Source organism: Antechinus flavipes, chromosome 3 (genome assembly GCF_016432865.1).
Source record: "Antechinus flavipes isolate AdamAnt ecotype Samford, QLD, Australia chromosome 3, AdamAnt_v2, whole genome shotgun sequence".
NCBI lineage: Eukaryota > Metazoa > Chordata > Mammalia > Dasyuromorphia > Dasyuridae > Antechinus > Antechinus flavipes.
Genome location: NC_067400.1, coordinates 206,783,183 through 206,855,271, shown reverse-complemented (window position 1 = coordinate 206,855,271; position 72,089 = coordinate 206,783,183). Strand labels below are relative to the sequence as shown.

Below are 72,089 nucleotides of genomic sequence, written 5' to 3'. Positions count from 1 at the left end.
GAAAATGGTTATAGAATTTTTCTATAAGGCACCCTTGACATCTGAATCAACTTTAGAGGTATATAAATTCATAAATTAAACTCAGCTGGCACTAGCAAAAAGGAAAAAGAAAACAATTATCATCCTGTTTTGCAGTTTTCCAAAAATTCCTTTTGGTAGAAGGCTTTCAGCCACATAAAAAATTAATTTTGGCAAATGATTAAAGACAAAAGCCAGAGACTAATGTAAGAATGTGAAGCCCCAAATGAAACTAGTGGAATAGCAATTTCAGAACAAGGTATGACTGTCAAAGAGAGGCCCTTAGGTCTCTTCATTCCACAATTGTTCCCTCAGCAGGAACAGCCCTGACATTAGGTTGTATAATATCTAGCTGTCTGTTGCAACTACAGCTGTGTTATCAGTTGGGTAGAATGGCATGTTCCAGAATGAACTAGAAATGACAGCTTTGGAGACAGGCCCAAGCAAATAGATTGTGATGATACTAACAATAAAAAGCTGAGGATAAGATGGCAGATGGGTCAATTTGGAGAAATTTTCATTAACCAGTTTTAAAATTTGCTTAATAAAGTTGACCAGACAACTAGGGATTATATCAAACAAGAAACCTTTGAATCTTATATTCGACCTATCTAATTTGAGGGTAAAGGAGGAAATTTTCTTTTTTCCTGACTAAGAAAAATATGGATAGGTTTATATTCAAATGATAAGATGAAACTATCAGAAGTAATACAACTAAGACAAACAGAAAAGACAGACACTTTGCAAATGTGCCAGAAGCAAAAGCCCAAATTTTCTCTAAGTTCTCGGGAGCAAAAAAAAAAAAAAAAGAAAAATAAACTGATTTCCATTTGCCAATGTCCTGTTTGAGTTAATAGATCATAGTGAAATATGATTCCAGCCAACATCTAACTAATGCAGGATACTCTCCAGAAATATTCTCCTGTTAAACTCGCAACAAAACATAACCATGCTGTGTTTCTGATTGTCAGAATAATGATCATTACAGAAAAGTCAGAAATGAGATCCTTACCAGTCCAGGAGATTGTGGAGGACGGGGAGATGGAGGATGATAAATAAAAATGGGCATGGGATGATCTGTTTGTTGTTGTTACAGATGAGAAGACTTGGAAATGTTTATAGGCAGCAGGGAAGAAACAGTTATCCAGCACCTCCAAATGCATTGTGAGTACTTTTCAGCAAAGGACATTCATGTCTCAGAATTACTGGTATCCAGTAGTCTTCCTTGGTTGCCTCTATGCAAACATATTCATATGTTCATGCTTCATCTATACCTTAAAGATCATTCAGTACATAAGGTAATATGCAATTGTAATGTAAATTATGTTAAAGATGAAGAAGAACAAGAATTTATTAATCATATACTATGTGCTATGGTAAGTACAAAGTACTTACTGTACTAAGTAAGCAGCTCTATGAATATTATCTCATTTGATCCTTATAATATTATAAAATAGATGCTGTTATCCCTATTTTACAACTGAGGAAACTGAGACAAACAGAAGTTAAGTGATGGCTAATAAGTGTCTGAGGTCAGATTTGAACTTATTTCTACTTAAGTCTAGGTTTAGTGCTCTATCCCCTGGACTACCCAACTGCTTTTAAAGAGAAAAGTTATTAAGGTTTTGGTACCTCCGCAAAGGACTGAGTAGCTTATAATGTCATTTGTTCATTCATTTCTTAAATTCTATATCTTTTTTGAGGGCTGGTGAGTCTGGACATGTGATTTTATTTATGTATTTACCTGATTCAGACTAGCAACTTATCTGTAATAGAATCAGATGCTGAAAATGTAAATGACATCCCTAGTCACAAAGTTAATATATTTTTGAGGAGAACTTGACCTCCTTCAAGATGTCTATCTTCATTCTTCTACTCACTAGCGCAATGAATAGTGAGTAGTGAGTATTACATACTTCTACTCACTCATTATATCTATCAACCTACCTACCTATCAATCAATTGATAACAAAGTTGAAGTAATTTTGTGGGGGAAGATATTAGGAAATGGGGGACTAAGAAAAGCACAGAGCAGCTAAGTGGCAAAGTAGATAGAGTATTAGCCTGGATCCAGTTCTGAAGATCTGAATCTGGCCTCAGACATTTACTAGCTATATTACCCTAGGCAAGTCACTTAAGCCAGTTAACTTCAGTTTCCTCATATGTAAAATGAATTGGATAAGAAATGTCAAACCACTCCAATATCTTTGCCAAGAAAACCCCAATTGGGGTCTTGAAGACTTGAATATGACTAACCGACAAAAAATATACAAAAAAAGAAAGGTCCTATGAGGATGATGTTTGAAATAACTTTTGAAGGAAACCAAAGATTCCAAGGACTTGGGGCAAAGATTAGGATTTAAGGTAGTATTCAAGGCATGAGAAAAGGACAAAAGGCTCCAAGAAGTGAGATAAAGTGTCATGAGTTAGGAATAATAGCAAGTAGTATCAAATCATAGACTTTAGGGAGTGGGGTGACCTATCAAAACACTGAAGAGGATAAAATCACTATGAAGAACTTTAAATACCAAGCAAAGGAGTTTGAATTTGGTCCTCAAAGTAAGCCACTGGGATTTATTGAACAGAGAATTGCCATGGATAGAACTATGCTTTGAGAATTATATGTAGTAGTTCTGTGGAGGATGGATTGAAGTAAGAAACAACTTGAAGCAGGGAGAACTATTAAGAAGCTCTTGCTTCTTATGAATATGAAAGAGGTGATGAGGGTCCAAGCTAAAGGTGAAGGGGACAAACTAGAGAATAAAGTTCTCATCTTTAAAAAATTTTTTTTTCTGATTTCTGATCTTATACTTGAATACTATCCTTTTGATTATTAACCAAAACACAGTCATAGTCCACTATCAATAATTAAGTACCTGTTACAAGCTTGGTACCCTTGGCTTGTTATGAGGATCAAATGAGATATTTGTGAAGCATTTAGTACAGCATGCAGCACATAGTAGAAGTCTAATAAATGCTTGTTGCCTTCCTTCTTTCCTTCCTTTCCTCTTTCCTTCATTTCTTTCTTCTTTCCTTCCTTCCTCCTTCTCTCCTTTTCTTCCTCTCCTTCCCTCCCTCTATCCTTCCCTACTTCCCTCTCTCCCTTTTTCCCTCCTTCCCTCCCAAAGACACTGGGAGATATGTTGCATAACTCAAATGAGATAAACAAGGTTCAGATAGAAAAATGAATTTACAAATTTAGTTGTTCTCTGTGTATAACTGCTCTGCCTTTCCTAAATTTAAGCATTTAAAGTATCTCTTGTATGAAACCAACACACTGATTTCTCTATATTTATACACTTTTGGATTATTATTTGAGCTAGATAAATGTGTATAACATTGAGTATATATTTCTATGTTTCAAAAATTTTTAAGCATAAGATTGTGAGTTGTACATAGGATCATAAGTCTAGAGATGAAAGGATTTCAGAAGTCATCTAGTTAACCTTATCATTTGACAAACATCACACAGGTAGCATGACCAAAAAGAGTTCTTATGGCCACTTATGGGGCTAGCCTTCCAGTTGTCACAATCCTGTTATTTACAATGTTGTTCTCAATATGTATACTTTATCTGGGCTATCTCAGGCCTGAGTTCTTCGGGGTGGAGGATCAAGGAGAGATGCCTTGCTAATAGTACACTATTTCAAACTCCGATTCTTTTTCTACAGCAAAATAACTGTTAGGACATATATGCTTTAACATACTTAACATGCATTGGTCAAGCTGCCTTCGGGAGGAGGGGATGGGGGAAAGGAGGGGAAAAATTGAAACTAAAGATTTGGCAATTGCCAATGCTGTAAAATTACCTATGCCTATAACTTGTAAATAAAAAGCTATAATAAAAAAATTTAAAAATAAGGAAAAAAAAAAAAAAAGGAGAGATGCCTTGGTCAATCCATCATCATGTCTTACCTTTAGTATTAGAGATAAACAATTTATATTTCCTGATCCAACAACTTCTCCATAGCCCCGGCCATTTTTCTTTTTCTTCCTTTTATTTTCATCACATCCTCCAAAATTCTGTTTCTCCCTCAGTCTCCACATTTTTATGTCTTTTTGAACAATTTAATAGAGTCATAAAATTTAGAATTGGGAGATTATTTAGCCTGCAAATTTATGTTATGTAATTTCAACTGGATGCTCACTGATGCAAGGCAATCTTTTTTTTTTTTTTAATTAAAGCTTTTTATTTTTCAAAACATATGCATGGATAATTTTTCAACATTGATCCTTGCAAAACCTTGTGCTCCAATGCTTCCTTCCTTTTCCCCAACCCTCTCCCAAGATGGTAAGCCGTCCAATATATGTTAAATATGGTAGAAATATATGTTAAATCCAATATATGCATACATATTTATACAATTATCTTGTTGTACAAGAAAAATCATATCAAACCAGAAAAAAAAGATGAAGAAAATAAAATTCAAGCAAATAACAAAAGAGTGAGAATGCTATGTTGTGAATCATATGTAGTTCCCACAGTCCTCTCTCTGGGTGTAAATGGCTCTTTTGATCACAAGACCATTAGAACTGATTTGAATTATCTCATTGTTGAAGAGAGCCATGTCCATCAGAATTGATCATTGTATAGTCTTATTGTTGCTGTGTTCTGCTCATTTCACTCAGCATCCAGTTCATATAAGTCTTTCTAGGCCTTTCTGAAATCTTCCTGCTGATCATTTCTTACAGAACAATAATATTGCATAATATTTATATACTATAATTTATTCAGCCATTCTCTAATTGATGGGCATCCATTCAGTTTCCAGTTTCTTGCTGCCACAAACATTTTGGCACAATTGGGTCCCTTTCCCTCCTTTAAGATCTCTTTGGGATATAAGCCCAGTAGAAACACTGCTGGATCAAAGGGTATGCACAGTTTAATAACTTTTTTTTTATTATAGCTTTTTATTTACAAGATATATGCATGGGTAATTTTTCAGCATTCCCTTGCAAAACCTTCTATTCCAACTTTTCCCCTCCTTACCCCCACCCCTCCCCCAGATGGCAGGTAGACCAATACATGTTAAATATGTTAAAGTATATGTTAAATACAATATATGTATATATATCCATACAGTTATTTTGTTGCACAAGAAGAATCGGACTTTGAAATAATGTAAAATTAACCTGAGAAGGAAATCAAAAATGCAAGTGGACAAAAACAGAGGGATTGTAGTAGTTCACACTCATTTCCCAGAGTTCTTTCACTGGGTGTAGCTGGTTCTATTCATTATTGAACGAATGGAACTGATTTGGTTCATCTCATTGTTGAAGAGAGCCACATCCATCAGAACTGATCATCAAGATCTCCTGGTCCTGCTCATTTCACTCAGCATAGTTCATGTAAGTTTCTCCAAGCCTTTCTGAAATCTTCCTGTTGATCATTTCTTACAGAACAATAATATTCCGTAACATTCATATACCACAATTTATTCAGCCATTCTCCAATTGATGGGCATCCATTCAATTTCCAGTTTCTAGCCACTCATAGGGCTGCCACAAACTTTCTTGCACATACAGGTCCCTTTCCCATCTTTACGATCTCTTTGGAATATAAGCCCAGTAGTGACACTGCTGGATCAAAGGTATGCACAGTTTGATAACTTTTTGAGCATAGTTCCAAATTGCTCTCCAGAATGGCTGGATGTATTCACAATTCCACCAACAATGTATCAGTGTTGCAGTTTTCCCACATCCCCTCCAACATTCAGCATTATCTTTCCCTGTCATTCTAGCCAATCTGAGAGGTGAGTAGTGGTATCTGAGAGTTGTCTTAATTTGCATTTCTCTGATTAATAACGACTTGGAAGATCTTTTCATATGGCTAGAAATAGTTTCAATTTTTTCATCTGAAAATTGTCTGTTCATATCCTTTGACCATTTATCATTTGGAGAATGCTTGATTTCTTATTAGAGTAAATTTTCTATATATTTTGGAAATAAGGCCTTTATCAGTACCTTTGACTGTAAAAATGTTTTCCCAGTTTATTGCTTCCCTTCTAATCTTTTCAGCATTAGTTTTGTTTGTACAAAAGCTTTTTAATTTGATATAATCAAAATTTTCTATTTTGTGATCAATAATGATCCCTAGTTCTTCTTTGGTCACAAATTTACAAGGCAATCTTTTTATACTTTCTTAATTGATTCTCTATATCACTCACAACAGTGGTTGTTCAAAATCTTTTCTCCCCAGGTTTTCTAGATTCTCTCTTTCCTCACTCCTATCAGGTGAGAACCTTACTTCATACTTTATCAAGAAAATCAAAGCCATTTGCCATCAGCTCCTTCTCCCTCCCCCTTTCAAAACTCTTCTTAAAATTCTTATATTAAAAATCCTTGATATCATCCCCTATTATCTCATAATTTATGGTCCTCACCATTTTTGTTGTTCAGTTGAATCTGATTCTTTGTAACCCCATTTGGATTTTTCTTGGCAAAGAGGCAAATAGGGATAAGTATCTGAGACCAGATTTGAATTAAAAAAGATAAGCTTTCCAGATTCCCTGCCTAGTGCTTTATCCCATAGTATCAGCTCCCCACTAAAGCCAGTCCTTTAACAAGCTCCCTTAATCTCATCTCCTCCTTTGTTCCTTAGAATATTGCCTCTACTATCATTGCCATTCCAGTCTAATCTTTAACCATTTCCTAACTATTGGATTCTTCTCTGCAGCCTAAAAACACTTTAAACTTCCTGTCCTTTAAAAACATAAACACAAATCTCCACTAGATCCTTTCCCGTCCACTAGCTATCTACCTATCATGCTATTTTTCTATACTTCTCCCTTCAGTATCCAAAATTCCCTAAGAAAGCTTCCACTGCCTTTTCTTTTCTAAGCTCTTTATTTTGATTTCTGGTCTCATCATTCAACTAAAAATTGCTTTCTCCAAAATTACAAATTACCAGATCATGATTATTTCTTAATTCTCATTTCTCTTGACTTCTTTGTAGTATGTGATACTATTGACTTACCTTTCAACTTGGGTGCTCTCTTTTTTTCTGAGTTTTTGTGACTGTTTTCTCTTGGTTCTCTTACCTCTTTGATAGCTCCTTTTCAGTCTCCTTTGCTGATGGATACACTTGGAGACTATTCTGGAATTCTCATGTGTCTACATCTTTATGAGCAACTCTATTCAGATGCTTCCCATATCTAAATATCTAGGCTAGTGACTCTCTGAGTACCCAATGGACACTTCCAACTTCCTTTTAGATATTTTAAACTAGATGCCTCATTGTAACTCAAATTTAACAATTTCCAAATGGAATTTAACAATCCCACTGAACCCATCTCTTAAACTACCCTAATTCTGCTGAGAGTATCACAATCCTTTTAGTCTCCCAGATTCATAAACTCCTGATCCTTTTATCTCATATAGCTCAACAATTGCCAATCTTGTAATTTTTAAGGCATGTTAAATAGTGCAATTTAGGATCAGGAAGAATCCAGCCTCAGATGTCAGGGAAGCAAAGTTGCACAAAGTTTTCATTCTCACTTTCTTTTTCAGATTCATCTTTCATCCGGTGGCAGAATGAAAATCAGGATGACCGGAGATGATCCAGGATGAAGTGAATGACCTTGGCATCTTTGATGTCTGGATAAGCTCTAAATGCCTGCTTTCACTGGATTTTATAGAAGTTGAACAAAATATTCTCTCTGCCTATTCTGCAGGGGGAAGTCTTAACATACTTGGGGTAGACATCTCCTTAACTCCACAATGGGGTTGAGATGTCAATTACTTTAACTGACTGGCTTAGACTGGTCTGCTGAGGTAGTTGTACTGGGGTGTGGCCACTGCTTTTTGGGGTGTTCATGAAGGACTGTTAACTCTGGTGTGAGAGCTTGCTGAGTCCTTTTCAGGGCTCATCCACCTTTGGAGACCACCATTCACCCAACTGACTATCTAAGCTTATAGTAGAAAAAACACATTTTCAGACAATGCTTAGGAAAAAAAAAGTTCAATAGAAATGAATATTACCAAACTTAAAGTCAATTCAATGAGTATGAACTGCAACAACAATAAAAAAAACCCAGAGGCTTTTTCCTATTACAAACATGCATCAATTTAAAAATGAGGAGGAAAAAAATTTTTTTAAAGAAATGATGAAAGGCATTACTGTGCTCATCTTTCAGAAGCACCCTTCCGCTTTGCCCCTGGGAAATGGTGATTCCTTGTGAAAGTCTCTTTTTATGGTGAGCATATACATCTGCTATTTTGGCACATAACATGTGTCTCTAAATCACAAAGTGGGTCATTGTCGATCCAGTTATGAAGGGCAAACCACAAATCCCTCCTAGGCACATTGTCAACATCATGAGTCGTTCTTTCTTTTTCTCTTTACAGAATCAGTTCAATTTTATTTAAAAGCAGGGAAATGTCATTTCTCAGTAACCTTCTATAATCCACTGGGTTATAACTGGGTTAAGTAGTTCAGTAGAGTGCATGGCTCAAATGTAGGTTCAAGAGATATGTTTGCATCATAGCTATCGTTCAGGATTTTTCCATGATCATTTTGAGAGATATATTAACTTTTTTTTTTTTTTTTTTTTTTTTTTATAATAAATTTTATTTTATTTAATAATAACTTCGCATTGACAGAATCCATGCCAGGATAATTTCTACACGACATTATCCCTTGCAATCACTTATGTTTCGTTTTTTCCCCTCCCTCCCTCCTCCCCCCCCCCCCAGGATGGCAAGCAGTCCTATATATGCTAAACATGTTGCAGTATATCCTAGATACAATACATATTTGCAGAACCAAACAGTTCTCTTGTTGCACAGGGAGAATTGGATTCAGAAGGTAAAAATAACTCGGGAAGAAAATCAAAATTGCAAATAGTTCACATTCATTTCCCAGTATTCCTTCTTTGGGTGTAGCTGTTTCTGTCCATCATTTCTCCAATGAAACTCAGTTAAGTCTCTTTGTCAGAGAAATCCACTTCCATCAGAATACATCCTCATACAATATCGTTGTCGAAGTGTATAATGATCTCCTGGTTCTGCTCATCTCACTTAGCATCAGTCCATGTAGGTCTCTCCAAGCCTCTCTGTATTCATCCTGCTGGTCATTCCTTACAGAGCAATAATATTCCATAACGTTCATATACCACAATTTACCCAGCCATTCTCCAATTGATGGGCATCCATTCATTTTCCAGTTTCTAGCCACTACAAACAGGGCTGCTACAAACATTTTGGCACATACAGGTCCCCTTCCCTTTTTTAGTATCTCTTTGGGGTATAAGCCCAATAGAAACACTGTTGGATCAAAGGGTATGCACAGTTTGATAACTTTTTGGGCATAATTCCAGATCGCTCTCCAGAATGGCTGGATTCGTTCACAACTCCACCAACAATGCATCAATGTCCCCGTTTTCCCGCATCCCCTCCAACATTCATCATTGTTTTTTCCTGTCATCTTAGCCAATCTGACAGGAGTGTAGTGATATCTCAGAGTTGTCTTAATTTGCATTTCTCTGATCAATAGTGATTTGGAACACTCTTTCATGTGAGTGGTAATAGTTTCAATTTCTTCATCTGAAAATTGTCTGTTCATATCCTTTGACCATTTATCAATTGGAGAATGGCTTGATTTTTTATAAATTTGAGTCAGTTCTCTATATATTTTGGAAATGAGGCCTTTATCAGAACCTTTAATTGTAAAGATGTTTTCCCAGTTAGTTACTTCCCTACTAATCTTGTTTGCATTCGTTCTGTTTGTACAAAGGCTTTTTAATTTGATATAATCAAAATTTTCTATTTTGTGATTGGTAATGGTCTCTAGTTCATCTTTGGTCACAAATTTCTTTCTCCTCCACAAGTCTGAGAGATAAACTATCCTATGTTCTTCTAATTTATTTATAATCTCGTTCTTTATGCCTAGGTCATGGACCCATTTTGATCTTATCTTGGTATGTGGTGTTAAGTGTGGGTCCTTGCCTAATTTCTGCCATACTAATTTCCAGTTATCCCAGCAGTTTTTATCAAATAATGAAATCTTATCCCAAAATTTAGAATCTTTGGGTTTGTCAAACACTAGATTGCTATAGTTGACTATTCTGTCTTGTGAACCTAACCTTTTCCACTGATCAACTAATCTATTTCTAAGCCAATACCAGATGGTTTTGGTGACTGCTGCTTTATAATATAATTTTAGATCAGGTACAGCTAGACCACCTTCATTTGATTTTTTTTTCATTAATTCCCTTGAGATTCTCGACTTTTTATTGTTCCATATGAATTTTGTTGTTATTTTTTCTAAATCATTAAAATATTTTCTTGGAAGTCTGATTGGTATAGCACTAAATAAATAGATTAGTTTAGGGAGTATTGTCATCTTTATTATATTTGCTCGGCCTATCCAAGAGCACTTAATATTTTTCCAATTATTTAAGTCTGACTTTATTTGTGTGAAAACTTTTTTGTAATTTTGCTCATATAATTCCTGACTTTCCTTTGGTAGGTAGATTCCCAAATATTTTATGCTATCAACAGTTATTTTGAATGGAATTTCTCTTTGTATCTCTTGCTCTTGGATTTTGTTGGTGGTGTATAAGAATGCTGAGGATTTATGGGGATTTATTTTGTATCCTGCTACTTTGCTAAAATTATGAATTATTTCTAATAGCTTTTTAGTAGAATCTCTGGGGTTTTCTAGGTATACCATCATATCATCTGCAAAGAGTGATAGTTTGGTTTCCTCATTGCCTACTCTAATTCCTTTAATCTCTTTCTCGACTCTTATTGCAGAGGCCAGTGTTTCTAATACAATATTGAATAATAATGGTGATAGTGGGCAACCTTGCTTCACTCCAGATCTTACCGGGAAAGGTTCCAGTTTTTCCCCATTGCATATGATGCTTACTGAAGGTTTAAAATATATGCTCCTAACTATTTTAAGGAAAAGTCCTTTTATTCCTATGCTCTCAAGTGTTTTTATTAGGAATGGCTGTTGGATTTTATCAAATGCTTTTTCTGCATCTATTGAAATGATCATATGGTTTTTGTTTGGTTGGTTGTTGATATAGTCAATTATGTTAATAGTTTTCCTAATATTGAACCAGCCCTGCATTCCTGGTATAAATCCTACTTGGTCATAGTGTATTATCCTGGGGATGATTTTCTGTAATCTTTTTGCTAATATTTTATTTAAGATTTTAGCATCAATATTCATTAGGGAGATTGGTCTATAATTTTCTTTCTCTGTTTTCAGCCTACCTGGTTTAGGTATCAGTACCATATCTGTGTCATAAAAGGAGTTTGGTAGGACTCCTTCAATCCCTACTTCTTCAAATAGTTTATTTAGCATTGGAGTTAATTGATCTTTAAATGTTTGATAGAATTCAGATGTAAATCCATCTGGTCCTGGGGTTTTTTTCTTAGGGAGTTGATTGATAGTTTGTTCTATTTCTTTTTCTGAGATAGGAGTGTTTAGGATATTTACTTCTTCCTCTGTTAGTTTAGGTAAGCTATATTTTTGGAGGTATTCTTCTATTTCATTTAAGTTGTCGAATTTATTGGCGTAAAGTTGGGCAAAGTAACTCCTAATTATTGCTCTAATTTCCTCTTCGTTAGTGGTGAGTTCTCCCTTTTCATTTTTAAGACTAACAATTTGATTTTCCTCTTTCCTTTTTTTAATCAGATTTACTAAGGGTTTGTCTATTTTGTTGGTTTTTTCATAGAACCAACTCTTAGTTTTATTAATCAATTCAATAGTTTTTTTACTTTCAATTTTATTGATCTCTCCTTTTATTTTTTGAATTTCAAGTTTAGTGTTTGATTGGGGGTTTTTAATTTGTTCCTTTTCTAGCATTTTTAGTTGCAAGCCCAATTCATTGACCTTCTCTTTCTCTATTTTATACAAATAGGCCTCTAGAGATATGAGATTTCCCCTTATTACCGCTTTGGCTGCATCCCATACATTTTGGTATGATGTCTCATTATTATCATTTTCTTGGATGAAGTTATTAATTATGTCTATAATTTGCTGTTTCACCCAATCATTCTTTAGTATGAGATTATTTAGTTTCCAATTATTTTTTGGTCTACTTTCCTGTGGCTTTTTATTGAATGTAATTTTCAATGCATCATGGTCTGAAAAGGATGCATTTACTATTTCTGCCTTACTGCATTTGAGTTTGAGGTTTTTATGTCCTAATATATGATCAATTTTTGTATAAGTTCCATGAACTGCTGAAAAGAAGGTGTACTCCTTTCTGTCCCCATTACATTTTCTCCAGAGATCTATCATATCTAATTTTTCTAGTATTCTATTTATCTCTTTGACTTCTTTCTTATTTATTTTGTGGTTTGATTTATCTAATTCTGAGAGTGCAAGGTTGAGATCTCCCACTATTATAGTTTTACTGTCTATTTCTTCTTGCAGCTCTCTTAATTTCTCTTTTAGGAATTTAGATGCTACACTACTTGGTGCATATATATTTAATATAGATACTTCTTCATTATTCATTCTACCCTTTAGCAAGATATAGTGCCCTTCCTTATCTCTTTTGATTAGATCAATTTTTGCTTTAGCTTGATCTGAGATCAGGATGGCTACCCCTGCTTTTTTGGCTTCACCTGAAGCATAGTAGATTTTGCTCCAACCTTTTACCTTTAACCTGCATGTATCACCCCGCTTCAGGTGTGTTTCCTGTATACAACATATTGTAGGATTCTGGCTTTTAATCCATTCTGCTAACCGCTTCCTCTTTATAGAGGAGTTTACCCCGTTCACATTTATGGTTAAAATGACCAATTCTGTATTACTTGCCATCTTGTTGACCCCGGTTTATGCTTTTCTCCCTTCTTAGTCCCTTACCCCCTCCCTTACCCCCCTTCCCAGTATTAAGCTTGTGAGCTCCCCTTGCTTCTCACAGCCCTCCCTTTTTCAGTATCCCTCCCTCCCCTTAGAGTTCCCCCCCCCCAACTTACCCCTTTCCCTCCCAGTTCCCGTATTCCCTTCCACTTAGCTTATTCCTTCCTTTTTCACTTTTCCCTTCTCACTTTTCAATGAGGTGGGAGAAGTTTCACCATAGATTGAATATGTCTAAAATTCTTCTCTTACTGCCAATTCTGAAAGCAGTAAAATACTCACTATTTTCATTCCTCTCCATTCTTTCTCTCAGATATACTAGGTTTTCTTTGCCTCTTCATGAAATGTAGTACCCCCACTTTCCCTTTTTTCTAGTACAATGTCCTTTCCTCAACTAGTTTCTAGAACAAGGTATACATGTATTTTTTATACATCTTTACAGCCGAAATATAGTTCCCAAGATTAATCTTTACCTTTTTAGATTTCTCTTGAGTTCTGTGCTTGTAGATCAAATTTTTTGTTAAGTTCTGGCTTTTTCATCAGAAATAGATGAAATTCGCTTATTTCGTTGAATGACCATCTTCTTCCCTGGAAAAAGATGCTCAATCTCGCTGGGTAAGTTATTTTTGGTTGCATACCAAGTTCCTTAGCCTTTCGGAATATCATATTCCAGGCCCTTCGATCCTTTAATGTGGATGCTGCCAGATCCTGGGTGATCCTTATTGTGGCTCCTTGATACTTGAATTGGGTTTTTCTAGCCGCTTGCAGTATTTTTTCCTTTGCCTGAGGGTTCTGGCATTTGGCCACTATATTCCTTGGTGTTTTGATTTTAGGATCCCTTTCAGTAGGGGATCGATGAATTCTTTCAATGTCTATTTTACCTTCTGTTTCTATGACTTCTGGGCAGTTCTCTTTGATAATTTCCTGGAAGATAGTGTTCAGGCTTTTTTTTTCATCATACTTTTCTGGAAGTCCGATGATTCTCAGGTTGTCTCTCCTGGATCTGTTTTCCAGGTCTGTTGTCTTCCCCAGAAGGTATTTCACATCCTTTTCCATTGTTTGATTTTTTTGGATTTGCTTGACTGATTCTTCTTGTCTCCTCGAGTCATTCAATTCCAATTGTTCGACCCTGATTTTCAGTGAGGTATTTTCTTCACTCACTTTTTTAAGATCTTTTTCTAATTGTCCAATTGAGTTCTTTTGTTCTGTGGAATTTTTTTCCATTTCGCCAATTTTGTTTTTTAGAGAGCTGTTTTCTGTTTCCAGTTCACTAATCCTATTTTTCAAGGATTTGGTTTCTTTATCCACTCTCTCTTTAACTGACTTCTCCAGGCTCTTTTGCCAAGCCTCCCTCTCCTTTTGCAGAGCCTCCCTCTCCTTTTCCCATTTTTCTTCTAGCTCCCTTGTGAGAGCCTTTTTAATTTCCTCCATGAGATTCATCTGTGCTGAGGGATATAAGGTCTCCTCCTTCGGGGATTCACCTGGGGACTGTTTGTTTTTAGTCTCCTCAGGGTTTGGAGTCTGCTCTTTATCTGTATAAAAGCTGTCCAGGGTTAAATTCTTTTTCAGTTTCTTGCTCATTCTGTCTATTTATCAAAGACAAACTATCAAAGAAACAGAAGGAAAAAAAACCCCTTGAATGGAGGCTGCTTTCTTTGGGGGAGGGGCAGGGTATTCGTGAGGCACAGGTCCTACTGTGCTATGGCGCCTGCGCACTGAGATCCGAGCGCTCTGAGATCCGAGCGGGCTAAGACACTGTGGGGGAGGGGTGGCCAGGTCCCTAGAAACTCCAGCTGTTTGGGATTGTATTCTTCACCCCCGGTGTTTTTAGCTTCTCTGCTGGGCTGCTGATTTGCTCCTATAGCAAAGCTCTCACCGCAGAGACGGCTGCGGTCCTACCCCCTCTCCGCTCCACCCGGTTCTGAGCTGCTATCTGTGCTCTGGTTGCAGCTGCTGCTACCCGCAGACTGCTTCCAAATACCGTCCCCGCCCTCGCGCAAAAACAGACCTTTCTTGCCGAGTCTCAAGGATGGTTTCTCTTGGTAAGTAATTGTATGGTTTTTTTTTCAGTCGAGCATTAATTCAGAGGCATGAAATGAAATGAATAGTGAGAGAAAAACACGGAGATTACACAGAAGTGTATTTCCTCTCCGCCATCTTGGCCGGAAGTCCTCAGAGATATATTAACTTAATGCAGTTGACTGTATTGACTTCAGATGACTGTGCCTCTCATTATATATAATGATAGGATCATAAGAAGTTAGAATGCCACTTGGAGATCATTTGGTTCATTATCTTTATACAGGTGAAAAAAGGGAGGTTCAGAGAATTAAAAAACTTTACTCAAGGTCCTACAGAGTTTAAGACTCCTCCTATTACATGGAGGCTCTATTACATGAGCCAGTCTTTCCTACATATTATTTTAGGCAATCTGCTTTTTTTATACATATCAGTAGAACTTAAATTCCTCTTTAAAATAAATTAAAAAGCACATATGAAGTATAAATTATATGCTAAGAAAAGATAAATATGAAATAGCTCTTGCCTCAAGGAATATATATTCTACAGGGAACCAACATGTAAATGTATTAGCAAATGCAAAATATATACAAAATAATGCTTTTTGTGAGGTGGGCAGAGATAGTGGGATCTGTAGGACTTGGCACTTTTCTCCCTTATTGTATTAAAAGCTCTTTGAGAGCAGGGACTGTTTTTTACCTTTCTTTGTATTCCTAGTTCCTGACACACAGTAGGTGTTTAATAAATTTTTATTGACAGTAATGGAAAGTAGGGATTCCAAGAAGTGGCTATGAGGAGGAGATACATTATAGACATAGGTAATAGAGGTGCAATGTTAGGTGGAAAAAATCTTTAATGGGACTGGTTTTTAGCAGAATGTGTGAGAGTAAATATATATTGGAGCCAAGTTGTAAAGGACCTTAAATTCAAAACAAAGGAATTTATATTTGTTCTTATTAGTGACAGGCAGTCACTGGAGTTTATTGAGCAGGGATGTTATTGTTCATTGTGTCCAATTCTTCATGACTCCATTTGGGGTTTTCTTGGCAAAGATACTGGTTTGCCTTTTCCTTCTCTGCCTTATTTAACAGATGAGAATACTAAGGAAAACAGGATTAAAAGATTTGTCCAAGATCACATAGCTAGTCTGAATCCATATTTGAATTCAGTTCTTCCTGACTCCAGGACCATTGCTCTATACACTGCATCACCTAGCTGCTCTATTGAGCAGGAATTAAGGGTAGATAGACCTGTGCTCTAGGACTTTGGCAGTTATATGGAAGATGGTCTAAATGTCCTTCTTGAGGGCAGAGACATTGTTTGTTCTTGTCTCTTTTTCCCCAGTGCCTAGAACACTGTCTGGCATAGAGCAGCTACTTAATAAATGTTTGTTGAATAAATGAATGAATAATGCAGAGATTGTACTTGGAAAATGCTACTTCAAATTATAGCATAGCATTCGCTAAAATTCAAGCTTTGACAAAATAGCTTCAAAGCATTTTAAAAAACTTGGAAAGCAATAAATCCAGAGTACTTACCATGATTGGGAGCTGTTTGACAGATCTTTTCTTATGAGTTGGAATCAGTTATACACAGGAAACTGAAATGAAAGCTCAGAAATGAAGTTGCCAAAAATTTTACAACCAATAGTATTGTCCATTACATTCCTAGTTTGTTTTCTGTCAATTCAGCTATTATTTTAGTACAGACTATGAAAGCTAGTGAGTAGGGATGACAATAAATTTATTCAATGACTCATCACAATCGACTCACTATGTTGATCTCTTTGGTCAATAGGTGTGTATATTATTTCAGCTGATCCAGTGACCTACAATCAGCTTTCTATTGCACAGATTCCATTTGGTCCAATTTCCCATTTCTGTGAGGCCTTTGGAGTCTTTCTTTCAGATTGAAAATGGTAAGAAGAGAACCTGCTTCTGTGACTGAATAGTGGTAGTTGTTCTTTATGTTTGAAGAGGACCAAAAGGACATTATGATGTTGAGGTACAGTGTTTCTAATTGTGGTGGATCTGTCCAATATGAGTTTGGAAGTCTGTATCACAAGTTGGGCATAAATAGTATGTACAAACATTTGGAATGAGGATGTCTTTAAAATGTCTTTAAATTTGTACATCTTATGGTCCTTTTGGCTAATGATTGAATAGTAGCCTTAGAAATAAGGATTACTGGAAAAGGTCTTTCTGAAGTGGATCAAGTAGAATAGCTAGTAAGTGATAAATAATTATAACCTAAGTCATTCAATAGAGATACATGTGTGAGAATGAGGTTAAAGGTAGATTAGGACAAAGGTCACAAATGTAATCTTGTTCTCCCAAGTGATGTTTTGGAAGGGGTGGAAAAGGTGTGAGAAGCGACTGAGCAGGGGAACTGAGCCCAAATGAGGCAAAAACTTTCTGGGGCAAAATATTTGGTAGAATAAAATTGGTATTCAAATTATAGATTGGCACTGACAAGTAATATTGATCATTATAGGTGAATAGTCACCAAAAAGGTTATTCAGTCTAATTTCTCATATAGTCCATAATAAAGATGATTCAAAAACCATATGACCCTATAGAACTCAGATATCCTTTAAATTTTCTTGAAAGTATCTCCAAATAGTCTTAAATGCTGTCTTTCTGTGTTTACAGGCTGTGTATAAAGCAGATCAATAAATATTTATTAAGTAGCTACTACATGCTAGGCACTGTGCTAAGTACTGGGAATATAAAAAAAAAGGTAACAATGTAACCCCATGCTCAAGAAGCTTATGGTTTAATGGAGGAAACAATATACAAACAAATATATACAAAACAAGTTCTATACAGAATAGGCGATAACTAAGGAAAGGCATTGGAATTGAGAGGTAATGGCAACCAGTGACTTAGGATGTCTTGATTTACCTCCAAAGTGAGGCAGAATTGGGCTGAGTCATAAGTCTCACTCTCTTCTCCATAGTTATTGGCATCCCAGATGACTAAAAATGATCCCAGATACAGTGGTTTGATGGGACTCAAAGGAAGCCAGTGGAGTCAGTGATTAGTTTGGAGAAGTTCCAGGCATGGGAGACAGCTACAGAAAATACCTGGAGGCAAAAGACAGAATATCTTGTTTATGGAATAGCCAGGAAGCTAATGTCACTGAATGAAAGAGTATGTGTAAGGGGAATAAGATATAAGAAGGCTGGAAAGGTACGGGGTGTGCTAGGTTATGAAGGGCTTTGAATGTCAGAAAGAATTTAGTATTTGAGTGAGTGTCTGTGCGTGTGTGTGTGTGTGTGTGTGTGTGTGTGATTATACCTGTGCTTTGGGAAAACTCACTTAGTGCTGGATAAAAGATGGTTGGAGAGGGAGAGAGATGAGTCAGAAAGATTGAAGAACAATCTCTCATCACTCTGAAAGGATATTTTTCCATTGAATCAAAAAGTATATACAATGATTTCACATTTAATAGGCATATTAAATAAAAGAAAACAAGATTCCAAGAGTTAAAATGAAATTCTGAGAGTTAGATGCAGTTATTTGAGTGTGTGTATTTTAAGTTAGACTAAAGTAAAATTATGTGAAAGTTTAAAGCATGCACATTAAACAAAACCATATGCTGCATTAAATGTATAAGCATAAAATTGCTAATCAGTTCAATTCAGCAAACCTCAAAAAGCCAATTTCATCACTGAATTGAGGTGGCTCTCTGAATTGATTAGGAAACTTAGATCCTCCCATCTTCAATGACCTGAAGAAGTGTCAAACCAGGCTTCTGGGCCACAAGAGGCTGCAAGACTTCTGAAAAACAGGCTGGAGCCAGTTTTATGTAATTGGGAAGTGTTTAACAAAACAAAAATACCATACAATATAATGTTAACTTCTGTTTTTTTGAGTTGATACGTGGCCCCATAGGATTCTATTTTGATCGGGATCTGGCACCAATGACCTACAATACTATTTTCCCCTGATATAACACAAATAACTCTTATTATCTTTTTTCCTAAGTTTTTCTAGTTTTAGTATTTCTGCCAGTGGCATCACCATTAACCTCCTCTCTTTCCTCTTCTCTTTTCTTTTCTCTTCTCTTCTTTTTTCCTCCTCTCTTCTCCCTTCCCTGCCCTCCTTTTTGTTCCCCTCTTCTCTTCTACTCCCTTCCCTTCCCATCACTGTAGAGAGCCAGAACTCTGGAGAAGTATACTTGATGAGAAGGGCCTTGTCATAGCTGCCTTCAAGAATAAAGGACAAACAGCAACAATAACCTTAATTCATATTTTTCCCCCACACTTTTTTATGTTTTGGCCAGATTACCTTCTGAATATGTACAGGATTCTATTGCTTCTGTGCCTATTCCCAGAGTCACTTCCTCTTTATCTTTGAGAGCTTTCTCATCCTTTAAAGGTGAATTCAAATTTCTAAACTCAATTACACTTTACCTAAGCTAAAGATCACCTTATAGAACAATGGAAAAACGTTGGATTGCTCAAATGAAAATCATTCTTCCCTCCACAAAAGTTCCATTCTCATGTATTGTATTAGTAGATGGTGAGAAGATGACTCTGGATTATTTTTTGAATGTTAATAGTTTATTTTTTTCTCAATTACATGTAAAAACAATTTTAACCTCAAAAAAATTTTGAGTTTCAAATTCTTTTTCACTTTATCTCCCTTCTTTCCTCATTGAAAAAGCTAGCAACATAATAAAGTTCATACATGTACAGTCATGCAAAACATACAATTATTCATTCCATATCTTGAGTTTCCCCATTGTGGTTTCAATATGTCATGGATTGACATGGCAAAGCAAATGATAATTTGGGAGTTTTGCAGAAGCCACAGATGATACATAAAGGCCAACAAATGACAGAGAAAAAGTTTAGAAACTCAAAAATGCATAAAATACATGTATAGTATCATATAATATCAACATATTTAATATTTTAATACCAAAATAATTGAGACTTATTCTCTGGTATAAAAGGAGGGTCAAAAAATTTTATGCGGATTTTTCAGATTGTGGATTCATGATGTTACTAAATCCCATGATGTGGAAATGGTAGTTCCATATTAGTCATGTTGGGAAAGAAAATATAGATTAAAAACAATAAAAAGTAAAAAGTAAAATAATAATTTATTTGATTTTCATTCATAGTTCTTTTTCTGGAGATGGATAGTCTTTTTCATCATAGAACCTTCAGTATTGTCTTGGATCTTTGCATTGCTGAGAATAGCTAAGTCATTCATGTACAATCATTGTACAATATTGCTGGTATTATGTACAATGTTCTCCTGGTTCTGCTCACTTCACACTGTACCAACTCATGTAAGTCTTTTCAGGTATTTCTGAAAGCATTCTGTTCATCATTTGTTATAGCACAACAGCATTCCTTCTTGATAATCATATACTATAACTTGTTCTGCTATTTATCAACTGATAGATATCTCTTCAATTTCTAATTATTTGCCACCACAAAAAGAATTACTTTTTTTGTACATTAGGTCCTTTTCCCTTTTTAAAAAAGACCTCTTTGGAACCTGTGGAATCTTTCCCTTTTTATGATCTCTTAGAAATATAGGACTTAACAGGCATGCACAGCTATATAGCCCTTTGAGACTAGTTTTAAATCGCTCTCCAGAATGGTGGAATAGCTCACAATTTCATCAACAATGCATTATTGTTCCACTTTTCCTATATCACCACCATCATTTGTCATTTTTCTTTTCTGAGTGACCCTAGATTACTCAAAGTTATTCTAGTAAAGCACAAGCTGTCATAATTTCTAGCAAGCTTACAAGGAAGTATAAAACTTGAGTTTTGGAGTGGATGTTGTATGCTTTCTAATAATCATACTAGCTTATTTTGTAGACTTATTTGCCAACAATGAAACGGTAACAAATAACAAAATAGTGCTTAGTACCATGTAGTTCCATTCTACTTCTACAAAAGATGGTATTTGAGGGAAATCAAGGGGTACAAGAGAAAGGGAAGGGTACAGAAAACACTGGCAATTAAGCCATCTACAATCTAATTTACATCTGATTTAACTGTTGGCATTCTTAATGTTCTGGAGTCAGGATGACAAGAGCTCTGGCCTCAAATACATAGCTGTATGATTCTGGGCATGAAACTTAATGCCGTTTACCTCAGTTTCTTCATCTGTAAAATGAGCTAGAAAAGGAAATGGCAAAATACTCCATTATCTTTGCTAAGGAAACTCCAAATGAAATCACAGAGTCAGATAGAACTGAAAAAAGACTTAACAAGAACAACAGCAAGAAATAACATGCAGTCCAATGGCCAGAGAGTATTTAAATGGACGTACAATTTTCTAACCTCTTCTTGAAAAGAGAAATAAAGGAATTAGGACTTAATTTTGTGACCCAGAAGAATAAGAAACACTGCTTAATAAATCATTCAGTCACCTTGCATTATAGTCTTCACCATAAGCTTCAGTTTATCTTCCACTGAGAAGATAATTGTAATTTAAACATCAACATCCTTGCAGAGAAGGCACCTAGGCCTTCCTTCTTGGTTTTTACCAATAAATAAAGGACATAAAAGCAGAAAAGTGTACTTAAGTTTTATACAAGGAGTAATTTGAATATTTTGCTGTTGAGTAATTTGTTATTGTTATTCAATGCTTTGTGTCTTGATGCTTTGTTATTCCATTTTGGGGTTTTCTTGGCAAAGATACTGGAATGGTTTGCTATTTCCTTCTCTAGCTCATTTTACAGATGACAAAATCTGAGGCAAACTCTTGCCCAGAGTCTCACAGCTAATAAGTATCTGATGCCGGGATTTGATCTCAGGAAGACAAATTTTCCTAACTCCAAGCACAGAGATGTTCCCACTAAACCACTTAGATGCCACCTGCTGAGTAATTAAGAGTTTTGCTAAAAAGAAATGGGTATCTTCAAAAGCTAGTAAGTTTCTGTCACTGAAATTCTCCAAGTAAAACCTGAAATGACTAGTTTAGGGGAATTCTTATTTACATATATTCACATAGATGATCTCTGAAATCTATTCCAACTTTAAGGTTCTATGACACTTCAAAGAGAGAAAGATCCCAAAAGAATGAAAAAAATTTATGGAGATCTTTTTTGGAGAAGTACTTCTGTCAAAAAGAGGTGACCTACTGATCCATGTGCCAGTTTATCATATCTACAATAAAATCTTGAGAAAGATTTGTGCAGGTATTGAAGGTATCATTGACAAAAACATTTGAGAAAGAAACAGGAACATTTTAGAAGGCTATTTTCTCCAGCAATTTTCCCCATGCTTTTATGGTCACAAAACCAATTGAGACATGTAAAGAACAAAAGACCGCTCTGTGCTTATTATTTATTCATTTTTTAAAGAGCATTTAATTGGGAGGAAGGTATAGAAAGGCTTTCCCAAGTTAGTGTCTGCCAGGCTTTTAAAAAAATTATGTAAGAGTCTATGAAAGATACAACTATGGAAACACATTGGTTTAACAGTATGCTGAGCATTAATACCAAGTGAGGTATATATCAGGGAGACATCTGCTCACTTGAACTGTTTGCCAGCATCATAGGAAATGTCCTATCAGGAATCCAGATGAAGAATCCCTTATCCTTGATGAGATGCTCCAAGTGTGCCTTTTCAGAATGATTCAGCATTAATTAACACTAAGTCCAGAACATCACAAATACATACTAGGACCAAATATGGTCTAATTAGCCACAGTAGAAAAACAAAATTACCTTAAAATATGTATTGTCCAAAGGATGACAAACAGCTATCCAATTAGCCCATATTTGTATATGCATATGTGTTCACATATACAAGTGAGGGGTTTTATAATTTGTCATTTCAAATGCTTATCACAGTCTGGACAATAGACATTTTTTATCCACTTATGTGGGAAATTAGGTCAAACTCTTTTGAACAATTATACATATAATTTTGGAGGTTTTACAATATTACAGAATAGTACTATTCACAAATAGGAACATCTGTAAGACTGTATCATTTGTAGAGAATCCAACTTGGATTTTTGCACTGGACTTCTTTCATGATAGTGCAAACACTATTATCTATCTCCATATTTTAGGTTGCAGGAAATTAATAATCAGAGTGTTATTGAACTTTCTGTGTTATTTATATCTTTCAGAGAATCTTAATAATTTTTGACATATAGTTGTTTTTAAGGCAACATTTTGCATTGTCAAATTAAATGCATTTTTGTAATAAAAATCAATTATATATTCTCTGTATCTTTCAATTTTGTAACCGCAAGGATTTGTCTGCTATAAAATATTATTTGCAAAAGCCTGCTAGTCCCCTTTTGGAAGAAGAAACAATCAATGATATCATGTGTGTGTGTATCACATATATATGCACATTTGTATGTAGATATGTATATGCATATATATTGTTCTCAAAAAGACTGTACATAAGGGAAAGGAGGCATGAGTCAGTTATAGTAACTGATATTCTCTTGATCATTTCTTTTTTGTAAAATTTGTTAATAAGCCAATGTCTATTTTCCTCTCCCATTTGCTAAGAATCTTGTTAGGTAACTCCAACTATTACTATTGGGTGGTATTTTTATTTTACAAGGGAGTTTCTGGACACTTAATACCTTTATCAAATCAAATAAAGTTTTAATGCTACAGATTTTAGATACTACTCAGATTTGGTAAATGAGATTTTTGTTTTGTTTTTTAAGGAATAAGATGCCCTTTTCAAAGAATCTCCCCAAATCCTATGATGTTCCACATATCAGACTGGCTCTGATTCTGGAATGCTTCCTACCTTTGGTTCAGGAGCATCCTTCTCATGCTGGCAGTAAATCAATTTTTATTACCTCTTTCTCTTTTTAGTTAAATCCTCCTAGGACCTTCATTGAGCATCCAAACCAGGTATTACTCTTTTATTACCTGTATATGTATAAGTGCTTAATAAATGCCCCCCCCCTTTCTCCTTCCCTCCCTCCATCCCTTTTGCTCCCTTTCACTCTTTTTTCTTTTCCCTCTACCTCTTTCTTTCTATATTTAATTAATCTCATTCAATTCATGCAGAGAATTCCTAAATTCAGATTTATAGCCTTTATCTTTCTCTTGACCATTTTTTTTTTCCTATCACCAACTGAGAGCTGACCATGTCTATCTGGATGTTTCACAGGTAATCTCAAACTCAACCTACTCATTATCTTGCTTCCAAAACCTACCATCTTCTTAACTTCTCTATTTCTGCGTAAGTACCCTTATCCTTTTGCAACTTTGGGATCTGTCACTGTGTTATGTCTGGAGTCAGAAAGACCTGAGTTCAAAGTCAGCCTCAGACTCTTATTGTGTGACTCTGAGCAAGTTATTTAATCTGTTTCTCTCAATTTCCTTACTTGAAAAATAGAGAGCATTATAGCAACTACTTCCCAAGTTTGCTGTGAAGATCAAATGAAATAATGGAAAAATACTTAGCAGTGATTGGTACATAGTAAGAGCTATATAAATGTTAGCTATTATAACAAAAATAGTATGTTGGCACAATATATAGAAATGGATTCTAAGGGAGTGAAAGGGAAGATAATAAACATTTACACAGTATGTACTATGCGCCAGGTAGGATAGCTAGGTGACAAAGAGGATATGGTTTTAGATACTAGCTATATGACCTTTGTTTGCCTCAGTTTCCTCATCTATAAAATGAACTGGAGAAACAAATGGCACTCCAGTATATAAGCCAAGAAAATGCAAAATGGAATCATGGAGAGGCAGACATAACTGAAAATGTGGTAGGTCCTGTACTAAGTGCTTTAAAAATATCTTTTTTGATTCTCACAGCACTGAAAGGTGGGTACTAAGACAGATACCGTGTTCAGACAATTACTAAGAAAATTTCTAAATTGAAAAGAAATTCCTTGTAAACACTTTAATTCATTTTCTAATTAGCTTTCTTACAGTTATCTTATGAAAGGGTAAGGAACTTTTTCAATCATAGTTTAAATGACCTTTCTCCTTGGTCTGTGGGTTCTGCATTTTTGTCCTGCTAGAGATACTAGGAAATGGGCTTTGATGAGTAGTAGTTACTTTTTTAGAATCAAGCAGAATTACTTATATTGTATTCTCTAGAGCAGTAGAATGTAACATTTTCTCCCACTTCAGAGCAAGCACAGATATTCTATGACTTTTTTTTTTTTTGATAGCCACAAGGCCTTTTAATTGGTTAGTGAGCTAAAAAAAATTCATGGATATTTAAAAGGAGAAATCCCTGCCACTCAAGTCTATCTGAATAAATTTGTATCCCCAGCATTTAGCACAGAGCCTGGCAAAGAGTAAGTTTGTAATAGATTTTTTTTTTTTCATTTACTGTTTCATCCAATTTTACTGTCAAATTTAATCCAATTATTTGAAAATATGAATGAAGTTAATTCCAAAGCAATTATAGAAATAAAAATGTACAACATTTCCTAAAGAAAAGGAAGCAGAATATAAAATAGAACATTAACACAGATTAATTCAGATGTCCAAAAAAACTCCATTTATTTACAAGAAGTAGTCTTCATGTTAATAACTGGGCAATTTGGAAAGAGATGGAAATATTTTCAACATGTTATATCATGTGAATCCTTAATGTAAAGTTAAAAGATGAAACGATGTGTAACTTGTCAACAAAAAAATAAAAGAATCTCCACTGTAGTTTAAATATATAGTTTTCCAGTTGGGTATTCTGACAGTGGTACTTAATGACAATATGCAAGAGGGTCTTCTTACCCCTTTTGACATCAATCTCAGGGAAATATTCCTCTTGATACCCCACTTCCCTTCAATTATACATGAAAATTATCATTTATAATCTCATTTAAAACTTTTAGCTATTGTATTTATATGTTCACTCTCTAACTCTTGTAGATGAATCTCATATAATTATTAATCACAAGATAATAATACACATACATAGCTTTTAAAAAGTGCTTTTTTTTATAATAACTTGGTCAGATGACTAGCTTAAGCATTATATCCATCTTATAGATGAAGAAACAGAGGCTGGGAGATCAACTGTCTTGCTACCCAGAATGATCCAGATAGTAGTTGTCACATCTGGGACTTGAAGTCAATTCTTTTGATTCTGAGACTAGAATACAAGCTCTTTTGTCTACCACAAAGATTAATAGTGTGGTATATTGGAGAGATCATTAGGAAGAAAAAAGGTAAAGGAACATTTTCTTGGTTAAACTCATAAAAAATATTCTGGCTTTTTAGAGTGCTAAGAGTTCCTCACTAATAAAAGATTAAAGTCATTTGTTATATGAATACATGCACATGTATATATTGTTTAGAAAAGTCTATTATATGAAGATTTGTGTGTGTGTGTATGTGTGTGTGTGTGTGTGTGAGAGAGAGAGAGAGAGAGAGAGAAGGAAATGGAAAATTATACCATTATCTTTGCCAAGAAAACATCAAATGGGGACACAAAGAGCTGGATATGACTGAAATGACTAAACAACAGGAGATCCTTTGATATCTTCCTATCTTTATTTCTACTTTCTCTTCCCCACACTTATTGGATACTCTAACTTAGTTTTCTCCCAACTCCAACATACTTTCAAATTATAAATGGTCTTCCATTATGAAAAGGGAGGGGAAGTCTCACCTTTTTGACTTTCTACACCACAGAAAGATAAGGTAGTTAGAAGTTAGGGTTTCTATATCTTTTTAGATCCGTGTTTTAAAAGAAAACAGTTGTTCCTTGCCATTTTGATATCAATAGGAAGAGAAAGAGTGTTTAGTTACAGATCTCATCCTGTCTCCCTTACTGAATTCTTCCACATTCTGGAATCTTGCTCCAAACTACCAGGCAGTAATATTCTTTTTTTTTCTTTTTTCTGGGCTATTTATCATTTTATTAATAATACTAGCATATCATCAATAAAATAGATCAGTGACACCTCTGGCAAATAATGGCAGTGGGCTCACAATTTATAAGCCCTTGGAAGAGTGGATGTTACTGAAAACGACTTAAGCAGCCTACATTTTAATAAATTGAGACCATACATGAGAGAAATGATTATTAATAACCAATAATTTAGGGAGAACCAGAATTCTACCTTCCCCCCATCCCTAAAGTCCTCATTTCAAAGCTTAGGCAATAGTATTTTTGATGTGATTCATAAAAAAAAAAAACCAAAATGCATCTGGTCCAGAGGAAATTGAGAAAGTCGCTCACTTTAAACAAAGAATCCAGTGTTTGCTAGGCCTATTTGGCTATAACTATTCAATTCCAATCCTGTAGCACTTACTGTTACATTTTTCTGACTTTCACTCTTTCCCAAGTCCATTTTCTGGTTCAGGCTTCCTCCAAGGTTCTAAACTTCTCATTGACTCAATTCCTAGTCTTCTCTAAGAGATTCTGACTTGTTCTATCAGTTGGAACCAGAAGGTGAGAATCTTAGATGTCTGCAAAATGGACATGGCTTTCGGTGTGTATCTAAAGTTTTCTGCTTTTTGAGTGTAAAGCCTATGGTTCTGGTTAGAGCAAAGAAAGAAATGTGGATGCCAAGAATTACAGTGAAATAAATCATTCTGTTCATGCCTCAATCCTAGATCTGCACAGAGAAACTAGGCCAAAGTGTTGTTTGAAATATTTAGATCACTTTCCTTTAAAAAAAAAAATTCTGGCATGAGGATAAAAAAATACATCTGAGAGCCTTTTGGTCATATTTTCAAGTTTGTATGGCATATGTAAAATAAGACTGTATAATGCTAAAGTATTTAGAACCCCTAATCCAGAGAGCATTTGGTACAATTAAGTTTTAAAATTGTCATAGAATATAAAATGTATATTAATAATATTGTTCACACATGGTACACAGGTAAGCAAAGCAGCAACAAGTTTTAGCTATTAGGTCCGTTTTCCTGACTAGAAAACTGGAGGATTGTGATCAGTTTGGGGCACTTCATTTTACAAAGGATATTTGTAAACTGAAGACATGTTTAGAGATGGTGATTAGAATGACAGGTATTTGGATAATGTCTTTATGAGGAAAAGTTGGGAAAAATTAACCATTTTAATCTAGAGAAAACTTTTCAAATATCTGTAAGTGATAAATAGATGAAGGATGATATCTATTTTGCATAGTTTCAGAAAGAAGAAAAGAAATTACTGGATTCTGTTAAAAATGGACTTCAATAGACAACAGTTTGTTTAACATTGGAGATAAGAACCAGCATGCTCTAAAACCATTGTTAAACAAATGGCCCAGGTGGTCTGCAATGCTCCCAAAAGTAGCCCAAACCAGATTAAAATGTAATTGGAAAATATTTAGCAATATAAATACAATAAAACACAGATACCATTATATCTAAAATTAAGCTAGTATGAGTGTCAGTGAGTCTTATGTGCATATTGGTGGCCTCCATTTTAATTTCATATATTGGGTGAGAAGACCATACAATAAAAAAATTTTTCTTTTAGTCTTTCAACTCTTAAGATTCTGACTCTGACAAAGAAGTGAAATAATCCAGAACCATTCAGGTGAAAAGGAGGTCAGTATTACACTTGTGCTGTAGCAGAAAAAAATATAAAAATAAACACAGAGAAAATTCCAAAATGAATAGAATAACTTTCCTTTCAAAAGAGATCATAAAACTGATCTGTTTTAACTAAGTAGTAATACAAAGACTAGCAGAAAATTAGTAAATTCATGATGCTCTTAATCAGACAAGAAATGCAACCCCTAGTAGGTAATCTATGTTTCAGTGCCTTCATTATGATGTGGTATTTTCTGTATTGTTCTGGAATACTCAAAAAGGCTAGAGATTTTAAAAATCTTACATTAGAAAATTAAGCTTAGGTCTTTTAGCCCTTTTTAAAAAGAAACAGAAAAAGAGATAAACTTCATAAATATTCTATTGTATAATTGAAGAACATTTGAGACAGATTGTCATATTTATTAATTCAACTGTGGGGCATTTCCAGTATGTTTGGGAGAGGCATGTCTGATGGATGAATCATAGGTTTTTCCCATATCAGTTCATTCCCCTACATGCTTTCAGAAGACAAACAAACCTTTTAAAAACCCTGTTAAAACACAAAAAGATCACCACAGGAACAATGTTTTTCATCATTGTAGAAGAAGGCTGATTAATATACTTAGGGCTTCTGTTCAAGCTTTTATACATTCAAGAAAAAGTAATAAATGAGAATTGCACGGATGATGTGGGTCAAATTTACAAGGAGATACTGGTCTAGACTACTGATTTCCTTGAGTATGATTTATTTTATGTAAAATGATACAGAATACAGATGGTATTTGGCTCACTGTGTACTACTTGAAGACATGAATTATATTTTACTGATAAAGGGGGAAAAAAACCCTGGAAAATATCCTCTATATTATAAAGGAGTACATATGTGTGTGTTTATTTTTAAGAGACTGTAATTATAGGGTCAGGGCATCATTTGGACTCTCAAGTGCAAAAGAATAGGCATGAAATATTTAGATCACATTTACATAAACAATTTTCCTTTTTTTAAAAAAAATTCTGGCAAGAGGAGGATTAAAAATATGTCTGGTCATGTTTTAACTTACATCTGAAATTTGTCTAAATGTCCAGGTACAAACTGAAACACCAGGTAATGAAATTCAAAATTGATAAAGGTATTACATTTGTCTCAGGGCAGGTGCTGAAATGTTAAGCTAAGTATTGTTAGAAATATGCCAATAGCCAGTCTTTTCACCACCATTTGATTGATGTGCTAATCTTCTGAAATCAGCAGAGGTCCATAAAGGCAATAAACAGTAACAATTTACTTAAGAAGTAGATAACTTTTATAAATGGACTTATACATCATTTTGTGGACCTCTATAGTTCTAAGAAGTGGAATTTCATTCCTTTACTCAAGAAAACCTTTGCTTTGTATGGAAAGGAGTCAATTCCATTATTCTGTTTTTAAATGAAAAAGGTAGGTGAGGCTGACAAGTTTAGAAAGTAATGTGTACTTTACTACAAATTTTGAGAGTATAAAATTCAGGTTGTTCAGGAATTGGTTAAGCAGTGAATACATAAACCAGAACTGGCGACTGAATGACCTAATCCAGAGGTAGGATTATAACTAGCTCTTGCTTGATCAAGCCTAGTGGTAATTTATAAAACCTCCAGGATTAGAAAGAATGTTAGAAGTCATTTAGCTCCAATCTTTATTTTATAGATAAGAAATGGATCAAGATAAATTAAGGAACTTGTTTAATTGCTTTCTGATAAAGGATGGAAGAAAATAATGTAAAAAGAGGAAAAGTAGGGATTTGTAAAAGTAGGGAATGTAATAATCATCAAAAAAATAAATAAATATATATAAACACTTCCATACAGATGATTGCTTTCTATATGAAATAAGGTTTTTATTTTATAAAGGTAGTCCAAATCTAATGAGCAACATCTCCTATCTATCCACATGGGTTGTAAATATATGGCGCTTGTGAACACTTTGGATGCTCAATACAAAATCATCCCAAATTTACAATATAAAAATTACCTCAATAAAGGCTTTTATCTCAAGTATGAATGAGTAAAAACTCTAGAGCTTGATCCAGCATCGCTGACATTATACGTTGTTGACATTAAGAGCAGAGATTGTATAGAATACCAAATTAAAGACCAACACTACTACCATTGTAATGCAAATAAGATATCAATGTTTAATGTGAAATTTGCAATGGGAGATTAAAATCTAAAAGTAGTGTGCCTCACTTTATAACAAATATTCTATAATTAAAGATAAGAAACTGTGTTCCTACAACTATTTTTTAATTTTGAAAGGGTTTCTTTTTTTGTCAATGTTATCAAACAGAAACAAAAACTTTTGAGATATACAAAAAACAAAATTAGGTATGCAAATATAATTAAATGTGTTTAAAATCATAGCATATTATTTTGAAATTTATAATCTTCATATCTTGCACACAAAAAATGTTTAAAGTCTACAAAAGCTGATTAGTTTAGTTTGGAACAATGGAATTTTTAAAAATTAAAGGAAATATATAACAATGGAGTTATCACTTTCTACCATAAAGAGACATCCACATTCTGCTAATTTTCTTTTTGTATTTTTGTATTTGTATTTGTGCCAAAACAGATCAAAGTTTTAGGAAGCAAATTTCATTTCTTGAAAGCTAGAAAAGATAAAAACTTGGGAAGAGATGCACCAAAATAAAAAGAGGAAGGGAAGAGGATCAATAACCCTTGGAGTCTCTGTTCATAGAACAATATGTTCATTAAGTTGGCTACCAGGAAGTTCAACTGGGTGTTTGTTACCAACCAGGGGCTTTTTGTGGCTCACAGTTTTAGAGGAATAACAGGCCAGTACTTAGGCTGTTTCTTATCACAGTTCTTGTCAAAAGTGAGCTGCATGGCTGTCTCCATGGCCTGGATCTTGGCAGCACTTTCCCCATACAGTTTCTTCATTTCTACCATTCGCCTCTCTCCTGGTCTCTCTGAGGGCGGCTGCACCGAGCGACCAGTGGTTGGGTGCAGGTCATGGTCAGCTTCTACATAAACATCCTGATGTTCCGCTTCCAGTTGTTGTTGTCTTTCTAAGTAAACAAACACACGGGGCACGGTGAATGATTTGGCTGACAACTAACTAGTCATGCTTCAGTGCCACTAATGTTCCATATCTTGGTTTTTAAATCAAGATAAATGTGTTTCTAATGCCCATCTGGGCAAGCTGAGATGATGTGCTCATTAGATTCTGATGCATGATGTGGCTCATTATCTACTCATTTATGAAGCTCATTACACACTTATCAAGGTGCTGTAAGATGATGGTAAGAGTGAAAAACTCATGGGAAAATAGCATGGGGTAAAAATCAAATCATTCTGAAATGAGCCTTGAAAACACCAGAGAAAAATAAAAACTTACTCAACTTCCCTCCCATCACTCCAACAAGTATAGCTTTAGGAGTCTAATTGGTTTTGTATCTTACACAAGCTTAATGAAAAGCTTTCAAGGAAATCTATGTTGTTTAAATTCCCAGTTTTAGGTATAGTTCTTTCTCTGTTCATTTTTTAATTGAAAGATTCATGTTTGATGACATTTAAGTGCATAATATAAAAGAAAATGTAAAATAAGGCAGCATAGAGAAAAAAAAGCTATAGTGCTAAACAAAAAAATCATACATGATATTTCTACCATCGGCCTCCCCTCTCCCTTTATTCATAATAATAATAATTATTATAATAGCTAGTGCTTTACAAATATTACCTTATTTGATCCTCACAACAACCCTGGGAGGGAGATATTATTATCCCCATTTAACAATTTATGAGGCTGGCAGAGATTAACTAAATTGTCCAAGGTCACATAGCTAATAAATGTCTGAGGCTGAATTTAAACTTAAGCCTTTGTAACTATGCTCAGAACTCCATGCACTGCGCCCACCCACCTCGAGGTCTGAGCTGCTACTAGTGTCCTATGAGCTGCTTAACGTAGCTGAAGGAAAATCTCAAAACCAACCATATTGATGGGATACATGAAAAATTCATGTTGTGGTCTCACTAATTGATCTTCTTAACTTCCTCATCACCACAGAAGTGATTCCAAATCTTCTCTTCCTTCCTCAAACCACTCATATTTCCCCTTCTTTCTCTGCTGAGATTCTGTTTCTCTTGATTGAAAAGGCTGTTCAATGTGAGCTCCCCCTTTTCCTTATTCATATCAAAACTCCTTATCATTTCCCACGCAAAGTGACTCAATAAGCATTTGTTAAATGCTTACTATGTTCTGGACACTGTATTAAGCTCCAGAAATATAAATACAAGCACAAAGAAAGGCAGTCCCTGCCCTCAAAGAGCTTCCTAAAGAGAAAAGACAACATTCTAAAGAGGAAGACAGCATGTGAAAGGAAGATGAAAAAGGAAGAGACAGCATGGTGGAGTCCTAAGAGAAATGAGCCATGGCTCACTTAAAAACACTCCTTAAAAAGAGATTCTAGAAAGAGACAACCACCCAAATGAGCTTGGGGCAGACCTTCTCTAATGTCTGAATTCCAAGGTTAGAATCTTTTCTCTCGGGTGTGCCAAAAAGATAGCCCTTCTTCTTGACAGGATCAATACTTCTTGCCACAATCTGTGACCTTGATCCTATGCTACCTGGCTTCTTTAACAGATTTCATCCTCAGTCATCCCTTGACTCTTTTTGAATTTCCAATCTCTCACTATCAACAGCTTCTTCTCTACTATCTTTAAACATGCCCAAATCTCTCATGATTTAAACAAACAAAAAAAGAACCCAAAACTTTTCTCAGCCAAAATCCTTGACAAAGCAGTTGATATTCATAGCCCCTTCCTCTTCTCTCACCAACTCTTTCAACTCTTTGCAATCTAGCTCCCGATCTAATCACTCAACTGAAATGACTGTCCAAAGTGTCCTTTGTGTTTTTTTAAAATAAATTGCTGATAACTTATTTTCTATCTCAAAGATTTTCCCTAGTATGCCTCCCCTCCTCAAGAACTATCCCATATAACAAAAAATATCTTTTAAAGAAAAAAAAAAAAGAGGAAAAAAGGTCAGCAGAACAAAAAATACACTGCTAGTCTGAAAATGTAAAATTAACACATCATGGACCTCCCACCATTGCAAAGGGTAATAAGGGGGGATATGTTCTGCTATACTTTCTTTGAAAACATGATTGTTTTCAATTATTTTGAAACATTGATGTCTAATTGTTTTATGGCTGTTCTTTTTTTATTTACACTAATGTAGTCATTGTGTATATTGTTTTCTTGGTTCTGCTTACTTTGTCAATTTATCTACATTTTCCCAGGCTTTGCATCTATTTATCATATTCACTTTTCTTACACATCAGTAAAATTCCATTACCATCAAATACCACAATTTATGAAGCCACTCCCCAATCAGTAGGATTTTACTTTATTTCGAATTCTTTGTTATCACAGAAAGTATTGTTTATAAATATTCTAGTGTATGTAAGGATTTTCTCCTTATCAATAATCTCCCAGGAATGTAAGCCTAGGAGTGGAATCTCTGGGCCACAGGGTATGATTTTTGTATTATTTCATAGCTCTACCAACAAAGCATTTTTCCCATATGTCCTTTTATTCCCATTTTTTGTCATTTTTGCCAATTTGTAAGCTGTCAAATAAACCCCATGATTGCTCTGATTTGCATTTCTCTTATAACTAGTGATTTGGCACATTCTCCAAAGAATAGTTTGCAAATCTTTCTTTTTGGGAAGTTTGTTCATAATCTTGAAGAATGATTTGCTTATTGAAAGTATATACACAAAGAGATACATATATGCTGGTTATTTATATACCTTGGACACCAAATCAGAGAAATCTGATATAAAGATGTTCACCATTCCCAACTGCTTCACTTTGTATTCTAAGTGCATTAATTTTGGTTTTGCAGAAACTTTTGTTATTGTCTCTATCCCTTATTTGGTTAAAGTTGTATATCCTAGCCTTCCCTATTTAAGATAGAAAAAACTCCTTTTTTCTGTTTATGTAATGATCTTTAATATTAAGCTTAGGTGTCTATTCAGAATGTATTGTGGAATATAGCATAAGGTATTGATATAAGCCCATGTTCTTCCTATTGTCTTCCAGTTTTTCCAGCAGTTTAAAAAAATCAAATTTGTGGTTCTTTTCCTAAATAATGTTTACTGAATAATGGGTTTTCGAGTTTCTGATTTTCTCTTGTCTAGTCTGTTGTACTGATCTACTTCTCTATATTTAAATCAGTAGTAGATGATTTGGAAGTCATATAGTTTGAGGTTATCTAAGTGTCACCCTTTCATCTCTGCCTCTTTTCATTATTTCCCTTATTATTCTAGATCTTTTGTGTCACCAGAGTATTATTATTTTGCCCTCTTCTCTTTCATGATTTCAGTATAGTCTTTATGCACATGACTCACAGGACCTCTATATTCAACCCCAGTCCCTGCTCTGTAACGAATCTGTCTTTCTAACTTTACTGGATATCATTTCCCTTCCAGAACTTTAAATTCCAGTCACATAGGTCTCTCTATTTTTCACATATGACATTTCCACTATAAGCCTGGAACGATGGAATTCTTTTTTATTTCTGCATCAAAAAGTCCCTTAAGTCACATTTATCTGTACAAGTACCTTCTTCTATAGGAAGCCTTTTTGATCTTCTCCTCCCTTAACTGTTTATTCTCTCTCAAATTACTTTGTAATTAATTAATTTGTATTGATTGGTATTTGTTCACTTTTATCTTTAAGCTATATATGTTTTATATGTACTTGTCTGCCCTATCAGAAAGTAGACTTGTTGTGAACAGGGTTTGTTTCACTTTTTGTACTTGTATCTCCAGTGCCTGGCACATAAGAGGTGTCTATTAAATAGCTGCTGACTGGTCAGTTGAAGAAAAATCACATCAGGAGAATAACTGCAATTATAAGATATAGATCCATATGGAGGCTTCAAGGTACAATTCAGACCAGGTAAAGAAAAGTTAAGGAAGCTGAAAACTGTCAAAAAAGTTTTTTTTTTTTTTTAATCTAACTAAAGGCAATTCTGGAAATGAAATCTAAGACTGTTGACTTCTATGTTCTAGTAAATGGGGCTATGCATTAATTTTGACATCTCAATTTTCACTGAAACAGGTCTACTATTGGAAATATTCCAGTCCAAGTAATCATATACTTTTAAATCTAAATTTGTACCATAATTTAAAAGGAATCATTGAAGCATGTGTTGAGTTCTTACAACATATATGGCATTATTATAGGGGCTTCAACAAGGATAAATCTTGTTTCTCACTATTATCCAATAAAAAGTTAAATAATTTAATGTTTTAGAACTACTTTCCCCTCAATTCATGTATGATTAAAATAAAGTTTAATAATATTGTGTATAACTTTTATGTTACTACTCACAGGAACAAAAATAACACAATAAAGCAGTACAGAATAACTAGTAAGTGACTAAGTTACATAGATTTTATAAGGAATTCTACTGGTAAAAATGGGAAAACTGCCAATTAGAATTCAAAAATTCCTTCAGTTTTGTGCATACAAAGGGAACACTGTTAATGAGATGCATGTAAGATGAAGAGGAAATAAAGAAGTAAGCAAAGAAACAGAAATAATTTCATTTTAAAGTAAAAGACTGGCAATCGTCACTCTGGAATCTCTTTGATGACATAAAACACAAACCATAGGTCAGTCACATTATGGTCCTGTGCACTCTACAGAGGATGATTTGGAGGTCCCATTGTGATGTTTAGGTGATACTGCATGGCTTCAAGATTATGCCAACAGAAATTAAGCTCTGGTAGCATCTACAATGTTAGAATAACTTTGATGGTAACAGTAACAGTCTAAATCTGTTTTCCAAGGACTAGGCTAGCTAACTATGGAGAAGTTACCATTGGTAATTTGCCTTAAAACTATGGAAAATACAAAATAACTTTCAGAAGTCCCCTTCTGTTTCTGTGGTAACAATGGCCGAGTAATGGTAATGGGGCAGAATGCTAAGAACCACAGATTTTATATCATCTTTTATAAATTTGAGTTTGACTATTTCTAGATTAAATGTGAAATCTATGTCCAACAATCAATAAACAGTCTTAAAAAAAAGATGAATCATATCGATCTTGATGTTCTTGCTATTAAAAAAAATCAGGACATGTACAGCCAAATATAATACTAAGCACTATTCCTTGAAAAGGAAAGAAAAAGACATTTATAAAGTGAGTTTTACAGTATGCCCGATGAGAAAAAACATTATTTAGTGGGATATTTGTTCACTATATATATTATAGATGAAACAAAACCATCATAAAAATTATCAAAGCTTATGCACTAATATTAATTCTTTTTTATTAAATATTTTTATTTTCAAAACATATGGACAGATAATTTTTCAACACTGACCCTTGCATATCCTTGTTTTCCAAATTTTCCCCTCCTTCCTCCCACCCCTCTCCTAGATGGGAAGCAATTCAATATATATTATACATGTTAAAATATATGACTAACATTAATTCTTGAGGAACAAGAGTTAGAGAAATTCAACAATGAACTTGACAAAGATTTCCATATTAAATCACCATTTCCTGATACTTGGTATCTTTAATGCAAAGGTAGGAAAATATGGGGATACAGAGAGATATATAATAAAACATAGTATTAAGAAGGATTATAAGGGAGGAGCCAAAGTTTACATATTACAGAGATGCTTTCTGTGTCACGAATGTTTTCCTCAAGAAAAGAATCATAAGACATCAATCATGATAAACACAAATAACATCACAACATTTGTAATAGGTTACATTTCAAACATATAAAAACTCATTATTGATACAAGTGTTATCCCTGAATCAGCTGTTTCTGTATGTTATATCTTCATTTTGTCAAAGCTAAGATCAAACTTAATCAAACACAACGAGAAAAAGATGTAGTATATAGTTGAACTAATTCAATCTTGAACTTTTTAAACATGCAATTTATAATTAAAAGTCAGAAATGGACAACAGAAATGATAACTCCAATTAAAATACATTTTAAAAGAAATTTAACCAAAAGTTAGAAATTTAGCAACCAAATTGTTAAAGAGAAACCAAATAACCACAAAGTGCCCTAGTTAGAAAACATCTGACTTTCAGGCCAAAGGGAAGGTGGCTGCCAAAGTCAACACTGGATTAGAATATAAATTTGTAGGAGTATGATGGGCAATTATAAGTAGTATTTTCTAATAACGTAGAAAAAAGCAGTGAAGGGTAAAATCAGTTTAAAGAAAGCACTGCAGGAGGTCCAACTAAGTGAAGTTGTCCCAAGTGTATTTAAGGACACATACACACAAAATGAAAGGACAAAAAAGAAAAATGGAAATAATTTGAAAAAATTATTTTAAATCTTCCCTGTTCAAGGCAGGAGAGCTACCATACTTGGACTCTAACATCACTGTCCCAGACACTTATAAAGAAGATGGAAAGGCCACTAAAGAGGGAGCCCTGTAGATGATGAGCTCTTCTAGATGCTTCTGTTTGTGAATTTATCAAGGCCCCCAAACCCTGAAAAGCAGACTCTCCTGGAAGAGATCTGTAATCACTCAAAGGAGTTTGAGTTAACTCCTGTGATAACCGCGTATTTAAAATCAGCTGGAGTCAGGAATTCAGGTTAAGGGAAAAATCTTTAATCTTTATTCTCAGTAGAGGTGAGAGGGGAGTGCGATAGTAATATGGGCAACTGCGACAGGAAGCCAGCTAGCAGAGGGGGATAGGAGACGAAGGACCATAGCGATAACAATGCGAGCAGCTGTGTCAAGACGCCAGCCAGCAGTCTCTCCTTCCCTTTCCCCTCCCCAGCCTCCACCCACCAAAATCATCATTTCCTATACAACACATCAGGACTTGGACAAAAAGTGGGCAGGGCCCATTCTTTCTCCAAGCTTATATATTAATAGAGTATAGTCCAATTACTATTTAGCCTCACGTGCTTGGGACCTCAGTGCATCAACTCGAGCCTCAGCCCATTACAAACTCCCCCACAAAGGAAAGACCAAGTGAATGAAAAATGCCTATTGTACAGATTTCCAATAATATGCACATTTGTGGAAATGGATGACGAGTTAGGCCCAGAGTTATATAAGACGAGAACTAGCTGGATTGCTTTTGGGAAACTATAAAGCTGCATTAAGTACCCCAAGCTTCCTATGAAAGCAAAGGAACATTTTAAAACATCAACATTCCTTCACTATTGCCACATGGCATTAGAACACGGCCTACAACTCTCTAAAGAATATAGCACCGCGAGGCCAATGAAAAGTAGGGGTGTGTGTGTGTGTGTGTGTGTGTGTGTGTGTGTTATTTATATCTATATTCATATGTGTATATGTAAAATTAATGAAGAGCTTCTAATAACAACTTCAAAGCTTTCTGCTACACATTTGGGCCACCAAGTAGATTAGCTGGGTAAAAATTCCAGGTATTTAAAGATGTGTCCAGGAAACTAAGATACCTATTTGCCTGAAAGGGAGCAGGATTTCTGTTGGCCAGATAATAAACATTTCTAGCTATTTCCTTGCTGTCCAGTAAACTTTCAGAACTAGAAATCTTATTGATGGGAACAGCCCAGAAGAGGTGATTTTATTAACACCTTTCTCTAAATTATTACATCTGTTTAAAACATTTAAAGAGGAAGATGTACCCTTGACAGATAATATTCTGGGTCTGGAATACTAAATTTGAAGACCCTCATAGAAAATCTCTACTCCACTCTCCATGGTCTGTAGTGAGTCAAGCTTCATTTTTACCACATTCTTATTTAGACAGAGGAGGTCATGTTGATAACTATAAACATCAACAAAAAGAAACTTGTTTTACAGATGGTAGAGGAAATATGGAATAATTGATATTAAAGTGGGTCGTTGGGTTATGCCATGGCAACTTTGAATATATATACCCATATTCTTTCTCTTCCAAAAATAATAAGGACAAAAACCATAAGAAAGCCATGGGCCTCCTGGAGAGGTAGAACTTACATAACACCAATATGCCCAATGTTATAGTGGATCTTACCAAGAACTTTTTTTCTGAAAACTTTTTTTTTTTAATACTTGTTCTACACAATTGAGGAATATAAAACTAATGATTTACTGCAATTCACTTTACTCTATTACTATCAAGAGTCTTAGCACTTTCCTGAACCAAGCTAGTAATTTCAGTTACTTCCTCATTTTTATTTACCTTATATATCTAATTGGTTATCTTGACATTTCAACCTTCATTTAATTAGATACTAAATCAATACTTGCTGATTATGACTTGCTGACTGCCCCTTCTAAATCTAAATCTAAAGATTCCCCTCCCCCCCCTTTTTACTAACATACCTAACTACTTTAGCTCCTGAAATATAAGCACTAAATAAATGATTACTTGTTTGATAATTCCAATGCAATAAATCCTTGAATCAATACTAACTCCACTACAATATACAAGGATTGTTTTTGGAAAGGGGTAAGACAGAGACCCATGTTTCTTCCTCTAATACCTAAATTTGGACTTGATTCATTTTCCCTTTTCTAGCTTGGCTGTAGGAAATCACAACAAGGTTAGGTTTCATTTGCACATTAATTGTGACATTCAAAGACAGAATTAAGACTATATCTGAAGATATACTAAACATCTTCCATCAAAATGGGGAGTGAGTTAAACCTTGCAACAGTACAAAAATGACTCCAAAATAATGCCAATCCAGAGTCAGAGAAACAGATTCACATAAATTTCATACTAGTCCTCAGACTAGGTCTATTACTTGTGGTTACTTTTGACACCCCACATTAACAACTTGTTTAATTTACTTGCTTATGAGAGATGGGATGGTCTCAACTCAGAAAGAAAAGTTTACAAAGCAAGGACATTATTTTTTAAAAGTTAAAAGCGTACAGAAGTATACAATTTCCTATTTACCTGTTAATGACTTCCTTTGGAAGCAAGTATTCTCAATCACTGACACAGTTTCACTTTATGAAAAACAAGGGTAAGAGTCTTAGCCTAGTTATAGAACAAAAAAAAAAAAAATGTGTAAAACAATTGTTACTTATAAGGTCTTAGAATTTGGCAGTTTCTTGGATTTGAAATCATGATTATTATTAAGATTAGACAGCATGATACCATGGAAGTACTAGATTTAAAGTCTGGATTATTCCTGATCAAATTCCAGATCACAGATCAAATCCCACCCTTGACATGAGTTGTGGTGACTCTGGGCAAATCCTATAACCTCCTCTCTGAGCTTCAGTTTCCTCATCTGTTAAAATGGGAATAATAATACCTGTATCACCTTGCTCATAAGTTTAGTATGATCAAATGAGATAATTTATGTCAAATTCTTTGTGAATTTTAAGGGAGTACATAAATGCCAGTTATTTATTAGTCTTAAATACCTTAAATATAGCTATTGGGCTAGTTTCCACAAAGCAAACAGGATCTTAATTTGGCAAAAGATTTTAAAATCTTCCCTCATCACATACTAGAAAAACCCTTTTAGAATCAAGCTTTATAACTGGGTAATACTGATTTACTGCATGTCATAGTCTAGACAATATATATTTTTCACCTACTTTGTTCTCCACCTAGATGTTAACTTAACTAGTATATCTTGGTCAGACACTAAAGATGAATAAGGTGATAAGGAGGAGGACTAAAAATAAATAAAAGAATAGGCTGAATCATATTTGGAAAACTGCTAATTTCTGTACAACATAAATGACTGGTAAAATAATTACGGTATTCTCAGTAAATTAAACCTAAAAAAAGCAAAGGTATATAGACAATTCTAGCCATATACTATAAGCAGCTAGCCAAAAGGCAGAATAGTTGAGGGGGAATGGTGGGGGGATTAGATAGAACTGCCAAGTACCAGAACATTAGCTTTAATGAAGAATCTATTTTCTTCTCTTTTTTAAAATATTAGTATGTGTTTCATATTACAACTTTTGCCATTTTGTCAGAATTGATGTATCTTTAGCACAGCTATAGAAAAACATAAACTTAATTCATATCCTGAATCATGCTTTTTGAGACTGGCTATAGAAAATCATAATATTTTTACATCCTATTCTATATGCATACTTACTTTAGGAATTTGAAACATTTACTGATACAGATATATAAGCCAGCTCCCTTTCTACTGGTGAATTATCTGATTCCTAATACAGCAGGTTACCAATATATTACACTTAAAATAACCTACTTATGCTCTCTATCTATAAAATATAATACCTGCTTGGGTTAACATATGTATGGGTTCATTCACCACCACTGAAATCTGGGGCTGGAAAAAAAAAAAGCATGAAAGATTAGTTTGTTAAGTAACTGTACAAGATTTTCTACGTTCATGGGTCTTGTTAGTAGTTTAGCTTAAAATTCATTTTAACTCTTAAACTTGTAGAACAGGATTCTAAACAAGACTTTAGAAGATGAATTCCTCTGCATATTTCTAATAGCCTGACTAAAGACTAATTAAGAAAACAAGAATTTAAAATAACAGGCATCCTTCTATTCAAAAAGATAATGACATGAAGGGGAATCTGTTATTATAGGTATGGAACATATTTTTCAAACCAATTATAATATAAAATTCATTTTGCAGGTTTTTGTGGTGATTAATGCTTACGCAGCAGAAAGATAAAGAGAAGCTTGAACTTTCTTTAGCCTCCACCTCAAAAACCTTACTCATCCTTCAACAGGTAAGCTTAAGTCCTGATTTCTCCATTTAGTCCACAGTGACAAAAACCATTCATTATCTATTATCAATATCATTTGTTTTGTAGTTAATCATAGGTCATCTTTTGCAGTGATATTTAAATTTGTGTGTGTATATTCCATGGTTTTTCAATTAGACAGTAAGCCACTTGAAGGTAGGATCTTTATATACTTATTGACTGAGGCTTGATGCAAGGATGGCAAACTGGCCTACAGGAGAAAGTTCTATAATTAAATAGCCAATGACAATATTTTTTTCCTTATACCTATTTTTTGATAGAGACAAAATTCTATAGTCTGGTTCTTTCCCTTAGGGTACCTTTCTTGGAGAATCTGCTATAATTTGCAAAGTCTGTATTTTAAGAATAAGAAATTAATATACATTTCTTTTCTTACCCATATGAATTTTCTACACAATAGAACCTTGAAACATCAAAGCCAACTAGACCTCAAAAAGTAAGAATTACAGATTATGTCTGACAAAGACACACAATCAAAAGCAGGCTCTGTTTCTAGTGGTTTTAAAGGGCCCATTTTTAATCTCCTACTTTAAAAATCATTGAATTATACACTACTACAATTAAAAGAATATGTTAGGAAGTTAATATCTAGATTCCTAGTAATCATAAATAAGATCATTAAGTCCAATTTGAAAGAATTTCACTTGAAGTGAAGATAAACTAAGATAGAACTAAGGATAGTGGAAAGTAAACTTATTGGCTTTGGAGTTAGGACATAGGCTTAAATCTCACACTTGCCAATGACTATTTACAGGACCTAAGAGAAATCATGGAACTTCTCTGGACGTCACTTTCCTCATCTGTAAAATCAGGGACTTGGATAAGATTTTGCCTCTAAGGTTCCCTTCTAGCTCTAAATCGATGATCCTATAAACTATGTAAAACATATATTTATGGAATACATATTTTTAAAAATGCAAACTTCTCTGAATAGTGTCAATTTTCTCTTCTCAACTTTTTGTAAATTTACTCTTTTGGCACCCAAACTTTCCCAAACGTTCTAAATAAATCGCATTAGGCAAGTAGAATATAAACTTATTCAGCAAATACTTAAGAGGTTGTTTTTTTTTTCAACCTCTTACCTAAACCATAAACCCTAATAGAAAATGATTCTATTAATCAAACTTTCAAATAAACATCATAATTTGCTAAGATCTGAGAGCCAAAAATGAAATAAAAGTAGAGAACTGTGGCAAAATCATATTTTAATATTTTTAAGACTACAGAAACAAGAAACTATTATTTAGGAGACTGAGAGGCACTTGCCACACAATGATGCCAAGGAAGCACAGGAAACAAATGAATCTCAGACACCATCAAAGTCAGCCTTTGTTTTCATGAAATTAAACCATATAGGTATATATGCAAATTTTGGTCTAATGTTGCTAAAAATGGCAATAGCTTTTTATTATATTACATATTAAGAAATCTCTGATAACTGTCCTTCTCTGAAGACACGCAATTTTGTAAAATATAAATTCCAGAATTTGTTTTCTGAATTTCTTTTATTCTTGCTAAGGTAAAAAAAATTAAGGTATTTGGGAAGAATTCTCTTTGACTTTTCAAAGAAAAAATTCTCAATTTCTGCTCTGTACAGAATAGGATGTCATACATAATGATTCTGTTGGCGGTAGTCTTCTATTTTACTAACATCTAGATGGGTTCTCATTTGATGCCTTTTTTTTTTCCCCTGAAGAGATCTAAAAGAGCAGGTTGAAGAACATTGTATTTTCACGAACACTGACATAAACAGTTTCTAAGTCAAAGTCTTGAAGTAACCCAAGCTTACAGTTCTTCATGAAAGTCAATTCTAGAATCAAAGGAATGCAATATATTGAATTTAGTAGTGTTTACTAAATTAACATTTTAAAGCATAAATTGGAAAAGCTACATTAAAAGGATCATATGCTTTGTAAAAAATAAATACTTCTTTCTTTCCTCTGGGCAATTTCCACCTAATTTTTGTAAAATGAAATATTTACTACTTGACAAAGCATTTAGAGCTTTGAATAAAATATACAAACTAAAATCAAAATACTTAACACTGTTCAGTTATTTAATTTGAAACTATTCAATTGGGACTTCCGGTTAAGATGGCGGAGAGGAGGCTCACAGTTGCATAAGCTCCGCGCTTTCTCTCACTATCCACTTCATTACAAGCCTCTGAATCAATGCTTGACTGAAAAAAACCCACAAATAGTTACCAAGAGAAGCCATCCTTGAGATCCGCCAAGAAAGGTCTGTCTTTACTGGAGGGCTGGGGCGGTTTTAGATTGGGCGCAGGCGGCGGGCAGCGGCAGTGAGAGCACGGGAGCAGACTGGAGAGGGGGTGGGGAGTGATCGCAGCTGTCTCTGCGGGGAGAGCTTCGCTACAGGTTTGGAACCTGCAGCAAGTCAACAGCCCAGCAGAGAAGCTAAAAACACCGGGGCTGAAGAATACAACCGCAAACAGCTGGAGTCTCTCAGGACCTGGCCGCCCTCCCCTTCCCCCCCCTCAGTGACTCAGCACGCTTAGGGATCTCAGAGCGCAGGCGCAGCACAGTCCTGCTAGTGCCTCACTGCTGCCACCTGCAGTCTGTAGAGGAAGCTCGATAACACACCCAGCCCCCCCCCAAAGAAAGACTCCAGTTTTTTCTGTTTTTCTTTGGTAGTTTGTCTCTGATTAATAGACAGAATGAGCAAGAAGCTGAAGAGGACTTTAACCCTAGACAGCTTCTACACAGATAGAGAGCAGACTCTAAATCCTGAGGAGACTAAAAACAGGCAGTCCCCAGGTGATTCCCCAAAGGAGGAGATCGTCTGTTCCTCAGCACAGATGAACCTCATAGAAGTGATTAAAAAGGCTCTCACAAGGGAGCTAGAAGAAAAATGGGGAAAGCAGAGTGAGGCTTGGCAAAAGGAGAAGGAAGCTTGGGAAAAGGAGAGGGAGGCTTGGCAAAAGAGCCTGGAGAAGTCAGTTAAAGAGAGAGTGGATAAAGAAGTAAAATCCTTGAAAAATAGGATTAGTGAACTGGAAAACAAAATTGGCGAAATGGAAAAAAATTCCACAGAACAAAAGAACTCAATTGGACAATTAGAGAAAGATTTTAAAAAAGTGAGTGAAGAGAATACTTCACTGAAAATCAGAATTGAACAAGTGGAATTGAATGACTCGAGGAGACAAGAAGAATCAGTCAAGCAAATCCAAAAAAATCAAACAATGGAGAAAAATGTGAAATACCTTCTGGGGAAGACAACAGACCTGGAAAACAGATCCAGGAGAGACAATCTGAGAATCATTGGACTCCCAGAAAAACATGATGAAAAAAAGAGCCTGGACACTGTCTTCCAGGAAATTATCAAAGAGAACTGCCCAGAAGTCATAGGAACAGAGGAAAAAATAAACATTGAAAGGATTCATCGATCACCCACTGAAAGGGATCCTAAAATCAAAACACCAAGGAATATAGTGGCCAAATGCCAGAACCCTCAGATGAAAGAAAAAATATTGCAAGCGGCTAGAAAAACCCAATTCAAGTATCAAGGAGCCACAATAAGGATCACCCAGGATCTGGCAGCATCCACATTAAAAGATCGAAGGGCCTGGAATATGATATTCCGAAAGGCTAAGGAACTTGGTATGCAACCAAAAATAACTTACCCAGCGAGAATGAGCATCTTTTTCCAGGGAAGAAGATGGACATTCAACGAAGTAAGCGAATTTCATCTATTTCTGATGAAAAAACCAGAACTTAACAAAAAGTTTGATCTACAAATATAGAACTCAAGAGAAATCTAAAAAGGTAAAGATTAATCTTGGGAACTATATTTTGACTATATAGATGCATAAAGAATACATGTATACCTTGTTCTAGAAATTGATGTGGAAAGGACATTGTACCAGAAAAAGGGTAAAGTGGGGGTAGTACATCTCATGAAGAGGCATAGGAAACCTATTATATCTGAGAGAAAGAATGGAGGGGGATGAATATAGTGGGTATCTTACTGCCTTCAGAATTGGCTTTAAGTGAAAAATCTTAAGACATATTCAATCTATGGGGAAACTTCTCCCATCTCATTGAAAAGTGAGAAGGGAAAAGTGGAAAGGGAAGGAATAAGCTAAGCGGAAGGGAATACGGGAACTGGGAGGGAAAGGGGTAAGATAGGGGAAGGAACTCTAAGGCGGGGGGAGGGACACTAAAAAGGGAGGGCTGTGAGAAACAAGGGGTGCTCACAAGCTTAATACTTGGAAGGGGGGGAAAGGGGAAAGAAGGGAGGAAAGCATAAACCGGGGTTAACAAGATGGCAAGTAATACAGAATTGGTCATTCTAACCATAAATGTGAACGGGGTAAACTCCCCCATAAAGAGGAAGCGGTTAGCAGAATGGATTAAAAGCCAGAATCCTACAATATGTTGTTTACAGGAAACACACCTGAAGCGGGGAGATACATGCAGGTTAAAGGTAAAAGGTTGGAGCAAAATCTACTATGCTTCAGGTGAAGTCAAAAAAGCAGGGGTAGCCATCCTGATCTCAGATCAAGCTAAAGCAAAAATTGACCTAATTAAAAGAGATAAGGAAGGACACTATATCTTGCTAAAGGGTAGCATGGATAATGAAGCACTATCTATATTAAACATATATGCACCAAGTGGGGTAGCATCTAAATTCTTAAAAGAGAAACTAAGAGAGCTGCAAGAAGAAATAGACAGTAAAACTATAATAGTGGGAGATCTTAACCTTGCACTCTCAGAATTAGATAAATCAAACCAGAAAATAAATAAGAAAGAAGTTAAAGAGGTAAACAGAATACTAGAAAAGCTAGATATGATAGATCTCTGGAGAAAATGTAATGGAGACAGAAAGGAATACACTTTCTTTTCAGCAGTTCATGGAACCTATACAAAAATTGACCATATATTAGGACATAAAAACCTCAAACTCAAATGTAGTAAGGCAGAAATAGTAAATGCATCCTTTTCAGACCACGATGCAATGAAAATTACATTCAACAAAAAAGCAGGGGGAAGTAGACCAAAAAATAATTGGAAACTAAATAATCTCATACTAAAGAATGATTGGGTAAAACAGCAAATCATAGACATAATTAATAACTTCACCCAAGAAAACGATAATAATGAGACATCATACCAAAATGTATGGGATGCAGCCAAAGCGGTAATAAGGGGAAATTTCATATCTCTAGAGGCCTATTTGTATAAAATAGAGAAAGAGAAGGTCAATGAATTGGGTTTGCAATTAAAAATGCTAGAAAAGGAACAAATTAAAAACCCCCAGTCAAACACTAAACTTGAAATTCTAAAAGTAAAAGGTGAGATCAATAAAATTGAAAGTAAAAAAACTATTGAATTGATTAATAAAACTAAGAGTTGGTTCTATGAAAAAACCAACAAAATAGACAAACCCTTAGTAAATCTGATTAAAAAAAGGAAAGAGGAAAATCAAATTGTTAGTCTTAAAAACGAAAAGGGAGAACTCACCACTAACGAAGAGGAAATTAGAGCAATAATTAGGAGTTACTTTGCCCAACTTTATGCCAATAAATTCGACAACTTAAATGAAATAGAAAAATACCTCCAAAAATACAGCTTGCCCAAACTAACAGAGGAAGAAGTAAATATCCTAAACAGTCCCATCTCAGAAAAAGAAATAGAACAAACTATCAATCAACTCCCTAAGAAAAAATCCCCAGGACCAGATGGATTTACATGTGAATTCTACCAAACATTTAAAGAACAATTAACTCCAATGTTATATAAACTATTTGAAAAAATAGGGATTGAAGGAGTCCTACCAAACTCCTTTTATGACACAGATATGGTACTGATACCTAAACCAGGTAGGCTGAAAACAGAGAAAGAAAATTATAGACCAATCTCCCTAATGAATATTGATGCTAAAATCTTAAATAAAATATTAGCAAAAAGATTACAGAAAATTGTCACCAGGATAATACACTATGACCAAGTAGGATTTATACCAGGAATGCAGGGCTGGTTCAATATTAGGAAAACTATTAGCATAATTGACTATATCAATAACCAAACAAACAAAAACCACATGATCATCTCAATAGATGCAGAAAAAGCATTTGATAAAATCCAACATCCATTCCTAATAAAAACACTTGAGAGCATAGGAATAAATGGACTTTTCCTTAAAATAGTCAGGAGCATATATTTAAAACCATCAGTAAGCATCATATGCAATGGGGAAAAACTGGAACCTTTCCCAGTAAGATCTGGAGTGAAGCAAGGTTGCCCACTATCACCATTATTATTTAATATCGTATTAGAAACACTAGCCTCGGCAATAAGAGTCGAGAAAGATATAAAAGGAATTAGAGTAGGCAATGAGGAAACCAAACTATCACTCTTTGCAGATGATATGATGGTATACCTAGAGAACCCCAGAGATTCTACCAAAAAGCTATTGGAAATAATTCATAATTTTAGCAAAGTAGCTGGCTACAAAATAAATCCCCATAAATCCTCAGCATTTTTATACATCACCAACAAAACCCAACAGCAAGAGATACAAAGAGAAATTCCATTCAGAATAACTGTTGATACCATAAAATATTTGGGAATCTATCTACCAAAGGAAAGTCAGGAATTATATGAGCAAAATTATAAAAAAGTCTCCACACAAATAAAGTCAGACTTAAATAATTGGAAAAATATTAAGTGCTCCTGGATTGGCCGAGCGAACATAATAAAGATGACAATACTCCCTAAACTAATCTATTTATTTAGTGCTATACCAATCAGACTTCCAAGAAAATATTTTATTGATCTAGAAAAAATAACAACAAAATTCATATGGAACAATAAAAAGTCGAGAATCTCAAGGGAACTAATGAAAAAAAAAATCAAATGAAGGTGGCCTAGCTGTACCTGATCTAAAATTATATTATAAAGCAGCAGTCACCAAAACCATTTGGTATTGGCTAAGAAATAGATTAGTGGATCAGTGGAAAAGGCTAGGCTCACAAGACAGAATAGTCAATTATAGCAATCTAGTGTTTGACAAACCCAAAGCCCCTAACTTCTGGGAAAAGAATTCAATATTTGATAAAAACTGCTGGGATAATTGGAAATTAGTATGGCAGAAATTAGGCATGGACCCACACTTAACACCATATACCAAGATAAGATCAAAATGGGTCTATGACCTAGGCATAAAGAACGAGACTATAAATAAATTAGAGGAACATAGAATAGTTTATCTCTCAGACTTGTGGAGGAGAAAGAAATTTGTGACCAAAGATGAACTAGAGACCATTACTGATCACAGAATAGAAAATTTCGATTACATCAAATTAAAAAGCCTTTGTACAAATAAAACTAATGCAAACAAGATTAGAAGGGAAGCAACAAACTGGGAAAACATTTTCACAGTTAAAGGTTCTGATAAAGGCCTCATTTCCAAAATATATAGAGAACTGACTCAAATTTATAAGAAATCAAGCCATTCTCCAATTGATAAATGGTCAAAGGATATGAACAGACAATTTTCAGAGGATGAGATTGAAACTATTACCACTCATATGAAAGAGTGTTCCAAATCATTATTGATCAGAGAAATGCAAATTAAGACAACTCTGAGATACCACTACACACCTGTCAGATTGGCTAAGATGACAGGAAAAAATAATGATGAATGTTGGAGGGGATGCGGGAAAACTGGGACACTAATGCATTGTTGGTGGAGTTGTGAACGAATCCAACCATTCTGGAGAGCAATCTGGAATTATGCCCAAAAAATTATCAAAATGTGCATATCCTTTGATCCAGCAGTGTTTCTATTGGGCTTATATCCCAAAGAAATACTAAAGAAGGGAAAGGGACCTGTATGTGCCAAAATGTTTGTAGCAGCCCTGTTTGTAGTGGCTAGAAACTGGAAAATGAATGGATGCCCATCAATTGGAGAATGGCTGGGTAAATTGTGGTATATGAATGTTATGGAATATTATTGTTCTGTAAGAAATGACCAGCAGGATGAATACAGAGAGGCTTGGAGAGACCTTCATGAACTGATGCTAAGTGAAATGAGCAGAACCAGGAGATCATTATACACTTCGACAACGATATTGTATGAGGACATATTTTGATGGAAGTGGATTTCTTTGACAAAGAGACCTGAGTTTCAATTGATAAATGACGGACAAAAGCAGCTACACCCAAAGAAAGAACACTGGGAAACGAATGTGAACTATCTGCATTTTTGTTTTTCTTCCCGGATTATTTATACCTTCTGAATCCAATTCTCCCTACGCAACAAGAGAACTGTTCGGTTCTGCAAACATATATTGTATCTAGGATATACTGCAACATATCCAACATATAAAGGACTGCTTGCCATCTAGGGGAGGGGGTGGAGGGAGGGAGGGGAAAAAAATCGGAACAGAAATGAGTGTCAATATAATGTAATTATTAAATAAAAAAACTTAAAAAAAAAAAAAAACGAAACTATTCAATTCAAACAATAATTTTTTTTTTGATATCATCTGTGATGTCTACATATAAGAACAAACTTTTTTCTTAAAGTACTTGTCAGGTTTGGAACAATTTATTGCTACAAATTCCTCCTGCTAGAATCCCCAACCTCCTAATTCTCAAAAATCTATATATCTGGTTAAGTCACTAAAAAATCTGTATATCTGGTTAATTCACTAAAAAGTAACAATAAATTCCTTCTTACAATGAACTAATGAATGTATGTTTTTAAAAAAATGAAAATACCATTCCATAAATGATTTAGCATTTTAGTACGATTTCCAAGGGTAAGGGGCTGTTTAGAATTTCCTTTGGAAAGTTCCTCTCTAGAACACAGGCCCTGCCCCACCTCCTCAGAATTGTTTAATATTACTTAAGGATACAGTTTAGCATAGATTACATAAAATATTAAAACAGTTTCTAAATGACTGAGAAAGTCATCTGAGTAATGAGTAATTAAAACAAACAAACAAAACTCAGAAAACTTGTCAGATAAACACAAAGATAAAAGATTAAAAGGAAAATCTTAATGTTAATTTTACATCTTAAAAATAATACCTAATACAAATATTGCTAGTAAGCAGGAATTGGAGCTCTATTTCTCAATCAAAAAAAATTGACTGGGGAGGAATGGGAGAATTGCTTCTTGATATTTTTATTACTTATTTGTTTTTCAAGGGAAAAATTTCATTTCCCCATATCAATATGGATAGCTTTAGAAAACCACAAGTATTTTCACAGTCTTGATCTCATTAAATAAAATACAGCAAAGACTTGGCTCAAGGTTTATGGTATTTGATGTATTAATGATTCTATGTACAGTAAAGACTTCAAATGCCAAATCCAATTCATTTCAACTGAACAAACCATTTTAAAGCATTTAGTAGATACAAGGCACTATGTAAAATGCTAGCTATGAATAAAAAACGATCCTTGCTCTAAGGAGCTTACATTAAATAATAAAGACAAATTCCAGTTTTAATAAAATTGAAACTGATTTTCAAAGATAAAGTCAATGCTAGAAAGGTCTTGTACCCACCAAAATGTTTGTAGAAGTGTTTCTTAAAGTAGCAAAGAACCATAAACAAAGAAGATACTCTGGGGAAATGAATAAACAAGCTGTGCTATATGAATGAAATATTACTATGTTCTAACAAATACTAATTGTAATGTAAAGAAAGGCATGGAAAGATTTATATGAACTGATGCAAAGTGAAGTAAACAGAATGAGGAAAAATAATAATATTAAACGATATTTCAAATAAACATTTATTAAGCCTTTACTATGATCTAAGTATTGTGCTAAGCACTGAGAATAGCCCAGGTGTTTTTCCACTTTGTACTCTACATTAACCTTGAATCAAAAAAGAATATAGCATACAGAAACTACAAAAAGGATGAGGGTTTTCTGACTTAAGAAAGCTTATTTATATTCTAATGGGGGAAATGGCATGTATTATACTAATATATGCATTATTATAATATAATAATAGGTACCTACAACATATACTAAGCAAATACAAGTTAATGGAAATGGGGAACAAGGAACAATAAAAGAAACAAAACCTTTATTCTGTAAAATTATAACAATTAAACTTAGCCACAAATATGTTTGAATATGCCTCCCTCCCTCCCTTTGTAGGGATGGGTGATCATGAGCATGAAATACTACAAATATTGGATTTGGCTGATATGTTGGCTATTAGTTTTGTTGCATTGTTTTTTCCTCTTCTTTGTTCTAAAAGCTAAGTCAATGGAATGGGGGAGGATGTACTGGGAAATGGAATAATATAAAAACAAAACATGTTAATAAAAAATTTAAACAAGAAAATGTGATTTGTAAAATTCAAATTGTTTAATGGAGACCACCATGAAATGGGTCATAATTTATTGGATCATTTAAAGACAGCAGGTGTTTCAATGTATACTATTATTAAATGAAAATGGCTTCTTGAGTTTTTTAATGTATCAGGACAATTTTTCTAGGTCTTCAGGGATGTCTGAGTCATGGGACAAAAACACAGTTGAAAATGATTGCATCTGGAACAATAAATGTTTCGATATTTGCCTGTGGGTCTATGTGTTTGTTTGATTTATGCTAGCATAGCCCTTTGATGACTCTAGGTGTATTTCCACTTTGTACGCACTCTATATTAACCCTGAATCAAAAAAGAATGTAGCATACAGAAACTGCAAAAAGGACAAAGGCTTTCTGACTTAAGAAATCCTATGATCATTAGAAAACCACAGATTTAGAGCTAGAAGGGACCTTAAATAGTTTGATTCTCTTGCTTTACAAGTGATGAAAGAAACCCAGAAAGATGAAGTGATAAGTAATCTGTGGCAAAATCAGGATTGGAATCTAGCTCCTAATTCCAAATCCAGTGATCTTTTTATTGTACAACACTGCCTTGAGCAAATCAGTCACATATTTACTTTGAAGGTCACTTCCAGTCATGAAACTCAAGGAAGTCTATGGTAAAATAGGATTGGGGTGAAGGAAGAAGGACAACACAATTAAATCATTAATGAGAAAGAAACCATATATGAGAAAAGAATGAAAGGAAGCAGACAAGACTTACTTAACTCTTCTCTGTGTCTTTCTGTCTCAGCAAAATACTGGCGGAGCTCTTCTGTGATCTCCATGTTACTCAAATCACATTCTATTTCCCCATCTGAATCTGACTCTTCTTCTGTGGACGAAACTTGGTCATCTTTTGGGGTCCTCTGGCGACTGTGGGTATTACCAGGAGGCTGCTGTGACCACCGCGGATACTGAGATCTGTTGTGCCAACCATGGGAAGAGAAATAATCCTCCTTGGCTGACTGATCCTCCCCACCCCAGTCTGCATAACGACTATTTGGAATGAGAGCAGGCAAATACCACGGGGAATTATAGAAGGACAGCATGGCCTTCCTGTAGGCATTCTGGTGCCGATGCATCCACTGCATGGCTTGGTTATAATGCTGCCAGTATCTTGCATATGCTCGCTGAGAATACCATGGCTCAGAGTCTCCCTGTGATGAATCCTAAAACATGCAGGTACAGAACAGAGAAACATCTTTTAAGCACTAAATGACAAGTATTGTGCCCAAATGGAAGCATTAAGCACTGTGACAGGTACCATATATAAATATGAAAGTATAAGACACGATCATTATTCACAAAACGCTTAAAAGCTGCAGAGGAGGTGGAAGAAGCAAACATACATAAAACATCTAGTTCAAGATTATAAAATATCAGAAAACAGAAAGGTAGGCTAACAAGTTTTTAAAGAAAATATGGGGAAAAGTGCAAAGACCCAAATTGTTTAAGTCATTCAAACTTAGAGAGTAGGAGAGGCCTGACTACAACTTTGGGGCTCTCAGTAGAAACTGCTGAGAAACAAGTTTCTCAATTATCAAAGCTTCTAATCTCAGCCCTTTTCAATTTCCAAACACTTGGGCAGTAACTGTTTCCTTAACTATCAAGTATAACAAAATTTTGCCATGTGCCATTAGTATTATTATTTTAATGCTATTTCTTTGTTCTAGTTCTTATTTGTTTTGCAGTTGAACAAACAATACTTAATATATAATACTTAGTGCATAATAGTTAAAATACTAATAATTATTTTCCTTTCTACTAAGATTAAAAAAAAAAAAATCCTTACCATCATTGAGGCATGCCAGTTCAAACAGCCAGCAGAAACTAGAATACAAAATATCCACATAATGCTGAGATTATTACAGATATGTGACATTTATAATTATTTACTAAGTTTGGAGTTGCAGAAGAAGCATTCTAGAAACTATTTCCCCCTAGTTCCAATGCTTGTTATTCGAATAAAATGATAACACATGGACAGTATTGCTTTGATTATGGTCAGGGTTCAAACAGCTATGGTTATTTTCTACTGTCATAGTTGAGAGTAGAAGATTACAACATATTTTTGAATTCAATTAGTTTTTTTCTATATGCACTAAAGTCTTATTAAAATTAACCAAGCATAAGTGCATGGTTGGTCATCCTATTTGTAAATACACAAAACAAGATGTAAAGAAATTCTAAACACTTAAATTATCTTACTTATTTTAGTTCTTATCACAAGCTTAAATACAACACATCTTTCTAAACCAACCCAAACCCTTTAATTTAGATCCAGAGAGTAACTTTAATATCAGGAATATGAGCAGTCTCTTTAAGTGCAAACATGACCATAGCCTTTATTCTGCTACACATCTTAACATCTCCATTGAGAATCTTTTCATTGACATAGGAGTTCTTAATTTGTGATTCTTCAAGTAGTTTTAAAAAATCTTCTAATAACTATATTTAAATTTTTTTATTTCCCTTATAATCAATATATTTTATGTATTTAAAAATATTATTTTGAGAAGGGGTTTATGGACTTTAACAGGCTGCCAAAGGGATGGATGAGACACAAAAGAATAAGAATCCCTGAAAAAAGATTATTAATCTTCAATTCTCTCACTTCCTAGGGTCTCTCTATTGGCTTAGAGAAACTGCATTTCTTTTCCAAATAGGTTGACAGAATTGGAAATTGTTAGCAATTTTCAAATTTTATATAATAACATGTCTACTTTTGCACACACACAAAACTATCACTCCTCTTATTTTCATAAAATGATCTAAGCAAATAATTTTCCTTAGTTTCTTTTATTCAGAAAATTTAATTTTAAAACAATATTAAATATACATCTATCCTTAATAATCACTTATTATCTAAACAGCATAGTGCTGAGAGCTGAAGCTGCAGTCAGGAAGACCTTATTTGAAATACAGCCTTAGACACTTACTATTTGTATCACTCAGGGTAAGATACCTAACCTCTGTGTACCTCAGTTTTCACATCTGTAAAATGACAGTATCTACCTTTCAGGGTTATTTTGAGGATAAAATGAAATATTTGTAAAGTGTGTTGAAAAGCTTAAAGAACTATATAAATGTTAGCTAGTATTATTAACTGTAAATCATCACTTTCATGTTTAGAACAGAAAATAACCATAATGTTGTGATGGGTGAATTTGTTTTTAGAAACAAAGATTTTCAAAACTTTCATGATACTTCTATGCTTTCAAGTATTCTTTTCCAATTACTAATCAAGACTGAATTTTTTATATTTATGACAGCTACAATAAAAAAATTCCACTTCATTTCAACAAGGTGCTCTAAATAGCATTACACATTTTTGATAAACCTGGGATTCACTCACTTGTGGTCAAAATATATTTAGACTTTCAGGTTTAAATATTTGTCTCAGTGCACTATTATAAGTGATAAGCTTGTTAATTGTTCTTGTTCACATGGAATACGCCCAATGTATTATGATACATATGATTATGATATCTATAAGAGATAACTATATGGTTCAGTGAATGGAGTATTGGGCTTGGAGGCAGGAAGACCCAAGTTCAAATGTGGCTCAGATACCCACTAGTTACATGTGCCTCGGCAAGACAATTAGCCTCTCTGTGAGCCTGCTGCAGTTTTTTCACTGTAAAATCAGGAAACAGTATCTATCTTGAATAACCCTACAGTCGTAGGGGCCAAATGAGACATTTGTAAAACATTTAGCATAGTTCCTAGAACACAACAGGTGTATGCCAATCTTGCTCTCCTTTCATAGAAACTGTGGTCCTTATCTATCCATTCTTAGGAATACCTCTGGTCTCTCAAATAAGTTAGTAATTGCTTCTTAAACAGCAACAACAATAAAAACAGGCTATTTGCTTTTTTTTTTTTATTATTTGCTAGGCAATTATTTTTTAAATTGGGAAAATATATCAAATTATTTTATAAACTTACTTTCTTTAATATTTAAAGTATATATAGTTGTCTTTTTTTGGATAAATTCTAATTTGAGAACTTTATATTATTCTGAATATTATATTTTTTCAAGAATATTGGTCAACTGTATGTGCCAAAATGTTTGTAGCAGCCCTGTTTGTAGTGGCCAGAAACTGGAAAATGAATGGATGCCCATCAATTGGAGAATGGCTGGGTAAATTGTGGTATATGAATGTTATGGAATATTATTGTTCTGTAAGAAATGACCAGCAGGATGAATACAGAGAGGACTGGCGAGACTTACATGAACTGATGCTAAGTGAAATGAGCAGAACCAGGAGATCATTATACACTTCGACAACAATATTGTATGAGGACATATTTTGATGGAAGTGGATTTCTTTGACAAAGAGACCTGAGTTTCAATTGATAAATGACGGACAAAAGCAGCTACACCCAAAGAAAGAACACTGGGAAACGAATGTGAACTATCTGCATTTTTGTTTTTCTTCCCGAGTCATTTATACCTTCTGAATCCAATTCTCCCTATGCAACAAGAGAACTGTTCGGTTCTGCAAACATATATTGTATCTAGGATATACTGCAACATATCCAACATATAAAGGACTGCTTGCCATCTAGGGGAGGGGGTGGAGGGAGGGAGGGGAAAAAAAAATCGGAACAGAAACGAGTGTCAATATAAAGTAATTATTAAATAAAAAATTAAAAAAAAGAATATTGGTCAAATATACAAGTTTGAGGAGAAAATTTTTTGCAAAATTATTTTATTTTCTCCTTATTATTATCACTAAGAAAACTGGCACTTAATTTTCTTTGTGCAAACATCCTTCAAAATATTTTGGTGGGACAAAGTCTGTGTGTTTTGCAATGACATAGAAGTGCTTTATTTTCTGCTCCTACTATATATATGTGTGTGTATATATATATCTACATATCATTTAGTCAATGTTATATTGCCAGCTGGTAACACAATCTAAGTCTGATGATTCCCAGCCCAGTAACCCTTCATTTAGCTGATATGATGGATGTGGCATATTATCAAGGAGAATCAAAAAATACTAGAGCTTTTATTTCACTTACTTGAAGTTTCCTAAGAAATTCTGAGATATTTTTTCTACCTATAAGAAATCTTAAGAAAAAGATAAAACTAAGAACTTATTAATGAGTAGAATTTAGGTTTTTGTATATATTTTATACTCAGCAATAGGTTCACTTTATTTAAAAAAAAGATTAAAAACTCAATTTATATACAACAATCAAAAAGATAATCCATAATTATGAAAAGCAACAACAGTTTTGAACTTTTCTGGTCTCATCAGAATCAATTTCCCAAAGATGGTAAGAGAATATAGTCTAATAACTCATTCTATTAACTTTAGATTGATTGGAAACATGTGTTCCTCTGATTCACTTAACATTCTTTTCATTAGAACTCAGGAAAATGTGGAGTTCTTTCCTAACATAAGAATCCAAGAAAAAAAGAACTACCGGTATTCCTGAAATTATTCAAAATAATTTTTGATATTAAAGACACAATTCCAGATACTTATACCGTTGAACAAAAGGAAGCTTATAAGGTAGGGGATGTAAATCTGAAGTTCTATATTATTTATTTGTACAATATTTCTTTGAAATATTTTTTCCCAGGTCTGTCAGCTGCTTTTTTAAATAGCTCAGTCAATTGAACAGCAACTTTTTACCTTATGGGACAGTGGAGCTAAATGAAAAGAGATTGGCAATGTCAGGAAGGGCTACAGTCAACAGAAATGCAAATCATGAAGCCACCACAAGTCAGCACAATGGCATAATAGTCACCCCACAGCTGAAACCAAACTAGTATAGAGACTGAATTCATTGTTTTTCCCCACACCACCAAGGGAAGGAAGAAAAAAACAGGGTTGAGGTCATTCACTAAACACTGCTGTGGTCTACTGGCAAATAAAAGAGTCTCCAAGTCCTAAAAGAAAATTTTCCCATGACGGCTTCTTTTTTTTTTTTAAAAGCTTATTCTTTAGTTAATCTGTTATCACTTTAAGAAATGTATTTTTAAATGTATAAAAATATACACTCAATAAAGAAAAAAGGAAGACAAAAGTCTAGATCTCCTCTTCATAAAATAATTTCAAGTCTAACTAACTAGAAATTCTATGAATAAGTAATGTTTTCCTATTTGCTAAACTGTAACACTATAAGTATATATACTCACACAAATTTCTATTGTATATTTACAATTCATGTAAACATAGGATATGAGTTGGCAGATAATATAAACACAAAATCTTCTTCCTCTCACATGCTAATATAGACTGCAGCTGTTTTACATTTTTCTTTTCTCACCAGAAATTTGAACATTATTTGCATAAAAATATACCGTTTGACAGACTTCTGCATAGCACCAACTAGCTATTCTATAAACTGATTCTGAAATTAAAAAAAATAAACAAACTTCAGTAGCTAATATATCAGAGTAGACTATTCTTATTGGCTTACCACATATTTGGATCTATTTTTTATTCCTGAGTACTGTGGGCTCTCTCTCAAAGACAGAATGCTTTCTCTCTCACCTCTTAGTGAAGTCCTTCAAGACTCAGCTCAAATCTCACTTATAGAGAAATCCTTTCCTGCTTTCTCCAGTTGTTAGTACCTTCCCCTTCCAAATTACTTGTTTATCTTTTGAACGTACCAGATATGTATGTGCTGTCATTCTCATTTGAAAAATTAACTCTTTGAGCTATTAAGCAAGGCAAGGGCTGTTTTTCCTGTTCTTTAGATCTCCAGTGTTCAGAACAGTGCCTAGTACTGAGTAAATGCTTAATAAATGATTTTTAACTGACTGACTACTTCTTTTAATTCTGTTTAAGGCATGGCTTCTATATTATTTCCATATTCCTTCAATGCTGCAGTATTACATTGCTGACTCATACTGAACTTGAAGTTCACTAAGTTCTGCATATATTTTTCTAACAAACTACTATGTGATCAAACTGTACCAAAAAAAGAAATCATAAGACATTTGATAATGTTAAACTGTTTATATTCCTACAAGGGAAAATGATATCTATACCTCCTAAAAACTTTTTCATTATTAGGGCAGTTAGAAGGTGTATAATGTGTTGGCATGATTATCTTAAAAAAATAAAATTACAGAATGAGAAAGAAGAATGTATTGGGAGGAGAAAGGAAGTGCTAGAATGGAATATATCTAACATAAAAGAGGCCTCAGATTTTACAGTGGAAAGGAAAATGGGGTAAATAGGGGAGGGAGCACATAAACCTTACTCTCATTGGAACTGGCTCAAAGAGGGAATAATATACACACTTAGTTGGCTATGGAAATCTATCTTACTGTAAAGGAAAATAGGAAGGAAAGAGGATAAGAGAAGGGAGTGGGAGCTGATAGCAGGGAGGACAGTTTGGGAAAAATCAGTCAGAAGCAAAACACTTGCAAATGGACAGGAGAAAGAGATGAGGATAAATGGGGAACATAGGATGGAGGAAAACACATAGTTGATAATCACTGCTGTGAAAAAATTTTTATAGCGAATTTCTCTGATAAGAGACTTCATTTCTCAAACATAGGAAACAGAGTTGGAGGAAATGTGGGAAAATTAAAACACTAATGTATTAGAGGTGAAGTAATATACTGATTAAGTCATTCTAGAGAACAATTTGGAACTATGCCCAAAAGGCTATAAAACTTTCAACCAAACATTATAACAGATTTTTAGTGATGGCAAAGAATTGGAAATTGAAGGGATGTCCATCAATTGGGAAATGGATGAACAAGTTGTAGTATTTAACTATGATGTAATAGCATCATAAGAAATGATGAGCAGGATGCTCTCAGAAAAAGATGGGAGACATGGGCATGAAATGATGCAGTGAAATAAGCAGAACAGAGAACATTTTATACAGCAGTTCTGTATGATGATCTACTATGAATAATTAGCTATTATCAGTAATGCAATGATCCAAGACAATTCTATAGGACTTATGATGAATCTCCCTCCTCCACCCACTGGGAATGATAGTGCTGGGCCTAAAGTCAGGAAGACTCATTTTCCTGAATTCAGTATATGATCTAGCTGTGTGACCTTGGGCAAGTCATTTAGCCCTATTTACCTCAGTTTCTTCACTTGTAAAATAAGCTGCAGAAGGAAATGCCAATTCACTCTAGTATCTTTGCCAAAAAAAAAAAAAATCTCAAATGTAAGAGTTAAGACAACTGAAATAACTAAACAATTATTAGTAATTTAGAACATTCTTTTCATATGATTTGGATTACTTTCTCTGAAAACTGCCTTTACAAAAGCCTTGGACCATTTAACAAATGGGGAATAGCTCTTACCTCTATAAATTTACTCAGTTCCCTAAATATTTTAGAAATAAAACTTTTATCAGAGACATCTGCTACAAGATTTTTTTTCCCCCAAGTTACATATTTGTGCTAATTTTTTTTTTAATTTTAGGTAACAGAAATTATCCATTTTATCTCCTTCTAACTTCTTTCTTATTTAGACATGAGCTCTTCCCTATCCATAGACATAACAGATAATTTCTATGTTTAGCAGCTCTAGAATGATTAAAAAGTGACAAGAAGTCTATCAAATGCCAAATGGAAATAAATATGTTGTATAGTCTTCTGTCCATCGATGTGTGTCTATAAAGTAATTAGACTTATTTTCCTGTCTAGTTCTTGTAATCAATGTCATTACTTAAAAGTCATAACTACTTTGGTCAATGATTGTGATGGAATACTATTGTTCTGTAAGAAATGATGGGGACTAGGTGGAGCCAAGATAGCAGGGAATTGACAAAACTGCTTGAGCTCTTCCTGGCTTCTTTCTGAATTAATGCTACATCAAGCCTCTGAATGAATTTTGGAGCATCAGAAACTCCAAACATTCAGAGTATAATGATTTTCCAACTTAAGATATCTTGGAAGGATTTGAGGAAAGGTCTGTCTCATTGGGTGGGGAGGGGACACAGTCCAGTGCTGGCACAGCAAGGGGTGCAGGGAGGTTTGGGCAAGGAGGCCTGGGTGGGTGGGGGGAATCTTTTATGAGGCTCTTAGCCAAAACACAGCAGCAGAGGTTACTCTGTTCTGGTTCAGAAGGCCATTGGGTCGCCAGTCCAACTGTGAAACCTCCAATACAATTACAGAAAGCAAACTGTGAGCTTCCAAACCCACTGTAACTTGGTGGCACTTGGGCCTGGCCCACCTAGAACAATGGGAAAGTCTGCAGCACACCAACTCCAGCACAGCACAGTAAGTGAGAGGCCCCTGTTCCCCCTGTACCCTAAGAGCAGAGCTCAACTTTCAAAAATGAACAAAAAAGCAAAAAGAGCTCTAGCTACTATGGAGACAGAGAAGATTAGAACACAAACCCAGAAAAAGACAGTAAAGGCAAAATACCTTTAAGAGTCTGTTTTTCAGCTCAAAAGGGTCTCTTGGAAGAGTTCAAAAAGGATTTTGAGAGAGAAGAAAAACAGGAAAAAGAAATAAGTGCTTTGCAGGAGAAATAAAAAAAGGTTGGGGGGAAGGACCAGTAGTTTAGAGAAGGAAAAAAGGAAATTGATTGAAGAAAACAACTTAAAAAAATTTTTTTGGTGAAATGGAAAAAGAAAACTTCTTGGAAAATAGAATTGATTAAATGGGGAAAAAACTACATGGACAAAACAACTCCTTTAAAAGTACAATTGGCCAAATAAAAAGGGAGGTTAAGAAACTAAATTAAAAAAAGATAATCCATTAAAAATTAGAATTGCACAAATGTAAGTAAATTGATTCAATGAGAGATCAAAAATCAGTCAAACCAAACCAAACTAAAACAACAACAACAATAAAAACAGAAGAAAATGTAAAATATCTCATTAGAAAACCAACTGACCTAGAAAACAGATCCACAAGAAACAATTTAATACTGGACTACTGGAAAGCCATGATTGGGGGAAAAAAAAAAAGGGCTTGGACAACATATTTCAAGAAATCAATCATAAAGGAAAACTGCCCTGATATCATAGAAGGTATGAGGTATAGAAGATACCATAGAAAATATCAGAGGGTAAAACAGTTATTGAAAGAATCCACTGATCACCTCCTGAAGGGAGACTCCAAAACAAAAACTCCAAGGAATACTGTAGCTAAATTCCAAAATTATCAAATCAAGAAGAAAAAGCTATAAGCAGCCAGAAAGAAACAATTCCAATATTGAGGAACTATAATTTAGACTATCCAGGTCCTAGCAGCTTCCACATTCAAGGATTGAAGGGCCTGGAATATATTTCAGAAGCCAAAGGAGCTTGGATTGCAGCCAAGGATCAACTACCCAGCAAAACTAAGCATTAACTTTCAGGGGAAAAGATGGACATTCACTGAAATAGAGGATTTTCTATTATTTTTGATGAAAAGATCAGAGCTAAACAGAAAATTTGATCTTCAAATACAAGACTCAATAGAAGCATAAAAAAGTAATCCTTTTTGGGGAATGTGAAGAGGATGGATAGCAGACTGAATTAAAAGTCTGAATCCTACAATATGCTGTTTATAAGAAACATATTTGAAGCAGAGAGATACATATAGAGTAAAGGGTAAAAGGTTGTAGGAGAATCTATTATGCTTTAGCTAATGCAAAAAGGGGGGGAGGGCTAGCCATCTTGATTTCAGATCAAACAAAAGCAAAAATAGATCTAATTAAAAGAGATAAGAAAGGCAACTATATCTTGCTAAAGGATAGCATAGATAATGAAGTAATATCAACACCAAATGTATACGCACCAAGTGGTATAGCATCCAAATTCTTTGAACAGAAGTTAAGTGAGTTGCAAGAAGAAACAGTCAGTGAAACTATTATGGGGGATCTCCATCTCTATCAGAACTAGAAAAATCTAACCAGAAAATAAACAGGAAAAAAGGAGGTGAATAAAATTATAGAAAAATTAGGTATGATAGATCTTTGGAGAAATTTGAATGGGAATAGAAAGGAATGTACTTTTTTCTTAGCAGTATATGCCACTTACACAAAAACTGACCACGAATTAGGACACAAAAAACTATCAAATGTAGAAAAACAGAAAAAGTAAATGCATCTTTTCCAAATCATAATACCATAAAAATTACATTCAATAAAGGGTCAAGGAAAGATGGACTGAAAATCAATTGGAAATTAAATAAACTAATCGTAAAGAATGAGTGAATGAAACAATAAATCATATAAACATCAATAATCTTCTCCAAGAGAATGACAATAATGAGACAACATACCAAAACTTATGGCATACAGCCAAAACAGTTCTTTGGGGAAGTTTTGTGTCTCTAGATGTTAATATGAATAAAATAAAAAAAGAGCAGATGAATGAATTGGACATGCAACTAAAAAAAGCTAGAAAAAGAACAAATTTAAAACCCACAATTAAATGCCAAATTAGAAATTCTGAAAATAAAAGGAGAGATTAATAAACTGGAAATTATAAAACTATTGAACTAATAAACAAAACTAAAAATTGGTTTTGTGGGGGAGGGGGAACCCCCAAAATGGATAAATCTTTGGTTAATTTGATTAGAAAAAGTAACAAATAAAACTAAATTATCAGTATCAAAAATGAAAAGGGTGAACTTACTACCAAATGAAGAGGAAATTTAAAGTAATAACCAGGAGCTATTTTGCAATTAACTAATTGCCGATAAATTGGACAATAAAATAGCCAATAAATCTAATAATCCTAGTGAAATGGATGAATATTACCAAAATATAGATTGCCCAGGTTAAGAGACAAGGAAATAAATTACTGAAATAGTACCATTTTAGAAAAAGAAACCGAATAAGTCATTAATGAACTCCTTAAGGGAAAAAATCTCCAGAGCCAGAGGGATTTATAAGTAAATTCTACCAAACATTTAAAGAGAAATAATTAATTCTAACACTATATAAGCAATTTGGAAAAATAGGGGGAAAAGGAGTTCTACCATGTTCTTTTTATGAACAGATATTATGCTGATATCTAAACCAGAAAGGGCCAAAACAGAGAAAGAAAATTATAGACCATTCTCCTTAATAAATACTGATGCAAAAATTTTAAGTAAAATATTAGCAAAGAAATTACAGCAACTTATTACCAGGATAATACACTAGGACCAAATAAAATTTATACCAGGAATGCAGGGCTGGTTCAATATTAGGAAAACTATCAATATAATTGACCATATCAATAGTCAAAGTATCAGAAATCATATGATTATATCAACACATGAAGAAAAAGCATTTGATAAAATCCAACATCCATTCCTACTAAAAACACTAGAGGGCATAAGAATAAATGGAGTTTTCCTTAAGTAGCATTTATCTAAAACCAATAACAAGCATTATATGTGAAGGGGATAAACTACAACCATTCCTAGTAAGATGGGGGTGAAACAATGTTGTTCGTTATCATCATTACTATTCAATATTTTACTAGAAATGTTAGCTTTAGAAATAAGAGAAGAAAAAGAAATTGAAGGAATCAGAGTAGGTAATAAGGAAAGAAAATTATCACTTTGCAGATGATATATTTAGAAAATCCTAAAGAATCAACTAAAAACTAATAGAAACAATTCACAACTTTAGCAAAGTTGCAAGTTACAAAATAAGCCAACGTAAATCAACATTTCTATATTTTACCAACCAAGTTCAGCAGCAAGAGACAGAAAGAAAAATCCTATTAAAAAAAAAAAACTGTATATAATATAAAGTGTATATAATAAAGTTACAATAGGTTCATAAGACACAAAGATGCCAGCTTCTGGGATAAGAACTAATGATTTGACAAAAATTGATGGGAAAATTGGGAATAGTATGGCAGAAACTAAGCACTAACCAACACCTAACACCCTACATCAAATTAAGGGCAAAATGGTGACATAAAGGGTGAGAATATAAGCAAATTAATAGAAGAAGGAATAGAGTATCTGTTGGATCTGTGGAGAAGGGAAGAATTTGTGGCCAAAGAAGAACTAGAGAACATTATGAAATAAAAAATGGATGATTTTGATTTTATTAAATTTAAAAATTTGATACAAGTAAAACCAATGCAGCCAAGATTAGAAGAGAAGCAGAAAGTTGAGGAAAATTTTTTTACATTGTGTTTCTGATATAAGCCTCACTGACTCAAATTTACAAGAATACAAGCCATTCTTCAATTCATAAATGCTCAAAGAATATGAACTGACAATTTTCAGATGGAAAAATTAAAATCATTTCTAGTCATATAAAAAAGTGCTGTAAACCACTATTGATTACAAAAAGGCAAATTAAGACAACTCTGAGATACCACTTCACACCTCTTAGATTGGTTAAGATGAGAGGAAAAGATAATAATAAATATTGGAGAGGATGTGGAACAACTGGGACACTAAGACATTGTTGATGTTGTGAACTTATCTAACCACTTTGGATGGCAATTTGGAACTATGCCTAAAGGGCTATAAAACTGTGCATACTCTTGGATCCAGCAGTGTCTCTACTAGGTTTTTGTCTCAAAGAAATCATAAAAAAAGGGAAAAGGGCCCACATGTGCAAAAATGTTTGTAGCAGTCCTTTTTTGAGTGGCAAGGAACTAGAAATTGAGTGCGTGCCCATCAGTTGGAGAATGGCTAAATAAGTTATGGTATATGAATGTAATGGAATATTATTGTTTTAGAAGAAATTGTGAGCAATCTGATTTCAGAAAAGACTGGAAATACTTATATGAACTAATGCTAATGAAGTGAATAGAACTAAGAGAACATTATACACAGCAACAAGATTATGTGATCAATTCTGATGGACGTGGCTCTTTTCAACAATGAGGAGATTTAAGGCAATTCCAATAGACTTGTGATGGAAATAGCCATCTGCATCCAGAGAGAGCTATGGAGACTAAAAGGATCAAAGCATAGTATTTTCACCTTTTGTTTTTGTTGTTGGTATATGCTTGTTATTTTTTCCTTTCTTGTATTTTTTTCCCCTTTTGCTCTGATTTTTCTCATGCAGCATGACAAATACAGAAATATTTAGAAAAATTGCACATATTTAACCTACATCGGATTGCTTGCTGTATAAGGGAGAGAGTAGATAGAAAAGAGGGAGAAAAATTTGTAACACAAAGTTTTGCAAAAGAGAAAGTTAAAAACCTGTCTTTGCATATATTTGAAAAAATAAAAAGTTATTATAAATAAAATAAATGAAAACGTCAGGGCCAATTCCATCTCGCTGTCATATAATTTCCAACTTCAGGATATCCCCTTCTCAGATATCACCTCTATTACTTCAACAGCTGCCTAACTGCTCTACTCTACTACCTAAAAGCCTCTTCCTTCTCCTGGTTCTATCCTCCACACAATTACCAAAGTGATTTTCCTAAAGTACTGGTTGAATGACAGGACTTATTTCCTTATTAATAAATTTTAATGGTTTCCTAACTCCTTTAAGGTCAAACACAAATTCCAAGATTTGGTATTTCAAACCTGGCTTAAACTTGCCTTTCTAAATTTGAATTTCTTCCCTCTATGCACACTAGTCCAGCCAACAGGCTTTCTTCTTGTTCCTAATAATGACATTTCACCTCTCAGTTCCATTCCTTTGCACAGATTGCCTTCCATGTTTGAAATGCACTCTCCCCTAATCTCTGCTCTGCGAGAAACTCTAGTTTTCCTCAAAGCTCAGCAAAGAGAGACTTTTCTGATACCTTCAGCTGCTAATATCTTTCTCTATCCCTTCTCCATATATGTTGTCCTTCTATAACATAACAAATTTTTTGAGGATATTGTTTCATTTCTTTTTTCGTCTAAGACCTAGCACAGTATCTAGTAAATGCTTAATAAATGCTTACAGGCTGAATGATGTAGTATACTATTTTATCTTCATAACAATCTTGTGATATAATTATTTCCATTTTGTAGATGATGATGAAACTAAGGTTTAGCAAAATTGACTCCAGATCTGCAATGTTTTCTCACCATGACAGTTTGAGTCGTTCTGATAATTTCAATTCTATTTACTGTCTACTTACTATCTACATACTGTCTACATACTGTTATATGGCACGTCTATATTTGTGTAATTGTCTCACCTCTCCAATAGGATTGAAAGTTCTTTAAAGGGTTCAAGGCCTTGTACAGAAAGGAGTACACAGCAGACATTTATTTACTAAAGTAAAATGAACAAAAAACACTACTTTTAAAAAATAGAAATGAAAAAGTTTGTGTTTAGTGGCAGATATTTGCAATTCATTCAAGCTTATGGGTCAATGACTTAATTGGGGCTTTGCTTCATTGGTACTCAGATGCCTTATTGTAGAAAACAGAATGTTGTTGCTCTATCATCTAAAGCACCTCTGACAATAGCCCCTTATTTTAGCTTCAATATCAGTTTTCCTATGTTCCTCACAAACCTTAACAGAACCGGAAAACAATAGTCTCTTCCATGTCTTTGAAACAAAATGTAAACTACTTTGACACAGCTTTTTCACCTATAACATAATATAGACTAATGGATCAATACATTATTAATACACTGTTATATCTGATCTCAATCACCATGATGATCTTTCAATCTAAGCATAAGCAACCTTTTTTAACCTTGGAAGGAACTTGTTTTTGTTTAGCCCTACTAGCAAGTGATTTTCACTCTAACATGGTGTTTTATATAATCCTACCTCTGGTACTTTTAATTATGTAATCTTAGAAAAGTTAAAATTCTCCGTGGGTCTCAATTTCCCAAGTTGTAAAAATGAGGAAGTTGGACCCTGGAGACCTTCTAACTCTAGAGCTATGATTCAAAAGTCTATAATTCAGGGATCCTCAAACTTTTTAAATAGGGGGCCAGTTCACTGTCCCTCAGACTGTTGGAGGGCCAGACTATAGTAAAAACAAAAACTTTGTTTTGTGGGCCTTTAAATAAAGAAACCTTATAGCCCTGGATGAGGGGGATTATTGTCCTCAGCCCATAGTTTGAGGCTTCCTGGACTACTACCTTAATTGAAAACACTCCATATTTCTACAAAAAACATTTAAAAATATAAAAAAGAAGAGGAAATCACCTTTAAAAGCAAGCTGTGAGCCAGGTTTAGCCTAGCCAACATTAAGAAAATTTACACACACACACACAATTCCTGAATAGTAAAAGCTGTGGTATGTAGCATGGAGGTAGAGTATCAGAAAGATCAGAGGATATGAATTCAAGATACCTGAATTAAATTTTTAGGTCAGATAATTACCATCTATGAGGCTCCATGTAAGTCATTTAAGCACTTTAATCTATGTTTTTGTTCTATATAGAACGAATGAAGTAGGACAGATAAATATAAATGTCTCTTCCAATTCTAAATTCTGACTATTTTTTTTCAAGACATGGAAAAAAAAATTGATAGTTTAAGGGAAGGAAATAAACACTTATACTTTGTTGTTTAGTTGTTTCAGTTTTGTCCAATTCATACCATTTGAAATTTTTTTGGTAAAGATATTGTTAAGAATAAATATAGATATAGATTGTTGTTCAGTTGTATCATTCTCGATTCATTACTCCTTTTGGGGAGTTTTTTGGGGCATGCCTTTTGGGGCAAAAATACTAGAATGGCTTGCCCTGTCTTTTTCCAGTTCATTTGACATATGAGTAAACTGAGGCAAACAGGATTAAGTGACTTGCCTACACACAGTTGTCAAATGACTAAGGCCAGTTTAAAGTCAGTAAGATGAGTCTTCCTGACTTCAGTTCCAGAACTTTATCCACTGCACCATCAAGATGCAAAAGCATTTATATAGCACCTACAATATTCCAGAACTGTACTAAGAACTTTATAATATCTCATTTGATCCTCACAACAACCCTGAAAAATTATTATCAATCACAGTTTACATCTGAGGAAATTTAGGCAAGCAGGGTTATATAACTTACTAAGGGTCATATTATCAGTAAGAATGTGAGGCTGGTTTTGAACTTGGGTCTTCCTAATTACAAACCTAGCACTGTTAAACTTTTCAGCCTAGTTTAAGATTATTTATTCCAAAAAGTTATAAAATATAGAAAGGTTATAAACAGAAATGGCTAAGAATTAAATTTAAAATATAAACAGGTACCAATATACTCAAAGAATAGTACATTACGAATAAGCTAACAAGCAAACACAAGCATGAATTTTTGCCACACTTCAAGCACCCTGTATTTTCATGGGGCTTAATTAAGATTGATTTTAATTATGAATAATCCAGACAGCATTTTGGGAAGGGAAGGGAGAAATGCCAAGAAATCAAACAGAATAATGTTCTATCTCAACTATGAAAAGTTTTAGCATTATTGATAGCGAACCTCTACAAAGTAACACATTTCTTTTCATTTTTTTATATAAAAAAACTTATGTAATAATTGTTAACTAGCTGGCAAAGTGGATAGAGTGCAGGCCTGTGATTATCCTTTGTTCTGGAAGAGGACCCTGACATCAGGGAGGTGATGCCATGACAAGCAAGTGAACTGAATTGAAGTGAGGGAAAGCTTTGCAAGGTCGTCTGCCTCACTTTCCTCTCCAGAACTAAGTGAATCAAAGAATAGTATTTTCATCTTTTTGTTGCTGGTTGTTTGCTTTTTTCCCTCGTGATCTCCTTTTTCCTTTTATCTGATTTTTCTTGAAGAGCATGATGAATATGGAAATATGTTTATTAGAACTGTTCATGTTTAACTTAGATTGCTTGTTGTGGGGGGGGGGGAGAGGAGAAGAGAGGTAGAAAAATCTGAAACACAAGGTTTTGCAAAGGTGAATGAATGTTGAAAATTATCTTTGTATGTACTTAGAAAAATAAAAAGCTATTATTAAAAAAAAAGAATTAAATTCAAATTCAGCCTCAGACACTTACTAGCTATGTGACCCTGGGCAAGTTATTTAATTCTATTTGCCTCAGTTTCCTCATCTATAAAATGACCTGGAGAAGGGAATGGCAAACCAAGAAAACTCAAATTGAATTATGGAACTGAACACGATTGGAAAATGACTCAAAAACAATAAAAATTATGTAATAAAACTAATAAAAGCTATTTAATGCTATTGTAGTTTCATCAGCACTCAGCTGAGAACTTTACTCATGTTCGCACTTAACAAAGACATCATTCACTTGCATACTCTTGAAGACAACCCTAATGATTTAAAACGTAAGAAAACTTTTGTTTGGGTCCTGGCCCTGTGACTTTGCTGCCTGAGGTAACCTTAGCCAAGTCACTTCTCTCTGATCCTCAGTTTCCTTATCTGTAATATGTTGGACGAAATCATCTCTAAAGGGCCTTGTAGTTTTATACCGGGGATCCTGACACCAAACACTTCTCCCCCCCGCAGCCTCAGGTCCTCTCTCTTCCCTACTCGCCCTCTCCCCCTCCAGTTTTCCTCCTGAACCCCGAAAAGGAGCGGCGAGTGGAGTCCGGGAGTAAGTCCGCAAGTATACGTTCATTCGGGAGCTAACAAGGCTAAGAAGGTACTTAATGTTTGGGGGCGCCGGGGAAGGTTAGGAAAAAAGAAGGAGGCAGACGTGTTACCCGAAAAGTTCAGATGGCTTCCTTCCGTCACGCTTGCCGCTAATCTCCAGAAAGGTTTAGTTGCCAAGCGTGCCAGGAAGTCCCGCCTCCCGTATCTATGGGGAGGCTGCACGTCCTCCGGGTCACTCAGGGAGTGACGCAAGACGTTGTGGAGACGCAGGGAGGTGGGAGAGTAGCCCCATCTCCGCCGTGTTGGAGTTGAAGGCAGTTCTAGAGAAGGCTGGAGCACTATCTTTTCTTTATCTCTCCTAGTTCTCCCAACGCTTTTATAGTCTCTTCTTTAACCTCTTTCCATCCCAATCATCCCATTTTCTTCTTTTGAGTTCCCTAATCTTCCTGTTTTATAAAGCAGGGGAGAGGAAATAATAATCCTCACCTCCCCCCTTCCACAGTGGGAGGAGTTTTTAAGGCTTGTTAAAGCGCTAACATGAATTCATTTGATCTTCCATCCTGTGAAGCTGGGGATATAATTATTCCTATTTCACAGGTGAGAAAATAGTCGCAGACACAGATTAAGTGACTTGCCAGGGGTTACAACATCAAATTGGTCTCTCTTAAAAAAAAATTTTTTTTTTAATCGGTCTCTTACTATCCTTTTAGTAATACTGTGGACAGAATATTTATAAAGCAATTGGCATATAGGCTCTATCTAAACGCCCACAATTCAGCATGGCCTAGCTGAAGATTCAGCAAAGAAGTCTCAGAAGTATGACAGGTGGGAGAAGTAGAACAATGCCCTAAAAGCCTAGAGAAGGATAATGGGATTACACAAGGCTTTGTCCTGGGCCCTCTCATTCCTCTGTTCTGTGTCTCTTGGTGATCTTTCCCCACTCTTATTTGATACACCACTCAACTCTATTTTTAAAGAAATTTTTCTAAATCACAGATTTGACCATGTTACTTTGCCCATTTTCCCTTAGTAAATTTCAGTGGCTCCGTGTTATCTCCAAGATCAAATATAAAAACACCTTAATTTGGCTTTTAAAACTTTTCATAAAATGATGGATGTTGGGATGTAGGAAAACTGGAACTGGCACTGCAGTTGAAGTTGTGAACTCATCCATCCAAACAAAGAACAATTTGGAATTATGCCCAAAGGGCTATAAAATTGTGCATACCCCAAAGGCTATGCACAAAATCCATCAATACACTACTAGATCTATATC

At 34.5% G+C, this 72,089-nt stretch overlaps 1 protein-coding gene across 1 annotated transcript; it reads right to left on the bottom strand.

The window, feature by feature from the left end:
• Nucleotides 1–30,178: 30,178 nt before the first annotated feature.
• GEMIN8 (gem nuclear organelle associated protein 8) lies at nucleotides 30,179–70,997 on the bottom strand. Its single transcript, XM_051984496.1, has 4 exons — nucleotides 70,924–70,997; nucleotides 54,231–54,268; nucleotides 53,160–53,607; nucleotides 30,179–31,394 (listed from the first exon to the last, which is right to left on the bottom strand). The coding sequence occupies exons 2-4, from the start codon at nucleotides 54,234–54,236 to the stop codon at nucleotides 31,138–31,140; spliced, it is 711 nt and encodes a 236-aa protein (XP_051840456.1). The 5' UTR covers nucleotides 54,237–54,268; nucleotides 70,924–70,997; the 3' UTR covers nucleotides 30,179–31,137.
• Nucleotides 70,998–72,089: the final 1,092 nt, after the last annotated feature.

Coding starts and splice junctions, on each gene's coding strand:
- GEMIN8 (XM_051984496.1), bottom strand. Junction 31,395..53,159: donor AAGACACAGAGAAGAGTTAA/GTAAGTCTTGTC, acceptor TTGTTTACTTAG/AAAGACAACAACAACTGGAA.